Source organism: Chelon labrosus, assembly GCF_963514085.1.
Source record: "Chelon labrosus genome assembly, chromosome: 14".
Classification (NCBI taxonomy): Eukaryota; Metazoa; Chordata; class Actinopteri; order Mugiliformes; family Mugilidae; genus Chelon; species Chelon labrosus.
In genome coordinates, this window is record NC_140347.1 from 8,645,906 (window position 1) to 8,717,994 (window position 72,089).

At 43.1% G+C, this 72,089-nt stretch overlaps 2 protein-coding genes across 2 annotated transcripts; both read right to left on the reverse strand.

The window, feature by feature from the left end:
• Positions 1-2,606: 2,606 nt before the first annotated feature.
• On the reverse strand, positions 2,607-32,022 carry ncoa1 (nuclear receptor coactivator 1; the record flags this gene model as incomplete). The annotated part of the gene is made up of 21 exons (XM_084560732.1): positions 2,607-3,408; positions 3,543-3,732; positions 3,812-3,974; positions 5,163-5,619; positions 7,161-7,262; positions 7,659-7,970; positions 8,819-8,987; positions 9,078-9,192; positions 9,291-9,515; positions 9,834-10,206; positions 11,713-11,940; positions 12,061-13,087; positions 14,465-14,612; positions 15,805-15,945; positions 16,799-16,891; positions 18,521-18,700; positions 19,618-19,795; positions 19,898-20,004; positions 21,461-21,627; positions 25,328-25,433; positions 31,983-32,022. The coding sequence occupies 21 exons, from the start codon at positions 32,020-32,022 to the stop codon at positions 3,229-3,231; spliced, it is 4,701 nt and encodes a 1,566-aa protein (XP_084416858.1). The 3' UTR covers positions 2,607-3,228.
• Positions 32,023-67,273: 35,251 nt separating this feature from the next.
• Positions 67,274-69,242, reverse strand: ptrhd1 (peptidyl-tRNA hydrolase domain containing 1). The gene is made up of 2 exons (XM_084559797.1): positions 68,946-69,242; positions 67,274-68,314 (listed from the first exon to the last, which is right to left on the reverse strand). The coding sequence occupies exons 1-2, from the start codon at positions 69,162-69,164 to the stop codon at positions 68,144-68,146; spliced, it is 390 nt and encodes a 129-aa protein (XP_084415923.1). The 5' UTR covers positions 69,165-69,242; the 3' UTR covers positions 67,274-68,143.
• Positions 69,243-72,089: the final 2,847 nt, after the last annotated feature.

The window sequence follows — 72,089 nt, forward strand, 5'->3', positions numbered from 1 at the left end:
ACAGAGTTAAATCATCCATGGAACCAATGACAACATCAGTTCTGTTAAAAACTGAGAAAACCGAAGCGACGGCCCACCCCAGCTGGAACGCACTTGCTTCCACTAGTGTACCTAATGAACTGGCAAGAGAGCGTACGTCATGATATCACTTTTACAGAAGCAGCTTAGAGTCGATGGAGGAGGGGAACCGAGTGACATGAACAGTTACCAGCAGGTCTGAAGGTGTGCAGACGAATAAAACTGTTGATCACAAACGTTAACCAAAGGGGAAAATTAAACCATTTTCTTTCTTTCTTTCTGTTTTTTTAAAAGGCTGCGACTGATCCTGAGCCACTGTTTGGAACACAACGGTGCAAGAACCTGCCACCTTTAAAAAGTCCAAAAACAATAATCCACACTGCAGCTGAGCACAAAGTGGTTCTCGCGTCGAAATACGTGGGACGGTGGGAGAGGAGGGGAGGGTGGAATGTCGGCCGTGCAGGCTATCCCTCTTTTATTTTATTATCTGGGTGATAAATAAATGAGACATCTGGATGAGAACCGGATCAATCAGGAGGGGGAGGGGAGGGGAGGGGAGGGGGAGTAGGACACCTCAGACCTCTAGACTGCATTAAAATCTTTCTTTATATTGATTCTTAAGGGTTTTTATCTATCCCGGACGCTTGTGTCTGCTTCTAAAAAAAGAAAGAGGGGTCTGTTATCACCAAAAGAGAAAGAGGGGTCTGTTATCACCAAAAAAAGAGGGGTCTATTATCACCAAAAGAGAAAGAGGGGTCTGTTATCACCAAAAAAGAAAGAGGGGTCTGTTATCACCAAAAAAGAAAGAGGGGTCTGTTATCACCCGAAAAAGAAAGAGGGGTCTATTATCACCAAAAAAAGAAAGAGGGGTCTGTTATCACCAAAAAAAAGAAAGAGGGGTCTGTTACCACCAAAAAAAAGAAAGAGGGGTCTGTTATCACCACAAAAGAAGTTGGGGTCTGTTATCACCAAAAAAAAGAGAGAGCGAGAGAGAGACAGTGTCTGACTGAGCAACAGTAGTCAACAGAAAACTGTATGAGTAAGTGAGTGAATGTGAAACCAGTGGAGTGAAGTTCTTCATCAGGGAACCAGAGGAGGAAGAGGAGGAGGAGGAGGGAGAGAAGGGTCAGATTCAAATTAATTACCCCGTCACATCGTCGTTAGGAACTCCTATTTACTAAAGCTTCTACGTAAATCGTCACCTACACGAGGATTTTTTTTACCCGACGTTTGCCGCCAGCGTCGGTCGGAGAGAGGTCTCGCTGCGATTTTTACTTTTCTCTACACAACGCTAACAAGTACTGGAAGTATTGTACACACACATAAAATAAAAGAGAGGAGGAAAGCAAAGAGAAGATGGCTATCGAGCTCCCTGTTTGTTTGTTTTTCCAGAAAGTGTCGCTGCTTGAAAAAAATCAAAAAAAAAAAAATCACATTTTGTAGAAGCCGGAGTAACGTCCTCCTCCGCTGTAGCGTCGTGTTATATTATGAAGATGATGATGAAATAAAGAAATATATAAAAAGATAAACCTGGATCCAATCACCTTTTCAGAATAAAATCAATTCATTTTTACATTTTTCTTTTTTTCTTTTTTGAAAGGAAAAGCAGTTAGAAGAGACAGAGTGAGCTCATCCCCAAAGTCTTTTGTCCTTCTGTACTGTACAATACTACCCGCCTGCATGGTGCACATGGCAAACAACACTGATAGGCCGAGAGAGATAGCATGATAGAGAGAGAGAGAGAGAGAGAGAGAGAGAGAGAGAACCCGACTGGGCTCTGTATTCACAGCTGCTGAGGTGAGGTGAGGGGTAAAAATGTGACGGACAGACAGTTAAATAACCATAACAGTCTCTGTTTCTTTTTATATACTTTGAAAAATAATAATAATAATAATAATAATAATAAAAAATAATAAAAACCTCCTCCGCAGGGGAGAAAGACAAGTTCAAAAACTGAGCAGCATCCCGTCTGTCTCCCATCCATCCATCCATCTGTCCATCCGTCCATCCGGGCTGTTGTCAAAGCTTGTTCTGATGATCCGTGAAGATGACGATGATGACGACGACGACGGAGAGAGAGCAGAAGATTTTTTTTTTTCTCGTTTTTTTCTTTAAAAAAAAAAAACCATTCAAACAAATAGAAATAATAATAAAAATAAAAAATATATATCAGAAGACATCATAGAATAATATGTAGTAGAAGAAGAAGAAGAAGAAGTAGTAGTAGTAGTGGAAGAAGAAGAAGAAGAAGAAATAGAAATAGAAGAAGAAGAAGAAGAAGCAGAGCTTGGGAAAAACTCCAACTTCCACCAGGCACTGTAGCTGATAGAGAGAGACAGTGACAGAACCAGCTGATACTGAGCTTCTATCCCACAATGCCACAGAGGTCTGAAACCTTTTTAAACATTCCCACATCGCTGAGAGACAGGTAGAGAAACACAAAAACGTTAAACGACAAAATAATAATAATAAAAAAAAAAAAAAAAAGAAAAAAAGCCAGAGGTGTTGACGTGCGGGATAGATCCCACACTCTGAGCTCGGCTGTATGCCAAAAACTCACGCTCCCAAGATGCACTGCTGCTGCGGCTGCTGCTGCTGCTGCAGAATCCGCCCGATCAGAAAGAAACACACACACAAAAAAAATTAAAATAAAAAGAGAGGGAGGCCGGCCCTGATTCGACAGTGACGACAACTTGGCAAATCTACAATGACGTCGCATGTTGTTGTTGTTTTGTTTTTTTTCTTGGGTACAGGAAGCAGGAAGTAGGTCACCAAGGAATGAGCAGCAAGACAACACTGCCTTTAATAGGCTGAGGCAGACAGACAGGTTGTCAGACAGATTAGACAGGCAGGTTTAAATACACTGCTGCTCCTTCTGACTCGAGTCTTTTTTCTTTAAAAGTCCTGGGCGGGTGAAACAACCGGCCCCGAATCCCACAACTCAACACCACCCCGCCGTCGCCGCCAACGCCCCCTTTGCACAGAAGTGGTTAGGCTGCGTAACTCCGCCGTCAGCCAGACCTCTCTGCAGCCGTCCGAGCATCCGTCCATCCAAAAAAGGTGAGACAGCAATGGGTTCTGGTGCACCGACCTCCGAGGATTAAGAGGAGGAGGAGGAGGAGGCTGTAGAAGTGTAGAAGTAGAGGGAGCAGGAGAGCTGAAGGGGTGAGGGGCGCGTGGTCGTGGTGGTGGCGGTGGTGGAGGGGGGTGTCACTCGGTGAGCAGCTGCTGGAGGAGGCTCTTCTGCTGGGCCTGGTTGTTCTGGGAGCCCTGCGGCACGGGACCCTTCTGGGAGGCCGCCGCCCCGATGGAGCCCTGGTTCAGGTAGGAGTCACTGCCGACGAGGTTCACTGTGCACTGGACGTCGGCAAACACCTGAACCTGCTGCACCTGACGGAGGCAGAGGCTACGTTTACACAAAAAACACTCGAACCGTCTAAAAACTGCAGCTTTCAGCAAATGGAAGGAGTAGAGAACAAACTTCTTGCGGCGTCTGCAACAGCCTGAAAAACAGAGTCACTAACCTGCTGGTCGGTGCACACTGAACCGACGTTGCTGAGGTTACTGTTGCTCAAACCAACCGGCTGTCCCATGGGAGGTAAAGAGCCGACGCCACCCGAGCCCCCGGCCATGGAGACGGTGATGCTCATGTTGTTGTAGACCCCCTGCTGGCCGAACGGCTGCCCCGCGCTCTGTCCCGACTGACTGAACAGGCTGAGAACAGAAGGTCACCGTTAGAGAGGTCTTCAGTCTAAGGCTCATCCAAATAAAAGCTAATGCAACGCTCTCTGACCTGCCCATGCCCGTCTGTTGCCAGCTCTTCATGTCTGGTGACTGGTAGCCAGGAGTTGGGGCTTGCTGAAGCAGAGGACTCTGGGAGGTGGAGTTCTGAGGTGACAACAATGGGCTGGTGGGGCTCATCTCAGGAGGGAAGGATGGGTCTTGCTGGACCACAGCTGTGACGGAGAAAACAGAGAAAACAGAGTCAAGCGTTGAGATATGATGCTAGCAACATCGGCCGTTTGCTGGTGAGCGGTAGCCACCTAGCCTTCAAGCTAGGTGGCTACGTTTAAAAAAAAAAAAACGACCATCTTGATTTTAAAGATCCGATATTCCTGCATCCTCTCGTTAGAAATCTCGCTGCCGTCTCACAAGGCTGGAGACCGTGCAATGAGATTAGTCCACGTTTGAGGAAGATCCAAAACATGACTGAAACTTAAACTTAACTTGTGACGACAGAGAAAGATCTAAACAATAAGCAAAGACACGTGGAAGATGTGAAACCAGAGGTAAAACATTGGTGGAAATACCAAAAATCTCTGGAACCAATAATAACACGAGTTCTAGTTTTAAATAAAGCTGACTCGATACTGAATCAAATCTCAAAATTGCAGCTCTTCCTGTTTCCTCTTTTGAATGACGAATAAAGACTACTGCCCCCTGCTGGTATGGAGAGTTATTACCTTTTTAGGTGCAGAGAGGATGAACCAGTCAACCATTTACTGAAACGTTTTGGTCCAGATGCTGCTGGTCGTGGTTTGGTGTCGGTTTGGTGTAACCTGGCCTTTGTGTGTCTACATCTGAGGCTCATTTAAGGCACTGCAGGATATAGACGCCTGTTTTTTTGTCAGTCGGGTTCATTTTTGTTTCTACTTCCTGCTTCACTTTCAACAACGGCGACTGAAACTTTCGCTGAAACTTTCTTTGGCGAAGACGATTCGTACAAATGTTTGTATCTCTGAACCTCCTCAGTTAACCTTTCCTCCATGTGCTCCATCTTTATTGATCCAAAACAATCAATTCGAAAATTGCAGAGATGGAGAAGCAGACGGAAATACTAAAGAGGAAACACGCCAGGACCAATCACAGCTCTTGTGGTTACATTTCTGGGGAGGTGCACGTCAGGTTACATCGTTAGGGTCTACATAGGGTCTAGATCATCAAATTGAAGCCTAAACCGCCTGTTTTTTTGTGCCACACAGTCACTGATGAACCTTTATATTGTCATACTTTTTGTGTCATGTCATGATCTGTTCACCGAGACGTCCTTTGCTTCCGTTAACACATTACAAACTCACATCCAACCAATCACCAACCAGCATTAAAGAACGGTGGAGCGTATTAGAAATGATCAACGGACTCACCGGACCCTCCAAACTGCTGAAACAGGCCTTGCTGTAATGAGGAGTTAACGGTGCTGTTGAACTGGCCCTGTGTAAGGGTGAGCGTCTGGTTATTCAGGGGAAGCCTGACGGACAGTTTGTTGTCCAGAGGGCCCCCAGACATGGGGCTGAAGTGACTTGGTGAGGTAGGGGTGTTTCCCGTCATCGGGTTGTACCCTGGTGGGAAGTTGAACTGCTGCTGCTGTTGTTGTTGTTGTTGCTGCTGTTGTTGTTGTTGTTGTTGTTGTTGTTGTTGAGGCGCCGTGGCAGCACCTTTGGGGGCCCTGGCAGTTCCTGCGGGCCCCACGGCTCCGGTCGGAGCGGCCGCCATGTTCTGTCTCATCAGCATGACCTTCTGCTGGAAAAGCTGACGCTGGCGGTGCTGGATGCTGTAGAGTTCCCTCTGACGCTGGGCCAGCATCTGGGCGTTCAGTGGAGGCTGCAGACGGAGAAGATATAACCTGTGAGATCTGAACGTTAGCTGAAGACACGTCTAAAGAACGAGAGTTAAGTTTATTATCAGTGACACGTTTATTTTATGTTGTAGACGATAACATTAATTTAACAAACAGACAGTATTTTTCCCTTCTACTTAAAGCTGCAAGCTGTTGTTTTTGTCCACCGGGGGGCAGGGTACAAGCTGATAAAAGTTATTTATTAGTTTAATTACTGTTATCAGTGACTTATTTACTGGTCCACCAGTTAAAGAGCAACCTTGCGGAAGTTCACAAAGATGTAGGGGCTGCCAAATTAGGAATTTGTTATTTTTTTTGCTGTGTACTTGTCCATATATTAATTATTAACAAATTAAAGGAACCATAGCATTATTTCCAGTAATTCTTTCCATTTAACTCCTTTAGCTCGTGCAGGAAATGCAAAATTTATGATATGTCTTTGGAAATAAAGTTTCTTTTACTTAAAGCTGCAAGCTGACTTTTTTGACCACTTGGGGGCAGTAGAGTGAAGCTGCAAGCTGATATACTGCATTATAAGTTATTTATTTATTTATTTTTAAAATGCTGTTGTGACAAACACGTTAGCAAACTGTAGCGAAAGTTTAGGGACACCAAATTATAGAAATATTTTTTTTTCCATCTGCAGGAGGTGCAAAAAATGTTTCAAAAATGCCATGAAAAAATAATTTAACTTAACTATTGTTACTGCTTACTTCTTTTGTATTTGTTATTATATTAATGTTTTATCAAGTTTTATTTACATTGATATTTTATTTCTTTTGCTCAGAAGACAATACAAGTGTATATACTCCCAATATGCGTATTTTGTAACTGTTTTTGTTACTATTTTATTCGCTATAAGTCTTACAAATTAAACCAAGCATAGTATTATTTGTAGTTATTCTGCAGGAAATGCAAAATTGCTGATATGTCTTTGTAAATAAAATTACTTTTAAATTTTTTTTTTTTTTTTTTTAGTTAAAGCTGCAAACTGATTTGTTTGACCACCGGGGGGCAGCAGAGCCATGGTCTAAGCTGATATACTGTGATATAAGTTATTTATGCTTTTATAGCACACACATTAACAAACAGTAGCAAAGGTTTAGTGATACCAAATTACAGAAATATGTTTACCATTTGGCAAAAAAAAAAGTTCCTCCTTTTATCTAGTTTTATTCACGTTTTATTTCTTTTGCTCGGGAGACAATACAGGTGTATATGCTCCCAAAATACACATTTATAACTATTTTTGTTACTGTTTTATTTGCCATTAGTCGTAAGTAGTCATATTGTTGAGAATTATTTTCAGCTCGTGCGGGAAACACATCATCTGTGTCTTTAGCTGCAAAATTGCTCCATTTATTCAAACAACTGCAAACTGAAGCTGGAAATTAAGCTCACAAACATAATGGGAGAGCGAAGCAAAATACTAAAAATGGGGGCAGTGAAACCAAGCTAGGCTGAAATGTTACGGATGAATTGTCATTATTTCAGCAGAGTTTCTTTTGCCGCCACCGGGACTCACTTGTGAGGGTATCTGAGGTTGTTGGACCCCCTGACGAATCCCAATGTTCACATGCTGGGCTCCTCCTGGAAACGCATTCATTCCCGCCAGCCGGTTCTGGAGCTGAATCAGGGAGAGACACACAGAGAGAAAAATTAAAATGAAGAGACGGGTGCTGAAGGACGAGAAGGGATTTAATCTATTAGATCATAATAATAGAAATAGTAGCGGTGGTGGTGGGGGTGCAAACAAAGAGAAGAACGAGAGGACGAGAGATGAGTCTAATATTGATGTAACTGGAGAGGATTTTAAGAGGTTTTTAATCAATACTGGCAAAAATGAAACCAGAGGATTCATCACGTTGTCGTATTATTCAGACTTAAACAAGAGAAAGTCAATACTTTGTTAAAGAGCACTGAGTTCCTCTCTGTCACTTGTTATTGATAGTGTGTAGTTAAATTATGTGAATAAATGACGGTGTCGGGCCTCTGGTGGTTCTTGGATCTGGGTTCTCCTCACCTGCTGCGGGCCCTGCAGTCTCTGCTGCAGCTGCAGGCGAAGCTGGTTTGGCGGCAGCCTGAGCTGAGCGCCCATCCCCTGCGGTCGGGTCACGCCCGGCCTCAGACCGATGCCCGCCGTCCCGCCTGGGAAGGCCCCTCGAGGGGGGGCTCCGAACCCCAGACCCTGCGGCCCCACCGCGGCCAGCTCTGGAGGGAACTGAGCCGGTGTGAACTGGGAAGGGTAGGCGGGGAGTTTGGGGTCCATGGAAACGGGGGTGGCAGTGGGTTGCTGGGGTGGGAAGTTTTGAGGCAACGGGTCAAAGCAGCCGCCCTGAGGAGAGGGAGGGAGGAGATGTGTTAGATACGTGTTTTATTATGAGTGAAACCATCTTGTAATCACATAGTTTGACACACCGATCAGCCGCAATATTATGACCACCTTCCTAATATTCTCCCTTGTGATGACTCATCAGAGAATGGACATGTTCCTTCAAAGGGGGGCCTGTGGTGTCTGGTAACAAGATGTTGTTAGTGGGGGGGCTTTGAGGGGAGGGGCCTCTGTGGATCATCCCACAGATACTTGATCAGGGATCTAGTGAATTTGGAGGCCAGGTCAACACCTTGTGCTGTTCTTCATGTTTTTTTAGTTGTTCCTAAAGCGTTTTTGTGGCTGCATCCTGCTGGGGATGGCTGCTGGCATCAAGGGGTGTCATTGCTATGGGGTGGGGGTGCCTGGTCTGGTCTAGGTGGGTGCTACATGTCTAAGTAACATCCACACCAATGAATGCCAGGTCCAGAAGTTTCCCAGCAGAACATTTAATTGTCACAAGATGGTTTAAATGTTATTCACTTCTCCTGTCAGTGGTCATAATGTTGTGGCTGATCGGTGTATGAACAACTGCCGTTAGAGGTGAATAACTGGTTCAGCGCTGGGCATTACTTCCAAAGTGAAAACAGTCCAGACGTTTTTATTTGTCTGGTGGCGCTAACAGACCAGAGACCAGTGGAGGCTGCCAACACTTCAGCTGCTCTGTTTTGATTCATCACAGCAGCCGTTAATGACGAATCACTGACCTTAAAGTTAAACAGCTTTCCTTCGCTCCACTCTCGTGCTATAGTCTGTCTCCTGTCCAGATCTCTCTCTCTCTCTCTCTCACTCACTCATCCGTCACCACATACCTGCACGAGTTTGTCGATACCCAGAGCTTTGTCCAGCTCGGCCAGCTCGCTCTCGTCGGTCCCGCTGAGGAAAGAGACGAGCTGCTCTAACAGAGCCTTCTCGTCGTTCCGGCCTTCGGGTGTCGTCGGGGGGCCGAGCACTTCGTCCAGCGTACAGGGCACACACTGCCTGCTCAGAAAAACACAAACTCACACTCAACTCTGGACCAGAAAGAGTCAGACGACGACGACGACGATAAAGCTGATGGCTCATACTCACTCTTGTGGTGATGCTAGAGGAGCCGGTAAAGGAGTCCCGAGACCATCAAACGACAGAGTGTCAGACAGAGCCAGAGGCTGGAACTGGGAGTCGCCCACATCCATCTTGGTCAGGCCTGAAAAACGATTCAAGACAAAGTCACGGTATGGTTTCAAACGTAAAAATCCACACACAGGTGGTGGATTGTATTTAAAATATTTTTTTGCGTCGTACCAGTGCTTGAACTGAACGGGTTGATGACTTCTGCCTCCATGAACGGGCTGCTGTCTTTCGGGGTCTGGAAGGGGTCTCCTTGCCCCTGCCCCTGCCCCTGCCCCTGGCCCTGGCCTTGCCCCTGGCCCTGGCTCTGTTGCTGGCTTGGAGTGGCCGGGTTGCAGAAGTCAAACGACGTCTGACTCTGGAGGCTGCAGCCAGAGGGCGGGCTGCCGTCAGCGAGCCCTGCGGCACACAAACACAACAAGATAAGATAAATAATGAATTAAAAAATTAATAATATAACTACAAAAACCTTTTCTGCAGAGTTACAGGAAGCAGGGGAGTAATTAAATATATTTGTGCTGCTGTAATGTTCCTTTACTGCCACTAGAGGGCGCTTAGAGAAACGATCATATTAATACCAGTGATAATATTAAGAGAATTATTTAAAAATCATTAGAAATTTACAGAAGAAAGTGTATTTTTATGTAAAGAATTTACAAAATATTTATAAAAAATAATAATAATGTATTTGCCTCCCTGCTTGGGTTTAGAGCGTACCTCTGTTAGGAGTGCCGGGAGGCTCTCTCTTCACATTTACATTGCGGGGAGTGCTGACCTCGCCGGGCTGGAGCTGAGTGGGCGACTGGAGTTTGAGCTGCGGGGAAGGGGAGTGGAGCTGAGGGGACGGGGACTGCAACTGCTGGGGAAGGGACTGCGGCTGGGACAGCGGGGACTGGAGCTGAGGCACGGGGGACTGGAGCTGAGGCACGGGGGACTGGAGCTGAGCTGGGGCCTGGGAGGCCGGAGACTGGAGCTGGGGGCCTCCTGCGGGGTTTGTTGACTCCTCGCTGCCCTGCTTGGCCCCAGCTGGGCCTCTCAGGCCGGGCAGCAGCTGGGCGAGAGGGTCCATGTCAACAGATCCGCTGGACATCTACGGGGCAAGAGGCAAAAAAAGAGGTTGAAGGGGGAATAGTGTGCGACAGTGTAAAAAAAATTAAAGGCTGAAGGAGGGAGGGGGGGGAGGAGGGGTGGAGGGCGATCGGTGACACAGAGATGGAGAGAGACAAAAGGTCAAAGGCCAGTGAGCTTCAAAGGCTGCAGCTGGTAGCGGAGCCTAGAGTGGAGCCAAAGTCCAAGAAAATAAACATTCAACTTGGTTTACAACGGCCGTCACACAACTGCCAACGAAGGATCAAAGCTCAGCGGAGGAAAATATCAAGACTTGGTCGTGTTCTTTACCGACGCTGGGTCCATTTTAAAAGACTGGACACGACCTGTAGCTGTCGACAGGTGGGTTTAATATGAATCAAACACTAATATGCTGTTTGTGGTAATAAACACACTTATATCTGTATATCTGGGAATCAGAACTATAAGAGCTACCAAAGTTGAACGTATAAATAGGAACCAGTTTGTAACACCAGTCCCCAGCTCTCTTAAACTGCACCCAACCCCGATACCAACCCCTGCAGGAGGTGCTGATGTTGTTTCTTTAGACTATTCTCAGCCGAGTCTCCCGAGGGGGAAACTCTGGCCACTGTACGCTCACTGGAGAGCTCCTCTTCCAGCTCTGGCTTCATGTCGGAGCCTCGTCTTTAACTCTTCACTCTGGGCGAACGTTATGAAGGCTGATGAAAGCTAAGCCTCTTTATTATCACTAGAGGGCAGCGAGAGCAGCCGCCAGTGATCATCGGTGGTGGTCTGGGAATCTGGCGTGGATGCCATCTGGGCGTCTCCAGATAAAGGCGGGGTGGGAGATAAACAGGGGTACGACCAGAGTTCGTTGGAGGGATTACATACTCCGATCAGACATAACATTATGACCATCTTTCCTAATATTGTGCAGGTCTCCCTTGTGGTGACTCATCAGAGAATGGACATGGGCCTTCTGAGGGTGTCCTGTGGGTTGCTGGGGTGGGAAATTTGTTAGTGGGGGGCCTTTGGGTCCTATGGGTTGAGGGGAGGGGTCTCTGAGGATCATCCCTCAGATACTTGATCAGTTTGGGATCTAGTGAATTTGGAGGCCAGGTCAACACCTTGTGCTGTTCTTCATGTTTAATGAGTTGTTCCTAAACCCTTTTTGTTGGCTGCTGCTATCAAGGAATGTCATTGTTATGGGGTGGGGGTCCCTGGTCTGGTCTAGGTGGGTGCTACATGTCTAAGTGACATCCACACCAATGAATGCCAGGTCCAGAAGTTTCCCGGCAGAACACTGAATTGTCACAAGATGGTTTAAATGTTATTCACTTCTCCTGTCAGTGGTCATAATGTTGTGGCTGATCGGTGTATGTCGGCCTAGGACTACATCAGGATTCCTCTTGAGGAACTAGAAGTCTTTGCTAGTGACGGGGGTGTCTAGAATATCACTCCACAACCCCACCATCCACCCCAACACCCGCCCATAAGGGAAGCCGTGACACGATGTCAACAACCGTACCGTGGAGTCTCTGCTGTCCTTGCGGCTGTCCCGGCGGTTCTCTCCGACGGGGCTCGATTTGGGGCTGACGCAGGACGAGCTGCTGGAAACTCCCGAGAGTTTGGAACCGCATCCGGCCGCGACCGCCGACCCCGTGCAGGCCACCCCGTCCCCGGTGACTCGCTTCTCCACCTTGACTCTGACCGTCTGGAGGCTCAGAGCAGACGGAGGCGGCAGGTCGCCCAAGTCCTTCCAAACCAAACATTTTAACATTAGAGGTCACCCCAGGTAAAACTAGTCCCGTGCAACTTGGGTCTAGCGAACTGAAAAGAGGTTGCAACATCAATGTGGTAAAATATCAACAATCACCTTTTCATCTGTGTCCAGGAGGAAGCGGAGTAACTGGTGGTCCTGAGGCTCTCTGGAGCTGGACTTGGGGTGAGGTGCCGTACCCAGCGCCGGGCTGGCCGGGGGTTCCTTCTTGATCTCGACTTCGTTTCTGTTTAGTCCTTCCTCTGCGGTGGAGGCGGAGGCGGAGGCGGCGGTGGTGGTGGAGGCGTCGTTCGGACTACTGTCCTGGAGCAGCCGGTGCAGGATCTTATGTCGCTCTGTTAGACTGCTGTGGGACGCAGGGCACTGAGGGGCCGGAGAAGGGTTATGAGGATGAGGTGATGAGGTGCAGTGAAGGCTGTTGTTGTTGTTAGATTCAGCTCCCGTCCCGTTGCTGTCCAGGAGCTGACTGAGTCTGGGGTTACCCAGCTGTGAGGCAGACGGAAGGGGGGCTTTAACAGAGTCCTCTCCCCCTTCTTCCCCTCCTTCTAGGGGTTTAGCTGACGGAGGCCGAGTGGAGGAGCCGGTGGGTGTACTGGCTTGTCTCTGAAGGACAGGGGAGGACAGGGGGAAAGACCCTGTTGACGTACTACTACTACTACTACTACTACTACCATCCCCGCTAGACTGCTGCCTGTTGAGGCTTCCTCCACTGCTTAGAGCCCCGGCGGGGGAATGGAGGCCTGGTGTGGAGGGAGAGAAGGGGTTCCCCGGTACCCGAGGGCTTCCCCCTAACCCAGGACTAGCCCGCGGCATCCTGGGCGACATAAAAGAGGTAGGGGTGGCTGTGAGTGGGCTGCTCAAAGGAGAGGGGCTGTTGACCTGCTGGGGACAGTTCGTCCGATTGGGCGTCAGGTAGCCCGCGGGCGTGGCGGGGTTGTGTCCGTGGGGGGAGGCGTTGCTGTTGTTGGCGTGATGGAGGCCCGAGGCGGCGAGGCCCGAGCCCTGGGTGGCGTTGCCGCCGGGGGGGAGGGACGGGGAGCGGGAAGGAGTCTGGGCGATACTGCCGAGGGTCGGTGGAAGGCTGGGGTTAGTGTTTTCCTGAGAGCTAGCAGTGTTGTGTTCCCTGGGAGAGAGAGAGAGGAGGGACACAAATAAACATGTTTATAAAGGTTTTATATGTTTTTATACGTTTCTATAAGAGCTGCCGTTGCACTTGAACACACCACGACGACTACAGTGAATGACTAGCGAGTTCTTCAAAGAGGGAAACAGGAAGAGCTACGATCAGCTGGGAGCAGAGCCGGGTATCAATACTGGTTTCCTGAATGGATTCATTTCAGTATAAATTCCTTTTGAGATATTTCAGTTAAAACTAAAACTAATGTTGTGATTGGTTCCAGACATTTGTGTTATTTCCACAATATTTTCCCTCTAGTTTCACATCTTGCAAACATCTTTCAGGCCTGACGGTGCTCTCAGTGTTTCTGTCATGACTTGGATCTCTATCGAGGGGATGGGAGGAAATGGCGTGTGTTTTAATCACTTTAAATATGAGGATTTTATTAATCGATAACTGAATCTTTAATGAAGATCGCAATCGAAGTAGGAAATTGATTTTTTAGAAGCCAGCCCCGAGAGGCTAAGAAGCTAGGACGAGCTAAAAACCATCGTGCAGAGCTGGACTCTCCTGAATCATCCTGATCAGCTGCAGTTTATTTATTGTAGATGATCGTTTTGTTTGAATGTTCAGATAAGATTAAGGTTAAACGCTGTCTTGCCCCTTAACCTTGAACCTTTTCTTTACTTCCAACTCGTTCCACCTTTGATTCTCAGCTGAAAAGTTGGCGGCGGGGGGTCCGGCCAGAGCCGACGGTGCAGGACAAACCAGAAAAACTTGGAGCACAGACGTTCACTTACAGCTCAACACCTGCAAACCCCTCGCACCATAGACAATATAAAGATGTACGGTGGGAACAGCTCCTCTATAGTGAAGCCAAAGCAAGTAGAGCTCCCCCTGGTGGCTGGCTGCAGTATAGGTCATAAGCTCCGCCCCCTCCATGTTAGTGGGCGGGACTTGGGCCAAACTAAAACACTAAAATACACGTCAAATAATTTTTTTTCAAGGACAGTTTCAGTCATTTTAGGCAGTTAATATATTGTTGATGAATGTTTAAGCGTCAATTGTTTGGATAAGTTTCGTTTTAGTTATTTGACGCTGTAGAATCAGGGCGTGATATAGTGGCAACTACCAGTTGCCATGCCAACCGCTCTGTAAATCGGACCTGTGGGACTGTGAGAGTTGTAAAAAAATTGTTTTTAAAAGAATAAGTACAGTGTATAAACCAACATTCCTTGTAACTGGTGGAGGTAGCGCAATGGCCAATGCAAAGAAATGGGGATGTGTTGTCCATATTTATATACAGTCTATGCCGATTTTAAAAAACTTCTGTTGAGGTTTATTTCTAGTTGCCGGCGGTGTGCACGTACAAACGTCCAGTACCTGTCAATAGTGTGAATGCCCATAATGAAGGGCTGTACGTCAGGGTTGGGGGGGCAGCAGAACTTGCAGCGGGTCTGAGCGCTGAGCGGGGTCCCGTCACTTAACGTGAAATGGTACAGCGGGCTGATAGCGGTGCCGTGGGTCATCACTGTTGAACAAAAGAGAGAGGTTCAGACTTTTATTTACACGGGTCCAAATACGATCGTTTACTCACCCACATCACTTTTGTTTCATTTGCACTCGTTCAGGAGATATTTAGATCACCGTATATCCATATAGTGGGAGTGAATGGGGCAGCTAGTTCACGTTAAAGGGGAACTACCGTTTTTTACAACCTGGACCTTATTTCTGGCATAAAATACAATCGTTCACTCACCCATATAACTTTGGTGTCATCTGGAGTCGTTTGGACAATATTTAGATCTGCGTATATCCATATAGTGGGAGTGAATGGGGCACCGAAACCCAGCCTCTAAATAACGCATTATATGCCGCGAAACTTACTTACTCACCAATATTTTGTTATGATACGCTCGTGCTATTCCTTGTTGAGTCCGGAGTTACCGGTTATCATCATCCGGGGTCTGTAGATTGACCTACAGACCATGAAATGGTCGGCTTGTTTACCTGTAATTTGCTACTGCTCGTTTTTTGCAACGTGGCTGAATAGTTTTCCGATTCTGAGGTTGTGGACGAACCATGGCAGTAGTACAAACTCTGTACTTGTACACGTGTAATGACAATAAAGTTGAATCTGATCTAATATTTACAGTCAGTTACGTGGTCCATACTTGGGAGAGCAGCTGATCAATCCTTTGGTTACTCCAGAATTCAATAACAGCCCTCTCTTATAGTTAAGATTTATTCTAGTCACTTTTAAAAGGACCAGATCGTGTATGGGTCGTGAGAGTTCAGCTTTTAAACTTTAGGTCGACCAGGACTGATTTCAATATGTAGGAGGGAGTACGATGTGTTCGATCCACCGCTGGAAGACAGAAGTCGAGCTGAAACGAAACTCTTTGTGGATATTTTCTAAATTTTCTGACATTTCAAACAATCAATCCATTGATTGTTTCAGTGGGAGCTGCAGTTGTCGACTGAAGCTCCGTCTATTCAGCCCTCCTCTCCTGCTCATCTTTGCAATCTCCGCTTTATAAACCTGCAGATACATCCACTCTGAACGTCTTCATAATTGAAAACTAAGCTATTATGAAAACGTACTGTAATTTACTATTCAGTCCCGTCTATTATCACAGAGCAGTCAAGCCTAGTAACCGTGACAAAGCCGAGAGAGGAGAGCGCGTGAATGATTTCCGGGAGTGGCGGCGGCGGCTGCTTACCCTCATGCAGCAGCTTCTTGGCGTGGGAGGGCTCTTTGTCCTGCGGCTGAAAGAATGCGTAGATGCACTTCCTGACCAGGTCCTCCCAGCCAGGCCGGCCTGTCGCTCGCAAAGCACTAGTTTCTATGGAGATGATCTTCCCTGGATGAGAGCAGCAAACACATGCACACAAAAGATCAGCCTCCACTGATTTCAACAAGCCTCCGCACATTCAGGGTTCAGACTGTGACCCTTGTAAAAAATTAATTTCACTTTTGCAGCTTATTTGTGCAAAAAAAAAAATACTTAAACACAATAATGAGCTTAGAGTCATTTCTCTCTGCTGTGCGTCATCGATCTGTACGAGCTCTGTTCCCACCAACGTTGCAGATAGCAAGTTAATTTAATTTAACAACATCCGGAGGTTCTTTGGAAGAACATGAAAGACACCAATCAGCCACAACATTATGACCACTGCAAGGAGAAGTGAATAACATCTTGTGACAACTCAGTGTTCTGCTGGGAAACTGTTGGACCTGGCATTCATTCATGTGGATGTTACTTAGACATGTAGCACCCACCTAGACCAGACCAGGCACCCCCCACCCCATAGCAATGACACTCCTTGATGACAGCAGCCATCAAAAACGCTTTAGGAACAACTCAGAAAAAACATGAAGAACAGCACAAGGTGTTGACCTGGCCTCCAAATTCACTAGATCCCAAACTGATCAAGTATCTGTGGGATGATCCACAGAGGCCCCTCCCCTCAAAGGCCCCGTCTACCCATAATGCATCCTGGCTCCCTGTCAAAATCTCTCAAATCCTTCCACTCGTCCATTTTTTCCTGCTTCTGACGTCGACCTTTTGGACAAAATGTTCAACCTGCTCCCTGATACATCCCACCCACTGACAGGTGCCACGACAACCAGACAATCAAGGTTATTGTTTTTTCCCCCCTCTCTGTGGTCATAATGTTATGGCTGAGACACTTGGATCTTAACGTGTGTTTTACCCGTGGGGTCCTGCTTCGTGATGAAGGACTCGGTGCTGACGGGCTGACTGCGCGGTATCCGACAGGCGATACAGATCAGGCAGCTCTGCAGGTCTGAGGAAACAGAGGACAGACACCATGAGTGATAACAGCTAAAGGTGGAGAAATTAGACTTGAAGTCACGTATTCAACGTCGTAGCGTATTTTTATGGAAACTGCCAAAAAAAAAGATGTAATGACCTACCTGAAGATAGAAAAGATAAGCTTTCCATTAAAAGGCAATACTTGTAAATTTCATCTGAAATAGGCGCCTTTTATAAATTATTTTATTATTATTCTAATTTCTTGTCAACCCTGCCTGCTGACTGATTGGGTAGGTAGTTTTATTTTATTTTATCTTATTCCATTTTATTTATTATTCACTTTTTATTTATTAATTTATTTTTATCTTATTTATCTTTTTTTAATTTTGCACTTTTTATTTATTTAATGTATCTTTTTTAAATTTTGCACTTTTTATTTATTTATTCATTATTTTGTTTTATTTATCTTTTTTAAATTTACACTATTTAAATTTTTCACTTTTTATTTATTTATTCATTATTTTATTTTTATTTTTGCACTTTTTATTTATTTATTTTATCTTATTTTATTTATCTTTTTTTAATTTTGCACTTTTTATTTATTTATTTTATTTTAATTTTGCACTTTTTATTTATTTACTCTTTTATTTTATTTATTGTTTTTTCTTTTAATTTTGCACTTTTTATTTATTTATTTATTATTTCCTCTTTTAATCCATAGTGTGCCATTAGCTGTGTAAATGTGCATAAAAAATTTGTGCAATTTCTTTTTGTACATTTAAAAAAAAGAAAACAAGGGGCTTGAATGTACACTCATGCTGTCGACATAAGTAATTCCCCCTCAATAAAAACAGTATTAAAATAATAATAAAATAATTCTTGCATTTCTCTGCTCTGACCTTCGTTCTTCTATAAAAACTGAGCTGATAAAATGTTTTAAATAGTGATAGTTGCATGTTTTGTGACAAACAGTGGAAGTTGATGTTTACAGTTTTTGTCCAACTTTCTTTCAAAGAAGCCGAAAAAAACCATAAGAAATAAATTAAATTAAGAAAAAAAAAAGCATAGAGTAGTACAATCCACGAGGCCAGTCCTTTAAAAACGACTGAAAGCCGCCGGAGCTCAACGACTCCCGTACGACTGCAATGCAGGAAATAAAACACACAATCCATCAAGGCCACGGTGTCAGCTAATGCGAGAAGAAGCTTCACGTTCTGTGATAAAATGAAATGTCGACCGTCTGACGAATCCGGCGAGTGAAAAGTTTCTGCAGCGTGACGTCTGATTTAAAACCTATTTAAAACTTTCCATCACGAGTTTAACAAGAAAAAAATACATACGTATTGTCAACAATCCACCACTCTTTGTGTGAGGCAAACCAATTATTTTCTTAAAATTGGATTCATTCCTGACATAGAAGAAGAAAAATAGAAAAAAAACATCCTGAAATTGTGTTTTCCTCTTATCGGATATATTTTAATTAGTGGCATAAATATAAAACAAAGATAAAGCTAAAACTATTATGTGTGTCCTTAGCACACAGGACTCTGCAGAATATTTAAATTCAAAAGAAAATGACCAAGATCCTTGTTTCTGTTCGTAACGTTACCTTACGTGTACCCCGCGTGGGGCGGAAATAAGCAGAATTTATCAGATTTACCCTCTCCCTCCTCCTGCAAGGCCCGGGGCTGGGACACGGTGAAACACTGCATGATCTCGTACTGCTGCCGAGCCTCCAGGTTCTCCGAGTCCACCTCGTCCGGCGGCCTCTTCAGCATGCGACAGTTGAAAGTGCGGCTGTTCCGGCGGCTGGGTTCCTGCGGCCACGGGACGCCGTTCACTGCGCAAAACGTAGAGAAACAAACAGAAAAGGGTCGAGTTTGTGAGCAGAGACGAGGAGAAATCAATCTACGAGCAGCGTCCTTAATTCAGCTACACATTTTCAGTGTGGAATAATGTGAGCAAAACCCACTTAGTGTTCATTTATTGAAATTGGTGAAACTGTGTGGAAATGTTAAAACTGGGAAGATTCATGTCCATTCCCATAATTTGAGCCTTGAAACAAGAATCTCTAAAAAATATATATGAGACAGAGCTGTGGTGCAATAAACACCGTTTTTATTATTGTAATAAACAATCTCTACCAATATAAATGGTTAGATGTCTTAAAACTACAATATGCACTAGAGGATTTTAGAATACCCTGTGTTGACAGCTCCAAGTGTGAATTTATTTTTGCCACCTCCGTTTCTAAGGAGTAACTAAGAGCCGCTGTTAATCGTGAAGAACCAAAATCTTTCTCACAAGAAAAACACAACTATTCGACCTTGCCGTCTTCTGCTTTGCGCTGCACCCCCTTTTATCTTGTGCCCTCATTCGACTGTCCTCTGCCCCCACCCCCCCCGCCCCTCTATTTTCATTATGATCTCAAGGTTGTAGCTAAAAAAATACTAAAACAACATTATTCCAGTGAGGAAAGTCATTGTTTCTCCCACGCGTACTGCCGCCTCTCTACGCGTTCCTCACCTACGTTGCAGCTTTCTATAGAGAACTAAAGCTGTTAATTTAAAACATACACACTTAATCCTCCCACCTCTTCTTCATAGCTTTTCAAATTTTGCCTCGGCTACGATATTCTCCGTGGATAAAGCGAGTTAATTATCTGTATTTAAGGACAGCATCTGCTACTTAGCTGCTGGCGTCTTAAAGCTAGAACATAAAGCTTCAGGCAGCAGAGTTAAAGAGAAGCTTGCTCACCGAGGCTTTTGGGCAGCAGATTGCGAACGAACTCATTGTGGTCTCCCACGTGGAGGATGCTGTAGACGCTTGAGGTCATCAGCTCCTCCTGGGTGTATCCAAGGTAACCCGTCACGTTCTCAGAAACAAAGACGATGCGGCCCTCCCGGTTGACGACGAAGAAAAACCCATCGAGGGCCTGAGAGAAGCAGGACAAGGAGCAAGGAGTAAGAAGAGGAGGAGGAGGAGGAGGAGGAGTAATGAAACAAAATCAGATTATGTGTGTTTTGTGTTATTTTACCTCTAGCAGCATCGGGCCCAGGGCTTCTTTCTCCACCAGCCCCTGGCTACTGGAGGAGATGTCACTCTTCTGCACCTCGTCATCTGGAGAAAGAAGGGCCGCTTTTTCTATCGGGAGGAAACAAACGAGAATCAGAAATGTGAAAACACAATTGTGCAAATTGTATTTCACTCCAAAACGTACTTATTTACAAAATTAAAGCATCCAAAATTAAAGTATTAAAGGGGAATTACCGTTTTTTTACAACCTGGACCTTATTTCTGGCATAAAATACAATCACTTACTCACTCATACAACTTTGGTGTCATTTGGTGTTGTTCGGAAGATATTTAGATCCGCGTATATCCATATAGTGGGAGTGAATGGGGCACCGAAACGCAGCCTCTAAATAACACATTATCTGCTGCGAAACTCGTTCATTTCACCAATATTTTGTTATGATATGCTAGTGCTATTCCCCGTTGAGTCCGGAGTTACCTGTTCTAATCTAACTTAACTAGCTAGCGCTTATAAACTTTAGTGAGTTCACGTTAAAGGGGAATTACCGTTTTTTACAACCTGGACCTTATTTCTGTCATAAAATACGATCGTTTACTCACCCATATAACTTTGGTGTCATTTTGGAGTCGGAAAGATATTTAGATCCAGCCGAGCACCACGTATATCCATATAGTGGGAGTGAATGGGGCACCGAAACGCAGCCTCTAAATAATGCATCATCTGCTGCGAAACTCGTTCATTTCACCAATATTTTGTTATCGTACGCTAGTGCTATTCCCCGTTGAGTCCGGACTTACCTGTTAACATCATCCGGGGTCTGTAGATTGACCTACTAACCTCTGACCTTGATGATGTCATCTCTGAGCGCCGCGCGAACCGCGACGGTTGGCTTGTTTACCTGTAATTTCCTACTGCTAGTTTTTTGCAACATGGCTGAATATTTTTCCGGTTCTGAGGTTGTTGACAACAACTTTGTTTATGATGGACGTCCTTACTGTTTTGAGCCAGAGTATACGGCTGAGGAGCTCGTTGAAACGAGGATATGGAGGCAGAGAGAGGAACAGCTGGCCAAAGAACAACAAACCGCTGCACGTCCGCGAATAGATAACTCTGGACTCAACGGGGAATAGCACTAGCGTATCATAACAAAATATTGGTGAAATGAACGAGTTTGGCAGCAGATAATGCGTTATTTAGAGGCTGCGTTTCGGTGCCCCATTCACTCCCACTATATGGATATACGCAGATCTAAATATCTTCTGAACAAAGTCCAAAGTTATATGGGTGAGTAAACGATTGTATTTTACGCCAGAAATAAGGTCCAGGTTGTAAAAAACTGTAATTCCCAGAACCTCCTTGCTGTGACGTACTAGTACTAACCACCACACCACTGTGCTGCCCCATATAAACTTTAGTTTTGGTAAAATCTTAGGTGGAAATTAATGTGTGATCAATAAATATGAAATCTGAATCAAATATGTCTTAAATATTAAATGCAATGAACTGTCTGAGCTTGCTGGCAGCAGTGTGTGTCCTGTAAATCAGACTTGTGCGTTTCCTCACCCTGCTCACGCCGTTTGATCTGCTGGATTTGGTCCACGGTGCTCTTGAGGATGTCGCACTTGTCGGGCTTGACGCTGAGACTGGCAATGTCGCCCATGTTGGATGACAGCAGCTCAGCCAGCTCCTCGATGTAACGGCACTCCAGCTCCCGTCTCCGCTTCTCCAGGCTGCAGGGGAAAAAAAATAAATAAAAAAATTCATGCGGTTTTAGAAGATTTACAGATTTGCATTTACAGACATATTAGTCAGGCCTGCAGGATTACTTTGCTGCGTGTTTTGTCAATTAATCGTCTGGTTATATAAAAAATAAAATATGTGAAAACTGATTTCCCAGAACAAAAAGTCTAAAACGGGCCAAATCCCCAAAGCTATTAAACTTCCTGCAACAAGAGGAGCCAAAGAAAAGCTGCAAATCTAATATCATCAATCAACAGTCAGTTTTTTCTTCTTAAAAAATAAAAACACACTCATCTAATCAATTAATTCTCTACTAACATGTTCGTGTGTTTTTTTATTTTTAAGGTGGGACGCTTGGCAGTTGGAATTACTCAGAAGTGACACCTGCAAACATCCCTGCGGGCAAAACACGGCGTTATTAATCAATAATGAACCTTTTCAAGCTGCTGGCTGTGAGTGACAGGAACAGAAAGAAAACGGGGGGAGGGGGATGGGAAGCTGCCAAGAGACCAGGAGGATGTAATCAGACAATAACAGCTTTGATAATTGTACAGGAGATCCTGCTGATGTGAAAAGCAACCAAGGGGGAAATCGACGAGAGGAAGGAGGTGAGAAACAAGAAGGTGGATGGATGGTTAATGCGGCTGAAATGAGGTGACGGGCGGAAGATTAACCCGCTCCTGCTCTGTTATGAGAAGCGGCTTAAAAGTAAAAGTTTTAAGTCTTAAATGTAAGAAGAGTAAGTTAACCCCTTAAAACCAAATGTGTCACCGGTAGCACATTTGCACAAGTGCACTTGAGGTAGATTACCGTAATTACGTCACGGTTTGCGTCATCGGAAAAATGAAACCAGAGACTTATACGATATTTTATTTACCTGCTGCTCTTTGAGTCACCGTATGAAGCTACACACTGAGGATACAGAGCTATTTATGAGGAACACCACCACCATAATCTCTCATCTCAACATCCCGACCTCCAACGCCACTTAGGCACAGCGGCGCTTTGAGATAAAGGTAACGTGGTAGTGTTCATCTAAGACAAAACAAAAGCAACTTGGGGGTTTTACTGAAGATCCAAGCAGCCCCTTTGGTTCTAAATGACTGCTTTGGGCTGAATGTGGCCTCCTGAACTAAAATGAGTTTGACAACCCTGATTTAAGGCCTGTAAATTTTCTACTTGCTCACTCAAAAAGTCAAATATCTTTGGCGTTTCTATCCTGTAACCTCTATCTGCCAACGAATACAGATACTGATACAGATCACTAATATATTGGTTGTTTTTTTTTATTTGATAACTGTTGATCTTCATGTTACTAGATTAATGACTAAAGTGAATAATTATTAGCTCCAGCTCAGATTAAATTGAGATTAATGCATCGCACAGTATTGGAAAGGGAACGGTTTACAGAATAAACTTCTTATGCTGCCGTGGTAACTATCTGCTAATGTGCCTTCATAACATGTAAGCATTAAACCTTGTGATGCATTAGCTTAGAGTCGAACGCTGGAACAAAATAGTTAGAAAAAACAAAACAAAAAAACATCAGCCCTAGAGACGTTTCCTGCCGTCGGGACTCTTTGCACAACTTCCACGGAGGCGCTTTCAGGCTGACGAGTAAGAGCAAGGTATGTGGTAAACATGGAAAAAGGAACGTGGGTATATGCAAGTATGTGTATGTGAAACGACAACAGCAAAAGTAGGTCAGCGCATTGGCCAGCCCAGAACGCACAGGCGTGGTGGCCGAGGCAGGGAGGGAGGGAGGGAGGGAGGAAGGGTGAGGAGGAGGAGGAGGAAGGGGAGGAGGAGGACGCTGCTGTGTGAAATGCGCAGGTCAGTGGCTGTGTTGTAGAAATGCTGGCTGGGGCTGTTACATCAGCTTACATCAGCTACCGGGGCCCTATAGTGTCATGCACACACAGGACACTGAGAACATGCATTCCCAACACGCCCTCATTTAAACCTTCCCATGACCTGAACGCCGGATCTGAACCGAAACCAAGGGGCTAAACCGAAAGACTTATAGGATAGTTTTATTTACCTTCTGCTCTTTGGAGACGTATGGGCTATTTATGAGGAACAACAAGACCATAAATAACTTCTGGGGACTATTTTAGAGTATATATGTTCGTTTTCTGAATAATTTCTCGTCACAGCATCCTGCCTGACTTCCTGGAGCGCCTCAAGCTAATGCACAGTGATCATTTGTACACTTAAATGTCTCACCATGGAACTGAACTTTACATCATAATAGCCAATGGATTCAAATTTTTACCTCTAATTTATTAGTAGCGATGTTTTCAGACCTCAACCAAGCCTTATCTTCTGTAGTTATTTATTTTAGGTCTGCTATGAACCCAAACCACGTCCCTGTAGCGCCAATATGTCTTCTTCTGTTTTAATGGTAGTTGGCTAGCGTCAGAGCTGCCGAAAATCCCAGAAGAAGAACAATGTGGCTAAACATGTCTTGTTTGATAGAAGAACTTTACTCTGGGAAATGAAGACAGTCAGACAGAAATTTGTAAACTGCGCAATGTGGATGTTTGGGGAAGTGGTAGTAGGTGATCGTTATTCAATACTACCGCCTTCATCCGACACCTATAAAATATAAAATAGAGTTGACGCAGACGAAGGCTGCACCATAACAACAACATCAACAGCATTTTTTTTAAATAGGCAGGATTAGATGTGATCTTTTGTGGTCCATGTAGCGTCCAAACGTCGTCTTCTTCTGTTTTAGTGGCGGCTGGCTAGTGTCAAAGCTAAAGCTAAAAATTGAAGAAGTATAAGAAGAAGAAGAACCAAAATCACGTGACTATACTTGTGTGGAAGAACTTTACTCTGGAAAATGAAGTCAGTCTGAAAGCGAATGAGTAAACTGTGCAATGAGGATGTTTGGTGAGGTGGTAGTACGTGATCTTTATTCAACAGCTACCAACAGAAACCATGGAGTCCAATCAGTCAAAGGCTGCACCCAAGCAACAATAACAAACACTGAACATTGCACTTAAAAGAAAAGTTTCCTGGAGACAGCGTCAACAAGAAAAATATTGCAGAGAGGGTTAGGAAGTTTGTGGCAGCGTTGGATCACCAGAACATTTCTGGAGCCGAGGTACGAGCTACCCTCTCCACACTACATTAACTCTGACAGAAATATTTATTGGACTGAATCCAGTCGACTCCAGGAGAAGACCAGGGAAGACTTTAGGAATCTACAGGGGAGGACATTTCAGTTTATTTAAGATCAGATGCTGGTGATCTGATCGGCCGATTCTCAGTATTTAAAGATCGCTATCAGGTCGGGGTGCAATAATAACTTGATCAGGACGTCCCCTACTCATTATCTTGAGCTGCGAGGTAGCTAGAGCCATGCTAACATTTTCAAATGGGCTAACATAAATAAAATAAACAAAGAACAACCTTCATTTGATCCCACATTGGGGTAATTTGGAGCAGTGGCTAGCCATCTGTGTTATGTGCCTTGCTCAAGAGCACTCCAGCCATCGATGTAACAAGACCAAGTCCCAACTTCTCTAACCACTCGACAACAAGCTCCCAAAACCAACTTAATTTAAGTTTTATTTATCAGGGAACAATAAAATATTAATGATTTAAAAAGAGGAGATTGTCGATGGAAGCTGGTCTCCAGTATATTTTCTTGGACGTCTGTCAGAGCCGTTGTCTCTTTACCTTTGCCCCGATGTGTCGCATGGCGAGCCCTTCCTCTTGCGGGACTCCGGCGTGGCAGGGTCCAGGGGGCTTTCCCCGACTGCACTCATTTTCAGCTTCAACTGACCTGTGGGTGATGAAAGACACAACAAAGCATTAGTCTCTAATTTATTATTATTTATTATTATTAATTCAGTTAATAAACAAGAATATTCTTTAACTGCATAGAAAGTGTTTGGTTCTCCACAATCTCCAGTTGCTGCCAAACACTAATTTTAACTGCACTTTTTATGACGACATTATTTCAGTGTGTATAAACTTTCCTTTTTAGGTCAGGTTTTAAGAACGCTTCCATAAAGATTTATTCAGTTTTAAGCCGCGCAGTCGTTAAATATCAAGTGTTTCAAAGAAATGAAAAGTGATCCGCCAACCAGTCAGCAACACCAGATGCTAATCAGTTACTGGAGCAACAAAACAATCAGAAACAAATGTCCATCGCGCCGCGTTTCTTGGATTAAAACATAGTTATTAAGAGGTGTAAACACAAGAAGAGATGAGCAGCGATGTGGGAAAAAAAACAGAGACCATGAATGTTCACGCAACTCAGCCACATGTAGTGATGACGGGACAAAAAACCGCTGGTGACAGGAAGAACCAATCTCAACTTTGAGGCGACGGCCAATGGGAGCGACTGATACGGTTGATTGATTGACACGTGGTCCAAAGAGTTCCCTAAACGTTTACCACATGGAAACACCGTCCTACCACCAAACTCATCATGCTGACAGCTAGGGCTGCATATCGCCACTCTCAATACTCTCAAGGTCCCAACTCAATTCATTATTAACTCATTTTGAGATATAGAAAGAATTTTACTTAGTTATGAACGAGATTTTCACAAAACTAATATTGTCATTGGTACCAGAAATGCACGGTCTTTTGTAGTTAACTATTTTAGGTCTGTCATAAACCACAACCACGCCCCTTTAACGTCCCCGAGTCAAAACGCCTTCTTCCTCTTTGTTGGCTAGCGTCAAAGCTACCAAAAAAAACAAAGAAGAACAATCACTTGATTAACATGTCTGCAATGTGGAAGAACTTTACTTTACAGAATCTGAAAGAAATTCGTAAATTATGCAGTGTGGATGTTTGGTGAGGTGGTAGTAGGTGATCATCATTCAGTACTACCAACTGCCACCCAAACAACAACAGCAAACACTGAACGCTGAGTTTAAAAGAAGAGAAAAGTTTCCTGGAGACGGCGTTGAGGAGAAAAATAGTCCAGACAGGGTTAGGGAGTTTATGGCAGCGTTGGATGACCAGAACATTTCTGGAGCGACGGTACGAGCTACCCTCTCCACACTAGATTAACTCTGACAGAAATATTTATTGGAATGAATCCAGTTGACTCGAGGAGAAGACAAGGAAGTGTGGAAGAACTTTACTCTGGAAAAAGAAGTCAGTCAGACAGAAATGAGTGAACTGTGCAATGTGGATGTTTGGTGAGGTGGTAGTACGTGATCGTTATTCAATACTAACAACTTGATTCAACAGCTTCCAACAGAAACTTCAGAGTTCAGGCTCAGACAAAGGCTGCACCCAAACAACAACAATAACACTGAGTTTAAAAGAAGATAAAAGTTTCCTGGAGACGGCGTCAAGGAGAAAAAATCTTCCAGAGAGGGTTAGGGAGTTCATGGCAGCGTTGGATGACCAGAACATTTCTGGAGCCGAGGTACGAGCTACCCTCTCCACACTACATTAACTCTGACAGAAATATTTATTGGACTGAATCCAGTCGACTCTCGGAGAAGACAAGAAAAGACTTTAGGAAATTTTAGTTTATTTAAGATTGAAAAAAAGAAAACCTTGATCGGGACAACTCTAACCTAAAAATATACAAGAGGGTTACCTAGGCAACCAGAGCATTCACAGTAATTGTTCGCATTTAGTTTGTGCTTGTTTTTGAAAAAGCCTCCGTTCATTTGTTGCCTCATTCATTTATTTTTTCATTTGTTTCTTACAGTCCTCCTTTGTCGCCCTTAATGGAATTACTCTCTATCAGCAAAGTCTACATGCTGCATCACTCCCTCCCATCATCTCCCGCCTGCATCGGGACGGCGACCATGGCAACAGAGAACACCGCCACATTTTGTCGAGCCACCTAAAGGAGTTAACCGTGTTCCTGCGCGATCCATTAAGACAAATATTAAAGTTAAAACCTTTTTTAATGCGACGGGATGGGGGAAATAAATAGAGCAGCAGAAAGATGCAGCATATTCAGTCCAAAGGAAATTAGTTTGTGCAATTTTAACCGACATAAAGTGCATTTCTGTTGCAACGGAAAGAAGATTTCTGAAAGATTAATACTCCGTATGGCTGCCTTTCATTTCCTCGTGTGGGAGCTGCAAACATCCTGACTCGGAGGCAAACAAAATGTACACATGACAAAAGATGAGCTCAAGTCTCTTAATCTGCAAAACCGCGTCCTTGCTGCGCTATCTAAATAAAAATCTGTAAAGCACGGACAAAGACACGCACAGAAATCTTTTAAATCCACGGCCAACCCTCAAAAAAATAAATAAACAAATAACACAAGCCGCCATTGTGATAAGTATTGGGTACTGCTGCAAGGCCGTGCTACTCAGAGGACGCTAATCCTTCCTGACGAGTGTTGTTTACATTTCACCTCAAATCCCCTCCACCTCCTCCTCCTCCTCCTCCTCCTCGTGCAGCTAACGCACAGCACTCAACACAGATCCATCTGCCACGGTGAGAAAGGAGCACTCGGGGAGAATACAACTAAGTTCCCGAAAGTTCAATTCACACAAATTAAGCAACGCTGCACAAACGAGGATGGTTTATTCCCAGATAAGCCATAATATTATGACCAATGACAAGTAAAGTGACTACCACTGATTGCCTCCTGGTTATCGTGGCTCCTGTCAGGCAGCGAGTGATCGATTTTGTCCTGAAGGCTGAGTTTAGAAGCGGGAAAAATGTTCAGGTGGAAGGATTTGGTCTACCATAAACCAATACCATATTGGCGTCAAAACTTCTTGTTCTTCTGCTGCTTTACTGGTGGTTGGATAGCGTCAAAGCTGCCAAATATTCCAGAAGAAGAAGAAGCAAACAAAGCAAAGACAAAAGCAACTGCACTTATTTGGGTTTTCTTAAAGATCCATGTGGCTCATTCGGTTCTAAATAACTGGTGGGGAGTTTAGGTTGTTATTATGAACTGTGAACCTTTATGAGAAGAAGAAGAACCACGTGACTAAACATGTCTGCTTGGTAGAAGAACTTTACTCGGGAAAATGAAGTCAGTCAGACAGAAATTTGTAAAATTGTGCAATGTGGATGTTTGGTGAGGTGGTAGTACGTGATCGTCTCCATTCAATACTTAGCAACCAAATGATAAAACTGAGTCCACTCAGGTTAAAGCCTGCACCGAAACAACAAGAACAAAGACTAAACGCTGCGTTTAAAAGAAGAGAAACATCATCAAGGAGAAAAATCTTCCAGAGAGGGTCAGGGAGTTTAGGGTAGCGCTGGATGGACCAGAACATTACTGGAGTAGAGAACACAGGGCACAAGGAAATATTTATATGACTGAATCCAGTCACATCTAGGAGAAGACGAGGGAAGACAAGGAAAGACGTTAGGAATCTACAGGGGAGGAAATTCTAGTTTATTTAAGAACGGATCAGGAATCGGATCAGCAGATGAAAAAAAACTTGATCGGGACATCTGTAGTCCATGATAGGGTCACTGGGTCAACGCCAAGGCTCAATGGTGCACTTTGCTAGTGAAGGTTGATCCAACAAATGTGCTGCTGTAGCTCAAACTGATAAAATGAGTCAGAACACACAGTGGATGACAGTTTATTTAGTTTGGGGAGCAAACAGCACCAGGATGCAAGGAACACCTTCTTGCCGTTGCCTTGGGTGGGACGGGCGTGTTTGGTCTGGGACAACAGTGTTCAGGTGGCTTTTACCACCTCACTTCACAGGCTGGTGGTTGTAATGCTGCGGCTGATCGGTGCATTCTGGGACGTGTCTTTATCAGAAGTAATAACCAGCAGCATTCTCAGTGAGCCGGTGATTGTTTTACTGGCTCTTATATGGCGTCAATAACAAAGGATCCGTTACTTAGCGACGCCTTAATCGATTCTCATCTACAGCTGATTAAAACGTATCGATCAAATAAGTTTTTCTCGTGTTCCACTGGCTTTTATTTTCACATCAATTAATCTGTTCTGTTGTCTTGAGGCAGAGGACGCCTCTCCGGCAAATATTAACATCAGATTAACTTTGATTCTTCTTACTTGGGAGAAAAACCACGACGGCCAGCATCGATTAACCGACCGGACCGCTTCGCCTCTAATGTGAAGCGACAGCGCTCGTAAACAAAGGAGAGCGGCTCCGTCTTTTCCTGCATGACCTTGGCATCACAGCGCTGTTCATTTATGACTGTTGACAAGCCCAGATAACGCCGGCCGCGCTTCTGGGAACGCATCGACATGTGTGCAATTTATTGACAGAAAAGGAAACACAAAAGACGCGGTAATTACATCTGATGATGAACTAAGCAAACCCAATGGATGCACCCCCCCCCCCACATACATACATACATATATATATATATATATATATATAGACGGCTTGACTCATTAATTCAAACGCATGAGCGAGCTCTGGTTGTGTGTTCGTACAGTGAAAAACAATCAATTTTCAAAGTAAAGATTATGCACAACAAGCCTGCCGTCGTGTTTCTGGTCTGTCCTGTTTCTCCAGCAACAGTTTCTTCGTATCTGGTGAGTGTTGCTAACTAGCTTCTCCACACCCTAAGGTCAATTTAAAGAACGGCTTGAACTTATTGAACTGTAATCCACGACCGCCATCATTCAGACCAGGCAGCGGGTTTCTGCTTAGTCCACTGCAAACAAGACTTAACTTTCCAGGTCGTGTCCTGGTCAAACACGTAATCATTTTATTTACCAGTTATTTGGTAAATAAAATGATTACGTGCAGACAGATAGGCTCCATGATTTTAAGCCTACGCAATTCAAAACTTTAGCTGACCTTTACTCTGTGAGATTTATTCCATTTATTGTTTTTTTTTTTTGTTTGTTTTTTTTTCTGTCTGCACATAGATGATCCTAGCGGGCAAATCCTGAAATCCCACAATTAAGTTTCATTTCATTAAAGACAAGTTGCTGCGTATCGATCAGGACAACTTCGTGGTTTGGGAAGACAGCCTGGAGTCAAAAGAGTTTGGTTCTGAACTGACAGGAGGAAATACGTGTGGGCGGGTGAGAGTGAAATATATATATATATATATATATACACACACACATATATATACACACACCGATCAGCCACAACATTATGACCACTGGCGGGAGAAGTGAATAACATTGACCATCTTGTGACAATTCAATGTTCTGCTGGAAAACTTTTGGACCTGGCATTCATTGATGTTACTTAGACATGTAGCACCCACCTAGACCAGACCAGGCACCCCCACTCAATAGCAATGACACTCCTTGATGGCAGCAGCCATCCCCAGCAGGATGCAGACACAAAAACGCTTTAGGAACAACTCAAACAAACACAAAGAACAGCACAAGGTGTTGACCTGGCCTCCAGATTCACTAGATCCCAAACTGATCAAGTATCTGTGGGATGATCCACAGAGGCCCCTCCCCTCAAAGCCCCTCCACTAACAACATTCTGTTACCAGACACCACAGGACACCCTCAGAAGGCCCATGTCCATTCTCTGATGAGTGTTAAGGAGACCTACACAATATTAGGAAGGTGGTCATAATGTTATGCCTGATCTGTGCTGCAGCCAGACTCCCTTGTCAGGTGTGCACACTTCCAAAGAAGCATCAGGTGAACTACCTAGATATGTTTGCTAACCAGGTTCAGGACGGTTCATTTGTTCTGGGACAGTGTGACTCCTGTGTCCCGGTTTCGGACCAACACCATCAACCAAGATGTAAAATAACCCATAAAACCTCTGACCCCTTCCCAAAAAAAAAGTTCCACCCCCCCTCCCATTCACACCTCCAGTCTGCAGAGTTTCTGCTCATTACTGGATCGACCCAGGTTAATCTGAACAACATCCTCCAATCAGAGGTGAGCACCGTGCCGTCAACAGACCCACATGCTCCCAATAAAAACCTTAAAACACTTAGAACCGACGAAGCCACTTAACGTGCACCACGTACACGGCGAGATCTGAACTAAAAGCTCAACGCTAACAGAGCACACACCCTGCTGCACATTAACTTCTAGGCTCCTTCTAAACGAGGCCCTTCAGCCGAGGACAGCTTCCACCGTTATATTATAACATCCGAGCCGCGTTACATGTGACTGTAACAATCATAATTGGTTACAGCTGCAGCGTGAGCGAGCGTTAGACTCCGTCACACACTCCCTCTCTCTCTCAGATATCAGCCTATGGCCGTAAACAGAGAACGAAGCAGAAAACAACAAAGCTCCGGTCCGAGCCACGCACCTGTAGACCGCCTCCTGCACCTCCTGACCTCAGCCCCCCCTCCCCTCCCCTCCCCTCCTCTCTTTAAACGTGACGCGCGGCGTGCGGCGAGCGAGGACCGAGGCTTCAGTCGCCACAGAGGAAGAAGAAACAGCAGCGGCGGCGAGTCAGACCTCTGAGGAATACAGTCCACTGCCTGCACGGGCTCCCCATCACCACCACCTCCTCCTCCTCCTCCTCCTCCTCCTGCTGCTGCCCTGCCGCCTCGCTGCCTTTAGGGTCGTCTTTTCAAAGCTTTCCCCCTCCTTCCCTCGGTCTCTCATTCCGCTCCAAGCTCGCTTCACTCGCATACAAACACACACATGCGCGCACTCAACGGGGGCAATGTATTGCTCGCAAAGGAGGGGAGGGGAGGAAGAAGGAAGAGACCACCAGGTAGAGAGCGGGGAGATAAGAGTGTGGATTAGCGGGAGAGAGGCTGGGGGGGGGGAATGTAAACGAAGGGAGAAACAAATTGCGTTTTGGTCCCGGCGCAAATTCTATATTCTTATTAATCTTCCTTTCTGTTTAGAGAACCTTTCACCAGGTCCCATTTTAGCTTTTAGGTTTCTTCAACAGCCCATATTTCTTCGGCGAGGCAGGAACCAGAGGCTACAACCCTCTACGGGGGTCTGCGTCTACGTTCAGTCTAAGGATCGGCCTCGACATCCTGTAAGATTCGATCCAGTTTTCTCGGTCGACGGGAACGAACGGAGACTCTTCCACGCTGGGGAAGCTTTAGAAGAATCGGGATCAGAATTTGTTTGGCCAAGTGTGGACAGAAACACAAGGAATTTGACTCCGATTTGACTTTTCTCCGAGTGTATTTAATCACAGACAGATAAACACTCAGTTGCCAGTTTATTAGGTACACTAGTGAGCGCAAGTCCATTCCGATTTAACAGACCTGCTCTAGTAAATAAATTAGAGAGCTGTTGACTCGACTTTTCATTCTTGTAGGCTGCGGTTTGTAGTATAACCGACATGTGTTCCTATTATTTTGACATTTTAGTCACTGGGCCGGGCTACAAAACCGTTTTAATTTAGCACCACAAACTACATCCTCAAGTTCCTGAGTGTTAAATTAAATCCAGGAAAGCCGTGAACAGTTTCATTTATAGTGCTCTTTGGTTTAGTTAAGTAGAGACGGATAAACACTCACTGGCCAGTTCATTAGGTACACCAGGCCGTGGTTTGTAGAGCCACCGAACTGCATTATGTTGTGTTGTACCGACGCTAGGCTAGACATAATAACAGAAACACAGAGACGCTTTAAGAATCAAGATCAGAATCTAAATATTTTATTCTTGGAGCCTGTGGTTTTTTTTTAATACAATTATTTTGACATTTTACTGCGTGGGCTAGGCTAAATAACTTAATCCAGTTCAATCACCACCTTTCTGACTCTAATTCAACATCAATTGAACGTTAGAACAATCAAGAAGGATGAATTTGTGCACGACTTCTACATTAGAATTGATTTATTTTCACTAATGTACCTAATATTCTGGTAAATAAGTGTAAGAATGGGTAAGAACATTAAATATAAATAATTAAATGCCTATCAATGCATGCAGGTACGACTTAAATTACATATACGTAGAAATAGAAATAGCAAAATGCTAATAAATGCTGCGCTTCTTAAATTTAAATCCTTCCACCGTGAGCTCTCTCAACACACACACACACACACACACACACACACACTGCTCGGCCCCGACCACCCCTCTCTTCCGGGGGGCAGTTGGTACAGCCCATGAGAAGCTGCTCAGTCACTGTTGCTAAGGCCCACCCTCTTGAATATAGGACATGACCAGGGAACGTATACAGCTCCAGTCAAACGGGGCTACAGTGCACCCAGTGACTTATACATTCACTCATCCATTCAGCCGTGCTGTGTGAAAAATGAGCAACTCAACATATGGACAGGTGACTTTTTTTTTTTTTTTTTCCCCTCCTTTGGCCCAAAGGTAAATGTTCCATGAAGTCTTTAGCGGCTCTAATTCTGCGCAGACTCGTCGTTGTTTGAAGTTTAATCGAGATTAATTCAACAAAACAAACAGATTCTGACATTAACTCTAAGAACGAACCAAAGTGTTTCAGGACAAATCAAAAAGTCAAACACACCAACACGTTTTTAACTCAAACCGGCCTCCAGTTGTCGATTAAGCGCCGCAGCCTCTTCGGAGTTGGAGAGCACGCCGTTTTTTTTTTTTTTTTTTTTAAAGCGATCAGAGATGTCGTTTGACATTGAGGCAAATGTTGCGACCTTCGGGTTTCTGTACAACAGCGCGCGGTGATTTAATTTGCTTAATTTCGGAGAGTGCTGCAATCTGGCTTTCCATAACAAAATATAAACCCCGTCCGCATGCATAATGTACCTAAACCAAATTAATCACGCCGGCGGCATGAGGAGTTTGAGTCTGGAAATGAACGGGGGGGGGGGGTTTCATTTCAGCAGAGACGTTTAATTTAGCCGACGTTTAGCAGCGTTTGATATGGACCAGTCTCAACGTGGTGGTGTTTGTTGTGAATTAAACAGCAATGATGCACCGATGTACGCATGGAACCTAAATACGTTGATTTTAAAGACTGTATATAAATATGGACTACAACGTCTCCACTTCCTTCCATTGGTTGAACTGACGCTAGTTTCCCGGGGATTCGGACGGGGCCATCTTGTTGGATTGCGCACTGTACTTGTTTAATTTCCTACTCTCATAGTCCTATGGGGCCACTTCATGGAGCGGTTGTCAATGGCAACTGTCAATCATCACATGTCACACCCTGTTTCTAAACTAAAACGACACTTGAACCTCCATCAACATTATATTAACTACCTAAAATGACAGAAACCAGCCTTGAAAATAATTATTAGACGTGTACTTAGTGTAGTGTTTTAGTTTGACCCAAGTCCCGCCCACTAAAATGGAGGGGGCGGAGCTTAGGACCTATACTGCAGCCGGCCACCAGGGGGAGCTCTACACGGGAGCTGTCATGGCGTCCACTTTTTATGCTTGTTCCTGGTGAAAACAACAAACAAAAAAGCCTGAACCCAACTGTCAAAAATATGGGAAAATATTTAAATAGAGACCAAATAAAAATAAAACCATCTACCACCGCAGCAAAACCGCTACGCCAGACAAAATTAACATGAAACACACAAATTAAATCCAGGTTTACAACTTATAGAATGCACCAAGAGCAATTTTAATGCTGGTGTTTGTATTTATAAAACGAAAAACTAATTAAACAAGCTGGAAACAACTTAATTTGGCTTTAAAAATTAGGATAAACTACTTATAAAGACTGTTTTTTTCTAAGCCAAACGGTGAAGTTTTTCATTTTCTGCTAGTAACGGAAACCAAAAACAGCGTGGAAAATTATTATAAAAGCAATCTTTTTTGGTCTGAGGTGTTTTAGTAAATTGGTTGAAACATCCCAAAAATGCTGGTGGGGTCCTTTAAGAGACCCTGCTCCTTCGAAATGAATGCCCTGTTAAGTTCCAGTCCATTGTTTCCCACCATCTGTGTACACCCAGATCCAGGATGTTTACCAAGAGTGAGAAATAACCTTGGACTGGTCACAGCTCCACAGACACCACAACACTTCAGTCTATAGGATACATGAAGGGCTGAGCAGCTAGAGCGCAACTCACTTTTTGTTTTTTAATAAACGCTAAAAGTTTAATTTCGTCTTTAAAAAGCGTGTAAACACATCAGTAGACAGTCAGGTCCTTTCTTCTTCTAAGCCTCTTTCCTCAAACATTTGTATTTTTATGTATTTTTTTTTCTCCCACTTTCAATCTCAAACACGTTCAGCGTCAGACAGATAACGCCACATGAATATTCATCACGTTTTCAACGCCGCTGGTCTCTGTGAGATTTGGAGTGTGAGCGTGGCCTCGTTTCAACTTGAGAAACACTATAGGAGGCCGAGTCAGACACGCTGAGACGTTCACAGTCCTGCAGCCGGTCTGGACGCAGGAGAATAAAGCAAAGAGGCCAGAACCAGAAAGACGGGGGCGGTAGATGGGAGGGAGGGGGGGGTGTCATCTCCCTCACCTCTCTAAACTATTAATTTAGGCTCAACTAAGTTGGTCCTTATTAAAATTAAATTAACACTTCTGTGTGAAGACAGTGAAAACTTTCAAATCAGCCAGTTATGCATTATGCATATCTGCACCCTTGATTAAAAAAAACTATTTTCATACTTGGTTTTAATATTAAAACATTTAATTATACATTTTTTATTATTTTAATATTTTAACTTTTCTTCTCTGCACAAAATGAACAAAATAACGTCCAACTGCTAAACGAGAAGAGACGATTCTTAAAATAAACTCTGACATTTCAATTACGATTCCACTACACTTGGTTCTGCTTCGTTTTAAATTATTTTTACACAAAAAAATACATTTGGAGTTTGTCAGTAATAGATTTGCAAGAAAAAAAAGCTGAATTGTTAATTAACTTTACAATACAATAAAATATGACAAAGATTAAAAGTTAAACTAACCTCTAAACTATCGTCCCGAGAGTAGAAGGAAACGCTGTATTTTAGTGTTTTAGTTTGGCCCAAGTCCCGCCCACTAACATGGAGGAGGCGGAGCTTATGACCTATACTGCAGCCAGTCACCAGGGGGAGCTCTACTTGCTTTGGCTTCACTTTTGAGAAGCTGTTCCCACCGTACATCTTTATATTGTCTATGGTGCGAGGGGTTTGCAGGTGTTAAGCCATAAGTGAGCGACTGTGCTCCAAGTTTTTTCTGGTGTGTCCTACACCGTCGGCTCTGGTCGGACCCCCCGCCGCCAACTTTTCGGCTGAGAATCGAAGGTGGAACGAGTCGGTGACGGAAGTAAAGAAAAGGTTCAAGTTTAAGGGGCAGACGAAGGAAAACCACGAACGAAGGAAAAACACATGGAAGCAGATGTAGTTTTTAACTGCGTACGGCCGGGTAATAGTTCGGGACGTGGCGATCAAAAACCTCTTCCATCGATCGGCTGATTCTGAATATTACAAGATTGGTATCAGATCAGGGAGCAAAATAACCTTGATCGGGACGTCCCTAGTATCAGAGCTGCTGCTGGAACGACTAAGCAATTAACCAATTAAGAGCAGAAAATGTATCATTTCATCATCGAGGAAAAAGGCCGGCCTGATTCAATCCTGCTAAACGTTTTGAATTTAATATTTTTAAATATGTTTCAGGATGTTAATCGTAAAAAATACGTTGTTAGTGGATCTTATCTGGAGGTAAAAGTTAAATCATTAAAACTAAATTTCACCATTATTTAAAGACTTAATGATCAATCAAAATGAACAATTAACTGCAAAACAAGCCTGAAATGCACCCAAACACATGCTGCTTCCACACATACACTGATCAGCCACAAAATTAAAACCACTGACAGGAGAAGTGAATGACCGTCTTGTGACAATTCAATGTTCTGCTGGGAAACTTCTGGACCTGGCATTCATTGGTGTGGATGTTACTTAGACATGTAGCACCCACCTAGACCAGACCAGACACCCCCACCCCATAGCAATGACACTCCTTGATGGCAGCAGCCACAAAAACGCTTTAGGAACAAATACAAAAAAAACATGAAGAACAGCACAAGGTGTTGACCTGGCCTCCAAATTCACTAGATCCCAAACTGATCAAGTATCTGTGGGATGATCCACAGAGGCCCCTCCCCTCAAAGCCCCCCCCACTAACAACATTGTGTTACCAGACACCACAGGACACCCTCAGAAGGCCCATGTCCATTCTCTGATGAGTGTTTCGGAGGCACAAAGGAGACTTACACAATGTCAGGAAGGTGGTCATAATGTTACGCCTGATCGGTGTATCAAGTCAACTTTTCCAGCTCAATACAGCAAAGTAACTATGATCCTGTGCTTTACTTTATCTGAATATTCAGTTGTGACCTCTGTTCACCTCTGACACTAACATCCTACGAGCTTGGCCTGAGGTTACCAGCTCAGTACTCACTGAAAAATAATAAATAAAACATAAGTTTTAGTCAATAAATAAAACAATCTCTGAAAATCTGTGAATAAAAGTTAAACTAGACAAAATGAACAACAGGCTTTTAGACCGCTTCTCCCCGTGGCTCACGGTGAGAGACGTATTGCGGCACTCAACAAAGAGTTCACAACGCTGACCGGCCACACTGTACTCACTTGATCTAGGGCTCCAGTGGGTGAGTCATGTGGTGGCTGTGGTGGCCTTGTCCAGGGCTCTGAGCAAAGCGAAGGGAGGAAGGTGGTGGTGGTGGTGGTGGAGGAGGTGGTGGAGGAGGAGGGTGGGGGAGCGGGCGCTGAGCGTGAGATCGGCGTTGGGCAGAACAGCTTAAAAAGTCGGGGTGATGGAGCGGTGGCGGTGGGGTTATGGCTCCACGGCCGCTCTGTCACACGGCACCATCCCAGGTGCAGGGAGAAGCCCGGTGGCCTCCGACTGGAGCGGAGCAAGAAGAGACAAGAAACACAAAACCATTAGTGTGTGTGAGTGTATATGTATGTGTGTGTGTATATGTGTGTGTGTGCAGCCGACCCCTCCGCGAATTCAGCTGTACTGCCGAGAGTTAATTTTCATGGGAGATTATACGCAATCATCACATGTGATCTGCACAAAAGAAAACATTCTCCCTGATTAAGTGAAAACGAGCTTTATACCGCAGCAGATTAGGCAACACTTTGAGCAGCCCCTCTGTAGAAGCCATAAGACGGGAAGTAAAACATGTATGACGCATTTCCAAGTAGAGGAAAGTAGGAATATCAAACAGGTTTTGTTTAGGGCCGTGTTATATTGTGGTCTTTAATATTAAATAATATGTTTTGAAGACATTTTTAGATAATAAACGACGTAAACCACATGTAGGGCTGTCGTTATAAGACATTCATTCATCTTCTGTAGCCGCTTGTCCTCTGGAGGGTCACTGAAGGGGGGCTGGAGCCTATCCCAGCTGTCACATAGGGCGAGAGGAGGGGTACACCCTGGACAGGTCTCCAGTCCATCACAGGACAACCATTCACACCTACGACCAATTTAGAATCACCAGTTAACCTAACCAGCATGTCTTTGGACGGTGGGAGGAAGCTGGAGAACCTGGAGAGAACCCACGCAGACACAGGGAGAACATGCAAACTAGATTAGAACCCAGAACCATCTTGCAGTGAGGCATCAGTGCTAACTATCACCACCACTGTGTCGCCCTATTATTAGACATTATTAGACAAAAAAATTAAATATCATGCTTAAGAAGAGTGCTTTAAAACTTGATTTAAGCACAAACACAGCACAAAAAAAGAAGTCAGCACACCTCCCCCCTCCCCGGGTGTTTGTGTTTCTTGACACGGCACGAGCTTCATAGCTGCAGACAACCGGCTATTTAGCGACCCAGCAGGTAGGGACAGGCTGAGCACAGTAAAATCTACACACCGTTCCGTCAACATCCGCGGCTTCACATCTCGTAATCAGAACACCTCGTCAACAAACAAACCCGGGAACACACATCAGCGTGCATCGTCCCGCAGGGTGGGACAGATGCACGTACGGCGGTAACGACACCGGTCGCGGTCTACTGTTGCTATTTAGTGCGGCTAATGGAGCCGGCAATCATTTGTTATTTGAGATTTAATTTGAATTTAAAGGCCGTGACCAGGCACTAAACCAGGGGTGTCACACTCATTTTAGTTCAGGGGGCCACAAACAGCCCAATTTGATCTCAAAGGGGCCGGATCGGTAACGTAACAGCACAATGACCTATAAATAACAACAACTACACATTTTTTTTTCCTTTGGTTTAGAGCAAAAATGTTTTATGAACAACTTGAAGTTTTTAAATAAAAATAAAAATCAGTGTTGGGTTACGTCTGCAACTCTTAGTGGACAAATCAGGAATAGGTGCCAATTTTATTGAAAAACTGCAGCTAAAGCCTTCTATGTTGTTTTCCCACTTGGCAAATTCATCCGGCGGGCCGTATGTTCGACGCCCCTGCACTAAACCCAGCGCAAATGCATTCAAGAACTTTTTTTGGAAGCCTGGATCTTGAAGCATATTTGAAAAAAGGCAATGAAACAGAAGAAAAACAAAAGTAAAGCCTTGTGATTCTATGCCTTCGTCAACTGGGCTTCAATTGAAGTTTACTGCATAGAATGAAGGTCATCAAAGTTGATTCTGAGTTGGGATCATCCCATCATCATTGTGTTGTGTTAGCCGAAAAGCTATCAAATTAGCAAAAAGCCGTAGAGCACCAACTTCGAGTTCAAATGGACGTCTGTACTAATTTTTAGGGATGCATGAAAATTTTTCGGCCGAAAACCTGCAAAAAATGCAATTTCAGGCCATTATCGGCCGAAAATTGCTGTGGTTGTTGCTTGCACGTGTTGTTTCAGCGATAAAAGCCAAAAAAATGTCCAGGCCGAAAAACCGAAAATGCACTTTTGAGCCATTTTCGACCGAAAATTTATCGCCGAAACAACACAGCCGAAACAGGATGTTGTGATGATGCAAGCAACAACCGCAGCAATTTTCGAAAAATTTCGTCCGAAAAAACGAAAATGCACTTTAGAGCCCTTTAGACTGGAAATGTATTACCAAAACAACACGGCCGAAACAGGATGTTGTGATGACGCAAGCAACAACCGCAGCATTTTCGGTTTTCGGCCGAAAATGTTCGGTGCATCCCTACTAATTTTGTAGCTATTTCCTCAGATATCCTTCAGATTCACAAGAATGAGATGGACATGAGTGTGCAGTGACGTTATACCACCAAAATCCAGTCGGCTCATTCTTCAGTCCAAATTAATGTTTTATGGCAAATTTGAAAAAAAGCCCATCAAAGCATTCACAATAAATGTCTCATATTTCCTAGAATGGGATGAACATGAGGGCGCAGTGACATTAGAACATTCAAATGAATGACTGTGACAAATTTGGAAAAGAAATCCACCAAAGCATTAATCAAGATATCCCCTGACGTTCACAAGAATGGGATGCACTTGAGAGCACAGTGACCTTAGACCAGGAAAATCCAATCAGAACGTCATTAGAGTCCAAATGAATGTTTTGTGTCAAATTTGAAGAAAGTCCAACAAGGTGTTCATAAAATATCTCCAACGTTCACAATAATGGGATGGACATGAGGGCACGGTGACATCAGGCCAACAAAAAACATTCAGAACATCATCAGAGTCCAAATGAATGTTTGTGACAAATTTAGAAAAGAAAAAACAACCAAAGCATTAATAAAGATAGTCGTCACATTTACAAGAATGGGATGGACTTGGGGGCGCGGTGACATTAGAGCGGCGGCATCTGATCAGAACATCATTGAGTCCAAATGAACGTATGTGCCAAAGTTAGAACGTCCATCAAAGCTAGGGCTGGTTTCGCTACCGATTTCCTGAATCGATTCACTATGAATTAATTTACTGATCAGTTTCGGTATTGACGCAGTATTTTAACTCTAGTTGGCAGAGTTGTAGCTTCTGTCATTGTGGATCTCAGTGTTTCCCACAAAATTTTATGGCCATTTTTTTTGTTTTTGCTAGCCAGCTCTTAGCTCTAGCTAGCTACTTCACGTGACGTCGGCAGTCGTTTCCTCCGGGTTTAGACTCTATCTCTTAAAATTATATTAAAACTCCATGGTCTAAAAAACCAAGAGCACAAACATCGGGTTTTAAAAAGTAACGTAAAGTAACGTAAAAGGGAGAGATTTTTTCGGGAGCAATAAGAAAAACAACGTAAACACAACGTTGTTTGAAACATTCAAAACTATTTCCAATTCGTTATGAGACCATGAGCGGAGTAGACCGTGGCGGACAGCCATAGCATTAGCTTTGTATGGCAGAGGTCTTCAACAGGGGGTTCGCCGAGGTACTGCACGGGGGTCGCAATTTATTTATTTTTTTACATAAATTTAAATGTCTTTAAATGCACATATGCACAAGTAGGGGGTCCCTGCTCAATCTCTCCATCAGTTTAGGGGTCCTTGGCCTGGAAAATGTTGAAGACCCCTGTTGTATGGGAAACACTGGATCTCCCTCGCACATGGAGAGATTTGTCTTGCGAAACTGGTCTTGCGAAAGATTTCTAATGAGGGGATAGAGGAAATCGTGGTCAGCTGATTTTATGAATTAGGATCTATTTCGATTGGGAAACACATTCCTGAGGTGTCAAATTCACAAAAATGGGATGTACTTATATATGATGAGGTGGAAACTTCAAAAATGAGCCCATGCCAGCAACTGTGGTCCCATGTGGTCATTGACTCTATCAGTAAAGATGTCTGTGGTTAAAGCAAAGTGGCAATAACTAAAGTAGTCCAGTCATAATACAAGTCCCATCAACTGCTAAATAACATTACCAGCAAGGACTGTAGTAGAAAACCCCTTTTATTCGCTCTCTGTTCATGCACTGAACGCCAAAACATGACGTTGGAAGTTTGGAGTCGTTATCAGCTTGTTGTAAATGACATCCTGGATCTGATTCACTGGGTGGTTCTGACCCTTAACAGATCATTTTCCTGCTCCCATTTGTTCAGCTGACCCATAGTTGACCTGTGCAACAGTACGTCAGTCAGTCTGGAGAAAGGGCTGCTACAAGAGATGAGTGGAAATTATGCCGGGAAACAAGCCGTATGCATCGAAAGCTGTGATCTGAATTGATCCACGGCCAAAATCAGTGCCGCACCAGCACAGCTCCGCATGTAAAACAGTCAGAATCTGTTTGGCTGTTGCATGCAGTAGAACTTGTGAATAATGTTTTCAGAAGCATTGCATGGAAAGATCTGATAGGACGTGATTGTTGCCAGCCCTGAACGCCGAGCAGCTGATAAAGCGCCGGAGCGACTCTGCTGCGCGGTTGCCTTTGGTCAGGAAATAATCAAAACATTTTCAGGTCATTTTGAAACGACTTCTGCTCCTTTCTCGAGCTTTTCAGTGTCTTTTCAGCGGATGTTTAATTGTGAGTTTTATCAGATAACATTCATACGCTCAAGTGCAAACTGTCACTGGAACAGGATGCGAACTGGGGGATGAGTTAACAGGTACATGGCTTGTTTTAAAAAAAACAAGTGAGTGAAAAATGGGAGTGTGTTAAAAAAACAAACTTTAAAAACTTTATTAGTTCCTCAATTTATTGTAGTGACTTCCTAAACTAATGGATGACGAACATATCCTTTCACAATGATCCAAAGTCTAGAGCCAAAGTTCCTGAAGCAGGATTTAAGACAAAGCCTAATCAACATTATTATTCATCACATATGTGTCTAGAAGCAACAGCAGCCTAGTGAGCCTCATATCGGACATCTGTCCTTCATCTCTACGTCATCTTCACGTGTTTAGCTTGGAAGACGCAGACATAACAAGAGGACCTTCACAAGCGCTTACGCACTTTCTTCAAATGCTAACGTGCAGCAGAAACATTATGACTCCGGACTAACTTTGTTTTTGTTTTTTGTCCCGTGAGCGCTGTGACCCGTTAGTGAAGATTTTAGAAGCACAAGCAGAACATGCTGGGACGCATCTTCCATAGACATGCAACAACGTTTGACTTACAGATATTACAATGTGCCGTTTTATTTTAAGTTTATAAGGTCAAGCACATTTAAGTACAAGTACCACAGCCTAATAAGTGTGTGTTAATTTTTCAAGCCGCTGTAGTGTGTCATGTTTGAACTGTGCAGTGTCTGCTGAATCTGCAAACTTCAGACGGCTTACATATTCACAAAATGACCTTCATTCACCAATTATATACATATACCCTCAGCATTAAGCTTGTTACATATTCTGCAAGAAGCAAGAAATTTGTTCTCGCTTCCAGGGCTGCGAGAACAAGAAAAAAAAGGCAGTTCTGGCCAGGTCATTCATACTTCACAAGAAGCTCAAGTGATGAACTCCGGGGAAGTCCTCGTTTTTTTTTTTTTTTTTGTTTGTTTTTTTTATTACCATCTGGGAGCTAACAGAGTGACTTTTTTCACATTAACCAACCCAATTTCTGACCAATTACAGAATAGCTGTCGGACACCACACAAGAAAAAAGTTCTGCCCAATTGATGTGTCAAGAACAAGCCGCAAGAACATGACATCATTTTTTTCTGTATGTAACAGCCTTTAGTCACCAGATATTATATAATTTACATAGTTCAAAGTCATAGGTTTTGTAATTTTCACTCACAAACTACATGCTAATACAGTTAGAATATGTCCATGGTCGTTTACATTCAATAAATTAGCATAGCAGCTAGCTGACTTTTTCTGATGCCTCTCAGCAAGACATGACAAGTTCCATCTTCCATCACCACTCAGCCGTTTGAATGACAGCTTCTTACTGTGACTATTTGGTTGAAGTCTGAAGACCTGAACATACAAAAAAAAAAAAACCTTGATTTCTTTATGTCCCATGGGAAAATCTGCCTGTCCTTCACGAAACCTAGTGAACCCACGCCGGCCTCAGCTTTAACAGAGTGGTATACGTCGGCTTGTTTTGGAACAGTGCGACAGTCTTTATGCCTTCATCTATCAGTGCTTATAAATAAGGACTACGTGACGAATGGTGCAGATGTGGAAAGGTCAGCGAGCTTATACAAGCACATGTTATCAGCAATAAGAAGGTCAATGAGCAGCGTTCAAATTTAGAGAGCACGGGTCTTTTTTTAATTACACTCTAATGGCGCTCGGGCGCTTTGAATTGAATGAAAGTCACTCGCAAATACAGTCATGAGATCTGATCTTGCACTTGATTATGTAACAATGAAACCGAGCCAGCATTAACACCCATGTGAAAACCAGATTGATTGTTGGTTTGTGGCTAAATATTACTGCTGAAACTCAACAAGAAGATGATGCATTAGTCCAAAAGATATCAACCATGGACTTCTGTCAGCCTGGTCGTCTTCTTGAAGAGGTTTCATCTCTGGTCCAAAAGACTTCTTCTTCAGTTCTATAAGGCTGTTTAATCTATTTTTGAAATACTTTGATACTGTCCATTGACTTCCATATATTTGGATATATTTATTAACACACTTATAGACAATATTGTACATAAGACCGGACTGCAAAAGCACTTGGACAACAGTGGATTATTGCATCATGGGTCCTTCACTTTGACCAGTTTTACATTGGTATGGTAAAAACTAGGGATGCACTGATAATTTTCGGCCGAGAATTGCTGCGGTTGTTGCTTGCACGTGTCATTTCGGCGATAAAAGTCCGAAAAATTTTGGCCGAAAACCCAAAAATGCACTTTTGGGCCATTTTTGGACGGAAATTGCTGCGGTTGTTGCATGCATCATCACAACATCCGGTTTCGGCGATAAATTTTTGTCCAAAACATTTTTTTTTTTAAGAATTTCTGACTTATATTGCCAAAACAACACGAGCAAGCAACAACCGCAGCAATTTTCGAAAATTTTCGGTGCATCTCTAGTAAAAACTCAGTGAGAATCAACATTCTCTTTTGAATATTAGGATTTAGATACTCATATGAGCAAGTATTGCTATGTTCAACATTTTATCACATCTAGACAACAATTACTCTAATCTATCAACATCCACTTTAAGAAAATATGTTGCTAGTCCCCTCTTCTCAGATTTAGTTGTTTTTTTAGCAAATATTATCACTTCAGCTTGTCATTGAAACTATTAAAATAAGTATTATCAAAGATCAGATGCAGTCCTTCATTATTAAAGACATCAATGATCATATCCAGAGAGAAGCAGCAAAGAACTGGTCTCTGCAACTACATAAATATTAAATATGAACTAAATTTAAATAACTAACCAACAAGAAAGTTTCTGAGCTCAGCACGGCAGCACTGTGTAGCTGCACGTTCGGAGGAAGTGAAGGAAGTGAGAATGCTTTCTTATCCAATTATCCTGCACCGTGGTTGTTAGCTGAAATGCTGCCACACTTCAGGTGGTATTTCTAAACACGATCAGTCATGCCAGGCTTCGTTACCAAGATAATTACACCTCAACAGGTCAATAATTACATCTGTGAAGGTTTTCTTGGAACAAAAAAAAAACAGACAGACAAATTGCCCTTGCTTCAGATTGTTTTTGGATATTTCAATATTTACACTTCAGGGTGTCGCATACTAATGACGGTTTCCCCTTTCACAGCACATTCAATGCATCCTGCCTTATCTTTTAACATTTGTTTGGGTGAACGTGACACCTGACACGAGATGTTCAGAAAAAACAGAAACACGCTCGCCTCTTTTAACTAAAACTAAAACCACAGCCATCTGTCCACGAGGGACGTCATTCATGGACATTTACTTTTCTTATCTTTAGCCGGGTTGGGGTTACCGTGGTCCATCACATCTGAAAAGAGCAAAACTGTCCAAAACTGACCGTCCAATTGGAATTTATACCCGTTCCACATTAACGCTTTGTTCGCTTCCTGATGCCCGGGAGCATCAATCGTCATCATTACTGACTTTAAGTGGAAATCTTCAAACATTAACCATGAAAAACCTGCACTCGTGTAAAGCGATTTGCTCGCCGCGCGTCTCTTTAGAGCCGACAGTTGGTCATTAGTGGACGTTGCAGGTTTTGGTTGCCTAGGTAACCTTCTTTTATATTTCCCGTCCGCAAATGCTCCACATGAGTCAAACAAACAAAAACACACAGTGCCACTTAAATGTTTTGGCGCCGCTCCGACATTTCTGCATAAAAGTGACTCAGACCAAGGCATGAAAAGAGACAAAGACAACCCAGTAAAAAACAAATAAAAACTTGCCCATTTATTTATTCAGGGAAATGAGAAAATATTCCATATCTGGTGTAACCAGTCTTTGAACAGCAACTATATATTTCCGGTAACTGCTGATCAGCCGTCTACTTACAAGTCTCTTTACATTGATTAAAAACTCTTCTCAACACAAAAGCTTTTTCTTATATTTCCTTTAAATTGGCCTGTAAATGAACTTGCAATTCTAGTGGGGCACTTAGTTTTGCAACCGCAACAGATATGTAATATTGGCTCATTTTCTTGACTACACAAACACACAAAAATGACATTGCAGCTTAATCCGTTTTGATTGGGTTCTCTCTTTGTTTTCAGTCATTTTTATGATAAATACAATTATTATCTTTGGGTTTCGGACTGGTTCAACAAACCAAGACATCACTTTGGTGTCACATTGGCCTTTTATATTTTATAGCTGAAGACTTTCATGTACTTTGTTGAGAAAATGCTAACTATAACAATCATTAAAAACACAACGTCAGATGTCAAACTTTTTTAGTATCAGCAATAGCGATGATGAAACAAATGTGACGTCCATCTGTTTCTAATAAAGCAAGGTTACGTCGTCTTTAACACCTACACACCTGTATTTAGACATACAGGTATAAATACATTGTGACAAGCCAACAGACTGAACTGATTTGTTGCTGCACAGTACAAAAAGGAGTTGATTCCCAAAGCCGAACTGCCGTCTACAAAAATCGAAGGGTTCTCTCTTAAAAATATTCAACAGCAGGACTATTAAGAAAGTCTTAATACAGTTTATCAAGATCTAACGTCACGTCAGCACATGGTGGAAAACAATGTGAGGTTTTCAGAGGGATCACACCAGTGCAGCACATGTCTTCTATCATACAGTCATGTGTGCAGTCCGTGACATGACGGCCTTTGTGTAGACACCGCTCACTGCATTCACAGGTCGGCCTTGACACCAAACCTGTTTTCCCTTTACACATATCAACAAGTGCAGCTAAAAAGTCGTGGCACTGGCAGACCAGGTTGAGATGAAACGCAACGACGGAACAAGTATGAGAGGCAGGGCGGACATTTATTAAGATACTTTTAAGAACTTGAGCTCAGTACTATGAGTTTAAAGAATAGCAAAACAGAACTATTATAAACTCACAACATACTACAGATTAAAGTGTATGCCATGCTTAACTCATGGAACCATTTTACTGTATGAAAGTAGTCCAGTCATAGGCTACGAGGGCCGGGTATCGCTACAAAGTTTAAATCGATTCACTAGCAATTCGTTTATAGATATTTCAGTTTCTAAACTATTTTATCTAAAACTAATGTTGTCAGTGGTTCCAGAAATTGATGGTATTTCCCCAGTAGTTTACCTGTAGTTGGCACATCTTGCATATATCTCCATCATACTTTTTAAATCCAATCAGCTTTCAGGCCTGATGTTGTTGCTTTTGTCATGTTTCGGACTTTCCTCAAACGTGGACTGATCTCGTTACAAGGTCTTGCGAGATTTGTCAGTCATACGAGGCCACAGCAAAACTTCTAACAAGAGGACGCAGGGTCATGTGGTGGAGTGCGTTTCCCAACAATCGAACCAGCGATTTTATGAATCAATATCAGATCTTTGGAATAGATAAATAGATTCTAGGTCACTTTCAAAGTTAAGTCCACCACAATCATGATTTTCTTTCGTCTACTTCAAACGCTGGTGACTTGATCTGAGCAGATAAGTGTTTTACTAATAAATGCTGAACAGTTGGTTTCACTGAAATCACTGCAACAAGCAAAAGAAGCCTGTGTAGATGGCGTTCCCAGTGGAGCAGGTTGTCCATGAACCTAAGGGTTAGCGGCCCAATTACCGGTACATGCAGTCAGTCCTTGAGGAAGATACTGAAGCCAAAGCTGCTTGGCACTGGTGTGTGAATGTGTCATTGTGACTGTAAAAAAGTGTTTGAGTAACTATAGGTAAAAAACGGCTGTATAAATACGGGAACCAACTGAATTTGAAGGAAGGTGAATTTTCTGTACCAAAAACGTGTTTGCGGTTAGAGCTATGGCGTACCTGACAGACATTTGCCGTGGCAGGCTACGCCAAAGTAAGAATTTATACTTCGCCATGGTTTTGCAACTACAAAGAACTAAAGTCAATTATGTTGAGTTTCCCTGTGCACTTTAAACATGGCAACTGGAACTAAGTGGCTCATGTTGGCGACGATAAATGTTTAACACCAGTTGCTTTTACTGAAATCACTGCAACACAGAAAACAGAGAAGATGTCTTGAGTGGACGGCGTATCGGAGGTAGAAGGAGAAGAATTTTCTGCGCTTGTCTTGTCGGTGAAAGACGTGAACGAGGAAATAAATTCTGGACCAATCACAGTTGCCGTTTTGGTCTTTCTTAAGGCACGTAGCCTACGCCGGTGCGAGCAATTATACTTGTGCGCTCGTCAGTCTGGCCCGCTCTGAAACAACGTCACCCAAACACTAGTTGGCGCTGTGTCTTTTTTGCCAGTCAGGTTCATTTTTGTTTCTACTTCCTGCTTCACTTTCTACAATAGCGACTGAAACTTTCGCCGAAATGTTGCCAAAGACGAGTCGTATAAATGTTTGTCTCTCTGAACCTCCTCAGTTAACCTTTCTTCAATGTGTTCCACCTTTATTGATCCAAAACAATCAATTCGGAAAATTGCGGAGACGGAGAAGCAGACGGAAATACCAAAGGGTCTGCGTAGGGTCTGGGATGTCGCTGTAGCTACGACGTCAAATTGACGCAGGAGTCTAAACCGCCTATTAAGATTTGTGGGTAGGGACAGAAATTGATGCACAGCCATAAATCTGACGTCAATCTGATGCAGAAGTGTAAAATTTGGCAATAAGGAAGGTTGTAGGTAATGAACTAAGAGCAATCAATGCTGTCTTGAGAACAGGATCTACAGGATCACTAATACGTATAAATCTACGTCTGTTTTAACCTTTAGCTGCAACAGAATAACGTATTTAAGTGTCAGTGGCCTCTCATCTCTCCACAAGGATTGAAGGAAATTAAATTCCATTTTTATTAAATATTACATACGGTTTATTAAGCTTAAAGAAAAAATAAAAAGTGATGTATTGAATGTGCGAGTAAAGTGTCATCTAATAACTATCCTGATGATGAGAAGAGATGAATCAGGATGTGTCTGGATAGGCACAGCAGGTGACTGACACTGTGTAAGTGATTTCACAGAAATAAATCACAGTGGTAAGTTAATGTAAGGGGGGGAAGAGGGAAGGGATGTGTCTTGTCGAGAGTTATTCAGCAGCCACAATAATATAAATGCAAATCCCCAAATTCTTGCTTCGAAGGTGAAAAACACCAAGTGCCAAGTTTCTCCCTCGACTAATTCGCCTTTAGAGTGTCATTTCTACCGACTATGTGTGAGAACTTTCACCTCATATTCAGCAAGTGTCCTTATCAAATTAAGGTGAGTGTACGTCAAGAATAATAATAAAAAAACCAACTAAATAAGCTCAACTTGATTTATCAGTATTACATTTGCAGCAGACTAGAATGATTAACGTCATCTTCACGGTAGCAGCTCTTCCTGTAAAGCCGTTGCACAACATGTTGGTTTTGTGGCATCTTAACAGCATACCAGCATCAGAAAAGGTCAACCGTTAAATTGAAATAGCCCTCACATGCTAGTCTCGGCATGTTTCTGACAACTGCTGTCTACCGTTCTCATTATCCTGTCGCTCTCTGCCTCCGTCGTGCACTCAGGTTTTTAATCGTCTGAGATTCAATTCAGGTTACAGCGTTTCCCCGCACAACGTTATTAACAGTATGGCGCCCCAACGGGGACTAATTTACGCCGAATAAAAACTGATGTTACCGCCACTTTCTAAAACCCAATGTTTGTGCTCTTGGCTTTTTAGACCATGGATATTTCCAATTATTTAAAGAGAGTCGGTCAAAACCCGGAGGACCTAGCCTAACTTTATAAGCGCTAGCTAGCAAAGTTGGATTGAAAGTCAGCTGTTTACTATAAATTCATCTTAATCGCTGATATTTAATTTAATCTTACACACATTTGTCCATAGAATACCACGTCTCAACAGCTTATGTTTAGTATTCCTGAATGTGAACTGGACAGGCTGCCGCTATTTGACGCTAAATCCAATTTCTGAGTTATTGCGGTAAAGACAGACTGATACGAAACGCAAGATCTTATTCTACGTGCAGACATTTGCAAACAAGAACATCAACAAAAAAAATCTTGTGGGAAACACTGGCTTATGTTGGTTATTACCGAAAAAAACTCTTTCAGACACTCTCAAATGCGTATATATTGATGTCTGTGGGTCATTTTTGTTGCATTTGTAAAACCACAAAGGAGCAGCAGATCTCTATAGACAAGAGAAAGAAATGAAAACAACCTGGATGAGATTGTGAAAACACCTGTTGATTGGAAAGCGTCCATTAGCCTCCAGCTAACCAACCAGACTACCCACAGACCACAAACGGTAGTCATTTGCGTCACATTACACGACGCACAAAAACAACAAGACCCACTTCCTTTCCTCTGGGTGCTCCCGTTTCCTTCGGGCAATTGCCACAGTCTAGACATCACCGACGCAATAGGTACACTGCTCTGCAGGCATTCTGCTGTGCAATAAATCTTTTCTTCCCCCCTGCTACTCCTGAGCAAAGCAAATTGCCAGCGCACACAGAATTCACCAGCGCTGAAGTTTCAGATGAAAGACAAGAGTTTGAGTCTCTGGTCGTTCACTTCACATAACTTGCATCGTTAAGTCCCTCAGCATTGACCCAGGACTGAGCTTGACGTGAGGTGCAGAACACAGGAAAGTGAAACCAAAACAAAAAGCCCTCAAAGAATATTCAACCCATTTGTGACTACAGATATAACCACATTGGGCTCGGGCTTGAGTGCGAGCAGGACTCTAGTCTTAAGTTGCTAAAACTTGACCTATGGCCACTAGTTATATCATGTAGTTGTGCTTTAATGTGTTTAACTACTGTTATATTAATTCTGCACTGGGAAAATTAATCAGTTGCATGTTGGTGTATATTTACTATGCATGTATTTTATGCAAATTTGGAAAGAGAATATATTCATGTATTTCAGGGGCTTGGTACACCGATCAGCCACAACATTAAAACCACTGACAGGAGTATCCAACAAAGGTTCAAAAAAGGCAACTGGACTAGAGCACCATTCATAGGGAAGAGGACAGGGACAAAAACAGTCCCCCCTCAACAACAGGTAAGTACCCAGTCGTTCATGGAAATTAGCTGCACCAGTTTCTGGTTATTAGCATAACAAGCAAGTTTTTTTCAGGAGGAGTTCCTATTTAAACCTCAGACTTCCCACCAGTCCCCTAGAACTGAAGAAGCTACTCGGATGAGTGGTGAAACGTCTTCTGAACAAACTCTACAAGTCCAGTTGCCTTTTTTGAACCTTTGTTGGAGATACTGACAGAAGTAGTAAATAACACTGTCCATCTTGTGACAATTCAGTGTTCTGCTGGGAATCTTCTGGACCTGGCATTCATGCGTGTGGATGTTACTTAGACATGTAGCACCCACCTAGACCAGACCAGGCACCCTCACCCCATAGCAATGACACTCCCAGCAGGATGCAGCCACAGAAACGCTTTAGGAACAACTAAAAAAAAAAACATGAAGAACAGCACAAGGTGTTGACCTGACCTCCAAATTCACTAGATCCCAAACTGATCAAGTATTTGCTCTAAAATGCTGCATGTTGTCCCTAGTTAACTTAAATTAACCAATAAAGATGCTGTTTCAGCCTCGTTGCAAAGTCACATAAAAAATGGCGTTCAAAGTGGAAAATAGTGAATATAGATTTAGCGTAACATGTAATGCAGGTTAATATGTGATGCATGCTACAGCCAGTGGATAACTGGTGCAGTTGCAGAAATTTCAGGGTGGATCTGGAGGCGTAATAAACCAATAAAGTTTTATACCGAATCGAATGTTGCATGCATCTGTGTGTACAGCAACTATCAGGTATGCATGAGTTAAAACAAGACTAATGCCAAATGTTTGGTTGCCACTAAAATAAAATAACATAAGAGGGTTAAATAATCTTCTTAGACTTGTGATGGTTCACAGACTTTAGAAGTTAAATTTGTCTTTATTTAGGATCTAATCCAATCTCCAATTCGCCGCTTCATCTCCTTCACCTGACGTGGCTAAAAACAGACAGAGTGAGCGTACTGACATTTCCATCTGCCATCAAGAGCCTAATTCAATTGAGAATAAAGCAGAGCTGAAGACATTCATCAGTCTCATGGACACAGGAATAATGACAAATAAATAAAATAAAGTTAAAGTCAAGTGGAGAATTTAACTTCTTGGAGAAACTTTCGTTAAGTCTCTCACCGCCCACCCATTTAAAAGCCCAGGCGTACGGACACCTTTACGCGCCACTTCACACAAGGCGTTTACACCACCATATGTTAATTACACACTGTTCACTTCACATCTAAGGTGAGAAAACCACAACTGTTAAACGTCGTCGAGATCCGCTTGAGCGTCTCCTGGCACACATTCAGTCAACGGCGGCGAGCGCACCTGAGAAAGAAAGTTTTTCTCTGTCGTTCTCGATCACTTTCTCTTTTCACATCCTCCTCAAACTGCACTTATGATCGGAAACTCAAATCGTCTACCCATCGTGGCCTTGATCAGACAAAACTGGGCCATTAAGAGCGTCACGACAGCTCCTCTCCGTCCTCTGTTTTCTCGCTTGCCCTATCAATTTCTTTCCTGTACGTGCTCTTTCTGTTTCTCTCATTCTTTGCCTTTACCTTTCTACTTCCCTCCATTTCCTCCCTACCCTCACAAATTCTCACAGTCTGCTGCACAAGCCTCTTTTCTTTTTTTCTTTTTTTTTTCCAGGCGAGAATGTAGGCCATCGCTCTGACAGCAGGAAGAAGGCAGCGAGGAGTCGAAGCAGCGCTGATCTTCTCTTTTTTCCCCCCGCATTCTGCTTTGGCCACAGCAGCTGAAGACAGTACAAATATATGCATGTATGTGTGTGTGTGTGTGTGTGTGTGTGTGTTTGAGTGTGTGTGTGTGTGTGTGTGTTTTGCTGCCTCGCGTCGACTCAGAGCGCCCAGAGTTGAGGGACAAACCACGGCGAACAGCAGCCAGTGCTGCACAGGCTACACCGAGAGCCCATCTGTTGCAGCTTTGCAGAAACGAGAGCTCCTGCACGTCCCCACTGCATAATATCAAAGATGATCTGAAACACTGCGAGGAACGAAACAGAGTTTATTTTATCAGCATGCGTAACAATGATACGCGAGGGCTGAGTAAAGCCGAGGCCGGCCGCACTGTACGCTGAAACAGAAACGCAGATATCGCACCTTGATTAAAGGAAAAATTGCAAAAAGACAGACGACTATTTTCAGACGACCCAAGTAAACAAACTTCCATTGTCACTTATATTTGAGGTGAATACCGGCACCGAATCTCAAACTGAATCTCTGAACTTTATCCATCCTGGAGGAAATTATTGTGCCAGATGTTGCTCTAGAATTAAAATGTTTCTCCTTGATTTGGTGAACACACGGGAACGAGCGTCTTTGAGGTCAACAAGTTTCGTCAGGGCGAGCGAAACAGCTGGTCCGACATGTCGTCCAATATTAGCTTAATGAAGACCTAGTTTACGTAATTTGTGTATACGTTGGCCAAAAAACCACAAGAGACATCTTAAATATATACATGAGGTCATGCCTTTACAATCCACCCAAGTTTATTCTCCAGTAAAAACACCTATCCGTTACCTACGGCTATTTTATCCTGTATTAGATCAAGGGGGTGGCTGGAGCCAATCCCAGTTGGTGTAACACCTAATTAGATATATAAAGCCACTATGTATAGAAAGAATTAGACAAATAAATATACGTTTCATGATCCCAAGCAGTAATAACAAAAGAGATGTTTTATGTCGTTCCATTATTTTCCATCACAATGTGAAGCACGGGGGTGGCAGCATCACATTGGGGTTAAGGTGCTTTGCTGAAAGATGCACTTGAGAAAGTAGATGGCATCGTTGAAGCAGCATCTCAAGACAGGAAGCTAAAGCTCAGATGCATTTAAGTCTTACAAAGAGACAATAACCCCAAGAATAGTTTGAAAGTTTTGGTAAATTTTCTTAAGGACAATAAAGTTGAGGTATTGAAGCGTGCATCACAACGCCCTGACCCGAATCCAGTAGGAAATTTGTCGGCCTACTAACCTGACACAGTTCCCTCAGTTCTGTGTGGTGGAACGGAGTGAAATGTCCTACAACTTGTTTTAAGAAGAGGTTTGCAGAAGGTAAAACCCAAAACAGTTTGTAATGCTAGCACACATTCAAATGTCTGACTGGGAAAGGGGACGAAGGAAATAAAAAAGCCGCAATAAATCTTTCTCTCTACTCCCAGCTGATATAACAAAAGTGATGAAGTGTAAGTAAACGTTTGACTTCACCTGAATCAATACCTCCTGTACTGCGCATTTCACACTAGCGCACGTGATTAGGTTTGACAGTGCAGGCGTAAAATTCGATGAAGCTGTGTTCATCTGGTGTACACGGCCAACTCCAGTCCAGACTCTGCTGCTTTTGATTCGATCTGGGTGTCAGGAGTCACTGCCGAAGTGTTGCTCTAGCTCTCGTTAGGGTTGGTGGATGTTTTGTTTGAAAATTAACCGGTGATACAAACACAGAATCTATTTATGCATCATCAGCTCAACTTTGATTTGCCGGGAGTTAAGTAAGTCACACTGGCAGCTTCCACTGAAAATGACTTATTAACTTATTAACAAATGCAAGCGCTAATAACAAAATACTGATGCGAATGCCTCTAGATCAAAATAAATTCATAACTTCATGACGGATACAGACACGCCAAACTTGACGGCAATCCATTCCATAGTTTTAGATAAAAATGTCAACCTTATGGCGATGCACCAAAGGCAATGGCGTTCATCCTTCTTGGCAAAATAAATATCTGTACTAAATTTGGCATCAACCCGTCAAGAAGTAGTGGAGGACAAGTGAAAACTGACCCAAAGGTCTAAGGAGGATCAAACAAAGCCATCTGAATTCAGCCTCGGCGCAGAGCGCACATCTGTACCAAATTTCATGACCACCCACACAATAGTTGTAGAGACCTAAGACTTGAGACTTAAAAGTGGGGCACTGACTGACAAACACAAAAGAGCCTTAGAGGTTGTCCCGGATAGCTTCTAGTGAGCGGCTGACTTACTGCTATGATATGTCTGAGAAGACTCTCAGTCATCCAGGTCGTGGTATATCTAGAACAAAGAAATTTAACCACTCACTAGAAGTGTCTTCTCCACGACAAGGAACTTCAAAGAAATCCAGTTGCGCTGTTGAGACCCGTTTAAGATGTTGCCGTGATATATGAAACTATGTTTGTCACCAAGTCCTGTGGTGTTCATTGGTAATTAAAAGGTGTGTAGGAAGCTCCACGCTCTTGACTCTACTCTGCTGTTGACAGTGATATTAATATGGACCTTAAAAAAAATAAAAAAATGGCAGCATCAGCAACGTTTCCCACAGGTTTACGGCTTTGAGGGGGCGGGGTTTAGACGTGGGGAAGAGAATTGTAAACGCATGATCTTGTAGAGAGATAAATTACATGCCATCAGGTAAATAAGACAGGTAACATAAGGTTATTTAGTTTGGTGTAACCTTAAATAATTTATGTTGTGATCTGGCGCAATGTAGAAAATAAAATTAAATAAAATGAACTTCATCTTTAAGGAAGGGAGAGGGCGCTCCCTCTAATATAATAGTAGTGGAAACACTGATCAGGCAGTGGATTGTTTATTTCACATAAAGACACGTTGATTTCTGTGGAATATTTTGTGGACGTCAATGTCAAAAGTGTAGAAATTCTTTAAAAAGAGACCCACCAAGTTTGAGTTTTAAGCTTACTAAAAAAAATTAAACTACACACCACTGTTGCCACATCGCTATGCACGAGCATCTCAACAATAAAATCTACAGGTTTTCCAGACTCACAACAACAACAACAACAGCAACAACAACAAGGCAGCAGCAGTAATATTGGACAGTGAGTTTTGTCTGATTATTGGTTGGTGGTCGAGTCGTCATTGTGTCCTTGGCTACTGTTTTTCAGACAAGACATGTTTGTACTGATTCCATGTGAAATTACAAGTTGTACATCAGTTTGTTTCTGCAGATTCAGACCTCAGAAACAAGACAAAGTAGATTTCCATAGACGTTATGCTAGGTAAAAATAAGACAGATCCCTGAAGTTAAATCATACTCAACATTAATTAGGTTTACACAGAATTTATCATGTTAACATATGTCAGGGTCTGTTTATTAGTTAGCGGTTAACCAAAAAAAAACAACTGACTAGATCCAAAAACACTGAAGACAGGCAACTGGACCTCAACGTCTTCAAAAAAACTCTACAAGTCCAATGTTTTTGGACATATATACCCTGACCTGGACCACTGAGAACAGTCACAGGCATTAACTGACCAGTCAGGAAAGATAATTGGTAGATTAATCAAAAAATTCTTTTAATTAGACAACTGGTGAGGACAAAAAACACCAAAATGTTTAAAGATTGCAGTAATTTACCACTAAATAAATAAACAATGGTGCTGATTCTGGTTTTGCTACTGAAGTACAACAACAGAAATAATAAAAATAATTCAAACAACACTTTCTGCTGCCGTCAAACACATATAAACAGGCTCACAACAAGACTAAAAGACAAAAAACACAGACAGCAGCAGCATATACGCTGAGACACACGCCGCCAGCCAGCCAGCCGGCGTAGCAGGTGACCCTCACCTCTCTGCCTCCACGGACGACATTCATCAGAAGGCATTATTTGCTTTGTGACCCTAAGTGAAAGCACAGAGTGACATTTTCACAGGTCGGTTGCTCATATCCTGGGGGCTTGAAAACAAACAGCGTGAACACCTACTCCACAGCTCCTGCAGAAGAAAGCAGTGACAGTGGCAGACGAGCTGCAGCACTGCTGAGTGCTAAAATGGCTGCTCCTTCTCCATACAGACGCAGAGCTTAGGCACGAGGAGAAGAGCTCCCACTCCCAGCAGTTTGCCTCATCCTCATGGAGGCTTCACAGCTTGTGCCAAAGGGGCGATAATGGAAAAGCCACTGCCATGGCTCGAAACTGAACGACTATCAAACGCATTCTCTGACATTACAACCGTTTCCTCACTCATCTGCCTACACATCTCCATCAGGCTGCGCAAATTCTTTCCCTTTTCTTTACCAAACACACAGCTTTCGACGTCTTTTTCAGATCTAAGTTGCAGAAGAAGTCTCTCCGCCATTCATGCAATATTAGATTTCCTTCTTGAATGTATTTCATTAAACTTCCTTTCCATTTCAGTATATACGTCTGCTGTTTACGTTCAGGTTGCACTCACTCACAAACTTTGAACCGAAATAGCTGAGGCCTACTCTGAACTCTTATCTGGGCTACATCTTAGCCGAGTGAGGCCCGGCCGCAACGCTGTCACTGGGAACAAGACAAAGTCTGCAACACCAATACTACACACGGTACACAAACAGATAAGCCGCTACAACTGCGCGTACGCAAGCCAAAACAAAGCTGCCTGAAGCCCGGTCCGTAAAGACGTTAAATTCAAAGCATTAAAATGATGATTTCACCAACAATCCAATTGTTTACGTTGTGTTTTTAAATATTAGCCAAGCTTTTGGTGTTTGAAAATGAGCCATCAAATTAACATTTGATTTTGGACTATAAGAAATTGTGATTAAAACTTTATATAAGTTGTTATTTTTGCAGTTGTATTGCGTTTACTTGCATCTCGTGTCCGAATGAAGTCAATGAAAAAACTTTTAAGACATTAAACTGGGGCAAATTGAGATATCTTCTTCCAATTAAAGCAGGTGAAACACCTTTATCAACATTAGTTTACATACATAACCACAAGCTCAAACAACAAACACCATTGTCCCAAGCACAAGAAGACAAATTTTAAAGTAAACACTAATTAAGGGGAAATTTAAGCGTTCAGACTCATCAAAAGCTAAATAATCTGAATAGCTGTTTTGAAAATACAGCCAAATGAATAACTTCAATGTCAGTTATGACAACAGCGTCTCGGAAATCAGTGCGAATCAGTGCAAACCTGCAGGTGATGACGGTACAGTTTCCTTGCATCAACTTTCAGGAATGACTCATGTTTGTGGCTGAAACCTGCCGAGTTTGTCGATGTTTTGTGCCGAGATTTACCAGCACAAGCGAAACTTCATATAATGGATACAATATTTTTCAAAAATATTCAAAAAAATGCCACAAAGATAAATATGTGGGCAGAAAATGTAGGAAAATATCGTCCACTGCACTAGTTAGCTAACAAATTTTAAACAAAGGCTAGTAGGTTATTGACCTAGATTCAAATGTTTTTGAGTTTTTATGTAGGTTATTTATTTTAAATATCTATTTTGGCAAAAGGGGCCAAAATTTTCCCTTCAGTTTTTGCATTCAGGTCAAAGTTTTTATTGTTTCAGCTGCTTTGTATTTATTTGCATCTTGTGCCATTTCAACACGTCAAAATGGGACCTTGTGAAACATGAGCTCAGGTCAATGTTCTTATCTTCTTTTCTCTACGTTTCAAAGAGAGAACTCTTTTCATACGTAGCCGCAATTCACCCACGCTGACATTTAAGAATGACACAGTGAGTCATTCAGTCGAAAGCCACTGACGATGTCAATATTTCGTGCAGAGATTTACCAGCACAAATATTTGGATCAAACTATTTTCTACATTGGATCAAATGACAAAACAGATTTCAACAAACTAAAAGTCTGTAGAGAATGAGGGCAATTTTTTCTCAACTGTACTAGGTAGCTAGCTTTAAACGAACACAAGCATGCTGTTGATCTACTTTTGGGCATTTCTCCCACTGTGTGTGAGTTTATCTATAAGTTGTTTTAAAATTATTGAACCAGAAGCCGTTTGTGAAGAGGAAATGGTTAAACTTTAACATGTTAAAAGTGGCCGCGAGCAAACTATGAGACGCACCGGCACAAGTATTTACAGCAAAGATTTCCTGCAATCGGATCAGGGTACAGCCAAGCCAGGTCTTCTGTAGTTATTTATTTTAGATCTGCCATAAAAAACCACTTCCCTGTAGCGCCAAAACATCTTCTGTTTTAACGGCGGCGGGCTCGCATCAAAGCCGCCAAAGATTTTAAGAAGAGGAAGCAATATCGCGTGGCTACACATGTCGGCCGTGTAGCAGAACTTTTGTTCAGCTGCGGTTCAATGCGATTGTTCGGCGAGGTGGTAGCAGGAGATCACTATTCAATACAAACCAACTTGACAACAAAACGTACAAAAAAAAGTCTCTAAACAGAACCCAAACAACAACAACAAACACTGAACGCTGCGTTTAAAAGAAGAGAAACGTTTCCTGGGGACGGCGTCGAAGAGAAAAATAGTCCAGAGGGAGTTAGAGAGTTTATGGCAGCATTGGATGACCAGAACATTTCTGGAGCCACGGTACGAGCTACCCTATCCACACTACATGAACTTTGAGAGAAACATTATTTGGGCAAGGTGCGTACGTGAGCTAGGAGAACACAAGGAAGATAAGAAAAGCCTTTATTTATATTAAAAAGAGGAAATTTAGCTTAATTAAAGGGGAACTACTGTTTTTTTTAACAACCTGGACCTTATTTCCGGCTTAAAATACGATTGTTTACTCACCCATATAACTTTGTTGCAATTTGGAGCCACTATATGGATGCAAACATTGTCTGAACGACTCCAAATAACATCAAAGTTATATGGGTGGGTAAACGATCGTATTTTATGCCAAAACTAAGGTCCAGGTTGTAAAAAAAAAAATAAAAACGGTAGTTCCCCTTTAAGATCGAATCGGGGCTTGGATCGGCCTGATACTAAAAAAAAAAAAAAAACAATAATAAAGAAAGAAATCTGGATGAGATCGCAGGTCAAACGTCACAAAAGATCTCCACTCGTTAAAAATGCGAACAAAACACGAATGCTAGCATGTTCTCGGTCTACTTTTGAGTGTTTTCGCCCCATAAGCGTGTTAGTTGTTTATACAGTTTTGCTACAGATTCGCGGTTTGTCCAAGAGGCGTTTCAATGCGCAAGTTTCGCAGGCGATTTAAGCGGAGAGCGGCGACACCTAGCGGCCACGTGTGTAACTACACAAACGCTGCACCTTTTGTTTTACTTATTTATTTAGGCGGTTATTTTTCTTTTTTCTTTTTTTATACAGGTGGAGAAGTTAAATGTCCTGAGTTGGAGAAAATCCCTGAACAGTGGGTCACAGCGCGTGCTCTCCTGACTGTACCCACGGTCTGCGTGGACGTCATGTCATGTTGTCACTTACGAGAGATGCTTCCAGAAAACAACAACAACAAAAAAAAGGGGGTCTTACCTGTTTTCGCTTTAAATTGTCACGCTGGATGAATAATCCCATGCACATTTAGCATTTTAAGATCATGTATGTGTGTGTGTGTGTGTGTGTGAGAGCTAGCCAGTTAGCTAACTTGGCTAACCAGCTTAACTTACTCAGATGCCTTGACTTTGTGTTTTCTCCTTTTCCTTTTTTATCCGCTGTTACTTCGCGTTGACACTTTTGCAGCCAGCATGTTGTGACGACGGGGGGGTGGTGGTGGTGGTTGTTGTTGTTGTTGGTTGGTGGTGGTGGTGGTGGTGGTAGGTAGGAGGGGGGTGGTGCGCTGGGCGTAAAAGCGGGTAGAAGTCGTCCGCTAGCTGGCCCGCTATCAGTTTAACGTCAGCTTATGTTGACAAACAAGCCTGCGTGGTTAAAATCACACACACACACGGCTCGAGGCTAGCTAACGCCAGGGCTGCTAGCGCGGTTAGCTTAGCGGGCTAGCCAGATCCGAACCCCTCGTTGCGCGAGAGGAGAAGAAGAAGAAGAAGAAGAAGAAGAAAAAAAAAAAAAAAACAGAATAACCGTCCACCAACCGTCGGCGCGACTTGTATCCCATCGGTGTCGGGCGAGTCGTCGTCGTCGGCGGGTGTCTCCGGGGAGCAGTTAGCGGTGCGGTAGCTGCGTTTCAATGACGGCGCACTCGCTGGTTCGCTAGCCCGAGTTATCGCTTTGGTCTCTGCTCTCCGCCATTTCCAATCTCTCAACACAAACAAACAGGGCTTGCTCGTGCGCGCGGGAGCGTCGTGCGCGCTCCCGACGGGGGCAGCGGACAGGAGCGGTGTTGATGGAGAGGGGGGGAGAGAGAGGGGGGAGACAGGGGGGGCACCGATCATTAGATTATTATTATAATTATTATTATTAGTCCGCTTGACTGGACATGCTGCAAAGTATATGATAAATAAATAAATAAAGGCTCGAGGCGTTACATAAAAGACCTTCTGCAGCTGCATGCGTCCATGCTCTGTGCAGGATCCATGTTGCATACTGATGCATGCTGAGGCCGATGAACTGTACTTACATAATTCATGGGGCTACAGTGTGTGTTTATGGTCCTCATTATGTAGCGGAGGACTGTGTTCAACACTGAGGTGGGGGACGGGGCTTCTCTAAAGCACCGGACACAGACAAGTAGTGTTTAAAAAGGCATCATGAACTAATGAAGTGACGTCCCATTTCTTAATCCATAGGGTTTAATATGACGTCGGTCCACCCTTTGCAGCTAGAACAGCTTCAACTCTTCTGGGAAGGCTTTCTATAAGGTTTAGGAGTCTGTTCATGGGAATCTTTGATCGTCCAGAAGCGCCGGTAAGATCTAGAACAGTCTTCCTCTCTCCATAAGGGAGTGTCCCACATTACAAACCTTCAAAGCTCACCTCAAGCAGAGGTTGAAAGCAAACCAGTCGGGTAACCATTGACTTTCATCTTCTTAGTAATGTGTTCTGCTCTTATTCTCATCTATTATCCTGTCCTGTGTCTTATCATGTTTCTGTGTTAGCCTACCTGGCTAGGGACTGCAGATGCAAATTAGCATTGTTGCTATAATCCGGCATATTTACGTCTACTGCTGTCTGAATAGATGTTCATTAATTAAGCACATTTGTGAGGTCAGACACTGATGTTGGACCAGAAGGTCTGGCTCTCAGTCTTCTCTCTAATTCGTCCCAAAGGTGTTCTATCAAGGTTGAGGTCAGGACCAGTGCAGTTCTGGCTCATCCATGTCTTTATGGACCTCAGTCATGTTGGAACAGGAAGGGTCTGTCCCCAAACTGTTCCCACAAAGTTGGGAGCATGGAATCGTCCAAAATCTCTTGGTATGCTGAAGCATTCAGAGTTCCTTTAACTGGAACTAAGGGACCAAGCCCAGCTCTTGAAAAACAACCCCACACCATAATCCCCAATCTCCACCAAACTTCACACTTGGCTCAATGCAGTCAGACAAGTACCGTTCTCCTGGCAACCACCAAACCCAGATTTCCAGATGGAGAAGCGTGATTCGTCAGTCCAGAGAACACGTCTCCAACTCTCTGAAGAAAGTTGGTGACCTCTGAGCACCATGAACATCAGCATCCGTTGACCTCGCTCTGTCATTTTAGGGTTAGGGTTGACTGCGACTGACAGTTGGATATTTAGTAGTGAGGAAATTTCATGACTGGACTTGTTGCTCAGGTGGCATCCTATCACTGTACCACCAACGTTGAAATGCCTAGGTGCTTGATTTTATACACCTGTGGACATGGAAGTGATTGGAACACATGAATTCAATTATTTAGATGGTTGAGTGAAGACTTTAGGCGATGTAGTCTAGATAGACAGATGGACAAGTTCTTAACCCAGTTTTAGTAGTTTCTCCACTCTCCTTAGATGTTTTCTCTGCTTGACGCATGCCATGATTTGACCCTTCTCAAACAGACTAACATCTTCTCCACGACCACAGGATGTGTCTTTAGACATGGTTGTTTAAGAAATGAGAAGCTATTCATTGCATCAGTTGGGGTTAAATCACTTGTAACAGTAATTCTTGGCCGATAAAGGTAGTTTGGGAAAAAACAACAAATGGGAAAACCAGGACAACGAGCTGAAAGCTGCTAAAACAAACACATTTTTTTTGCAAATAAACATAAACCCTGACTAGTGCAGCTTCAACATCCTCCTCACGTGGAACAATATTTTGGAGACTTGCCTGGACTTTGCCCCGTCAGCGTATAGCGACTGTAAACAGCACAACTCCTGCTGTTTACTGTTCCCGTACACTCTGTCGCTCTGACACACTTGTTTTGGACGCTGCTATCTCCTGGGCTGTGAAGCTGCAGCACGACTCCGACCCGTGGAGTACCCTCTGCTCCGTGTGCCCACCAAGCTCTGAATATTCAGATATCAAAAAAAAAATGACATGTGAGGAATGAGAGGATGGCGTGTTTGAGGGCGTGTCTCACGGAGGTATTCTGGGAAATTACTCTCTGGAGTAATTACATTGTGTGTAATATGTTGATTGGTCGCTCGCATTCCTCCAGAGCCGGTCGCCTGACTTCAAAGTTCAAGGTTGTGAGTCACGGAGCGAGGCGTTGGGATTTGGGATCCGTGGGGACGTCTGACGGTCGTAGCTGATTTACTATTGTGCCTCTTTTGTTTGTTTTGTCAGATTTAATAATGGCAGCTAAGAGGCTAATTACAGCGCGCGGAGTCTGAAAGATGAGTCACACACACGGCGACAAGCAGTCTACTTACTTTTTGCACATTTCACAGCCCAGATTTAAATGATCCAACGGTTAATTGAGTGCCATTGTGTCACTGTGATCCCTGTCAGTCAGAGCTCTAAAAATGTTCAGAGACGACGAGTCTGGACGTCTTCTGAGAGAGACAAACATCTAAAAATAACACGTTGGAATGAGTGAAATTAGCCGGTAAGACAAGTGACTAACATTGTGTAGGTCTCTCTTGTGGTGACTCATCAGAGAATGGATATGGGCCTTCTGAGGGTGTCCTGTGGTGTCTGGAAACATAATGTTGTTAGTGGGGGGCCTTTGAGGGGAGGGGCCTCTGTGGATCATCCCACAGATACTTGATCAGTTTGGGATCTAGTGAATTTGGAGGCCAGGTCAACACCTTCTTCTTCTTCTTCGCCTGGCGCTCCTTCATGGGGCATAGGCCATTGATCACAGTCCGCCAGAGTCCTCCATACTGCGCCTTCTTTTCCAGTTGTTTCCATGTCGTACCACACTGCTTGGTGTCAGCCTCAAGGTCCCTGTGCCAGGTCTTCTTTGGTCTGCCTCTCTTTTTTTTGACTTGGGGGTTCCATCTGAGGGCTTGTTGAGTGATGCCCATCCACTGAGCCCATCCATTCCCACCTCCTTCTCTTGATCTCCTCTTCCACTGGTGGTAGACCAGCTTTCCGCCAGAGATCTTTATTTGTTACGGTGTCTGGCCAGCGGATGCCCACGATTCTCCTCAGGCAGCTATTGATGAACGTTTGTATCTTCATTGTTGTGGTCTTGGTTGTCCTCCAGGTCTCTGCTCCGTACAGTAGTACCGGCTTGATGTTAGCGCTGAAGAGTCTGAGCTTGGTCCGCTGGCTGATTTCCTCAGAGCTCCAGATGTTCTTGAGTTGGATGAATGCGACTCTTGTCTTGCCGATTCTGGCTCTGACGTCTGCATCCGTGCCGCCCTGAAGGTCAAGCGTTTTTGTGGTCATTGCTATGGGGTGGGGGTTCCTGGTCTGGTCTAGGTGGGTGCTACATGTCTAAGTAACATCCACACCAATGAATGCCAGGACCAGAAGTTTCCCAGCAGAACATTGAACCGTCACAAGATGGTCAATGTTATTCACTTCTCCCGGTCATAATGTTGTGGCTGATCGGTGTATGTAAAATTGAAAAGCCCCTCTCAGATCAGAGGAAATGAACTGAGACATCACAATCTGAACATGTCTGGAGAGTTTCTGTTCGTCAGTGGCTTGTTGAAGTCCAGGAGCTTCAGGTGGACCTGAACTCCTCACTGGTTATTTTAATAAGTAGAGATGCACCAGACAGGGACGGGACGCCCCAGAGTCTAAACGCTGGTGGCGCTGGAGGTGAAGAAGAAGAAGGTGTCAGATGATGACCACGGAGAGGTGGAGATGGTGACTTCTTCACCATCAGCTTCCAGTACGTCTTAGGATTGATTTTAAGATTTTAGTGTTTGCTTACGAATCAATGAAAGGTCTGGCTCCAACGTATCAGACGTGAGGTCCCTCAGGTCTACAGACCACCGTCCTCTGGTTGTCCCAAGGACAGAAGAACTGGACTAAAGCAGAGTGGAGACGGTTCTCTCTCAGCTGCAGCAACTAAACCAACTCTGGAACATTTTGACTCAGCTTGAGAGCTGCTCTTTTAACGGTTTTAATCCAGTACTTTTAATTCAGCTTTTTACTTTTTTTTTACCTCTTCCTCTTTGTTTCTGTGTCTTGTGTCTTATCTGTTTTATAAATAACACCACACACCTTGGCTGCTCTCTCTACAGCTCTTTTATCGACGTTTGTAGAATTTTCGTCTGAGCCGTATTTAGCAAAAAAAAACTTTCCAGGCTTTCTAAAAGTGCTCATTGAATCTGTTATTGTGCAAATTAACAGAATACATTGAAAACCAAAGATAAAACACGGCAGCGGGCTCTAATGAGCACTTTGTGTTTTGATGACACATTATTGCACTTTCACGCAGAAAAACAAGAGGCCGCGGGAATACCGCGAACCGCCGGCTTCACGTGTTCACGGCGGACGAGCGCTTCTGGGAAAACATCAGAGAGATGAACGAGGGCAGATAGATTTAATAAAACAGACGAGGGCTCAATTATCAGCTGGGTCTGAGAGCGAGGGGCGGGCGGTCGAGCAAACGGCGGCTTTTTTATTTTTAATTTCAGACACTTCTGAGCGGATCCAAACGGAGGGAGGGGTGGTCGCTGGAAGAACACATGCTCTGAGTGTTTATTACCAGGCCGACCAGGTCACACGGGGCCCCCCCTGATAATTAGGTGAAACAGCGAGGTCAGCTCACGTCGGGACTGTGGGAAAGGTTAAACACCTCCTGCTGAACAACAAGCTAGCGCCAGACGTTTAACACACACACACACACACACACCTTAGCCAAATACATTTAATCATGGTAGACGTCCCCCGTCTTGGGTCGGTTAGGATGAGAAATGACAGAAAAGAGAAACGCTTGAGGTTTATCTCGGCCTTTAACACCTTCCGTCACATTCCCAGTGGGTCAGGAGTTTTACAAATAACAAAAAACACACAATGTTCATTTTCTGAACACAAAGCATCGATGCACAGTCCTGCAGTCTGACTGTAGATTAATGCAGCCTCAACCTGCTACATACACTCATGTCTGTGAAGGTTCTCAGTCATCCAGGTCATGGTAGATCCAAACAAGCGTTTAACAAAGGCAACTGGACTTCTTGTAGAGTTTTTTCTTCTTCAGTTCTTCGGGACTAAACCTCAAACTTCCCTTAGAACTGAAGAAAATGCTCGGATGAAACGTCTTCTCAAAAAACTCTACAAGAAGTCCAGTTGCCTTTGTTGAAGGCTTGTTTGGATCAACGTACTCTTAGCTAGCATTTGGTAGCATCGTCTTTGGTTAGTCCCATTCTTCCTGACAAAACCCGGTGCGACCGAGTCCGGTTTGTAGGCCTCACTTCTTCACTTCTGGCCTTGTGACGACTACTCCGACACCTCAGCCTTGTTTTCATCAAAGCTACTTTGCCTCAGCATTGCAGCTACGCAGGAAATCTTCCGGCCTGACGTCTTGACACGCTGCTTCACCGTGTCCACATAATCTGAGTGGATCGTGAACCCGTCCCTCCTGCGGCAAAGCGTCACCCCCCAAAAAAAACAAAAAAACAAAACCATGATGCTGCCGCCCCCGTGCTTCACAGTCAGGAGGGTCTTCTTTGTTCCTGTGTGTAGCTGCAAACTGTAATTTTCTGCAACATTTTATTTATTTATTCATTTATTTATTTACGGTGGACATGCTCTAGCCAATTCACAGCACGTTAAGAGGAGAGCGTGACGGTAAATTTATTTATCTGCATCCCATTGGGCCCGAGGTATCTGAGTCGCCTAAGCAACGAGGATTTAAATGGTTTAATCGAGTGTTTTAATAATCTAACAGGTTTATTTTTCGGACGTGCTTAGAGATATCTTTCAACAGTACTGTAATAACCACTACAGGAAGCTTCCTAATTTCATTTATTATAAAATGAATGTAAAGAAGGTCCTGGATTAATGATTCATTTTATGCTGCTGTGAAACACTTTGCTGTACAACTAAAGAGTATTATTATTATTGGATATTAGATATAAGACAGTTGTGGTTCTGGTAAAAAGAAAAGGTTAGTTTGTCACATCCAGATCATATTTAGCTTCTAGTTCATGTTCAGCTTTGTGTTTTGTACATAAACTGAATATACTGAAGGAAGAAAAAGACATGTTTCCATATTTATTTTGCGGACAGGCGCAGAAGCTGTTATCTGAGTTTTTTGTTTACAATGTCTCTGCGAGGCAGCGGCGGGCGGTCACTTGAAGAGTTTGAACTTGCGCATCAGCGGCTGGACCGTCTCCTTTGGATACGGCTTCAGAGCCAAGCAGGTGGGGATGTTCTCCGGCTGCTCGATCCAAAGCTTGTGGGACACGCCGGCCTGAGTCAGGCTGTCGGACAGGCCGGAGAGGGCGGCCTCGTCTGGAGCCTGAACAGAAACACACAAATATTAATTTCTCTTGTCATATGTATAAGTATACTGATCAGAGGCTGACACTGTGACAATAAATCTCAAACATTTACTTATTCATTTATTTATTTATTTATTTATATCCCATTTGGCTGAAATACACTGAAGCATTTCAATCACATGTCAAATAATACTATTCCTTAAAAGAAAGACAAAGGCTGAGGGAAGAAACCCTTCACAAATGAAAAAAAACATCTTAAGTGAATCTCTTTGCAGAAGCTCCCATTAGAAATTGTGTCATTTAAAACTTTAACAGATTATAAGATCAAACATACGGTCTAAGACATATTTCAATATCTTAGTAAAATTTTTTATGTAGATTTTTAATTCGGCACTCATCCTATATGCCTAATTATTCCTTTTTTTTTCAATTAACTTCAGGATATTGAATGTTATGTTAGTCAATCCAAAAAATGTTAAATAATCAATTAAAAGTGAAACTACATAGTAATTAAGTGTCGCCGATTGATACATATAACCACACCATCATTAGATGTTTTATTAGATATACTGTTTAATGAATTATAACCGCGGTAGTGCTAAATTATTACATATTTGAATGGAGTTCGGCGTGACGAGCGGCGCTTACCCCCAGCACTACTTTGTGCATGGAGTCCAGCTCCGCCAGGTACTGCTGCGTGTCCGGGTCCGCGTAGTGGAGGTGGATGGCGGCGGTGGCGGCGTGACAGGCCTGGGTGATGACGGCTCCCAGGGGCCAGGACAGCTTGTGGACCAGGTCCGAGCGGACGACAACGTACTGGACCAGGCGGCCAGGGGACCCGGCTCCGGAGACGGCCGCCATTTTCATCCGGAACAGGTTTGTTTATTTTCCGGGTCAAACGGTTTAGCTGCTAATATCAAAGATATTACAACATTAATGCCCTCTCCTGGTTACTTTTAGAAACTCGTGGTAAAAATATATGCATTAATAATCATAATAATAATAACAATCTATTCTATTACGATATATTTGTTGTCTCCTTATAATTATTGTTTTAGAAGTTTGCCTACTTTTGTGAGACACAGTGTTTTAACAGCTCTAATAAATCTACAAGAGTAAAACTACAAATTAATGATTTAGTTATTGTATTTTGAAGTTGATGTAATTGTAAAACTAATGTATATATTTTTTTAAAAAAGGAAAATAAAAATGATCGCGAAAAGTATTGGAGGATGCGGGCATCGATCCCGCTACCTCTCGCATGCTAAGCGAGCGCTCTACCATTTGAGCTAATCCCCCATGTTAGCAGCGCCACTGTCGTCTCCTTACATACCTACAACACGTATGTTGGACGCTTCATCAAGGAGCCTTAAAACGTCTGATCTTTCTGGTAAAGTGTCTTTTATGTTATTATTATAGCGTCTTTGATATTATTCCGAAGGCTGCGATGACATTCTAGTCTCCGTGTACCAAATCGTAGTTTTATAGCATTTTATTACTGTAAAATCGCAGTTTTTTTATTGTACGACATAAAAAAAAAACGGTTCTCAAGTCACGCGTTCCAATAAGTTCACAAGCCACACGTGACTTTTGATTTCTGACTCTGAGAAGTGATAAAACTCGCCGCTCATTAGTAACATGGACTGTAAAAGAGATTAGTAACCTATGAATGGACGAAGCGAAGGCAGACCCCCTCTGCTTGAATCAGCGACCCATTAGCCAATCAGGAAATAGTATTCCTGGTTGCTAGGTGAAATAGCAGCGCCGTAATCACGCCTTCCACAATATAAATCAAAATAAATCATTAAAACAAAATATTTGGTTTAAAGGAATTTGTCCTTTATTAGATTGATATACTAATACACAGTAGTCGAGTCGAGAAATAAAAACGATCAAAATCATCCCCCCTGTAAAACTGCCACCCCCTCCTCCCCATCACTCCCATTTTTACAGTAAATGTTGGACATATAACTTATAATTATATGATATAGCCTAATTATTTCATGGGAGCGGCATAAGATGCAGCAAGAGCGACATCTTGAGGAGTAACTGCGCTGCAATGTTAGCGTGAAACCAAACGAGCGGCTGGACAACGCGATGTCAGAGACTTTTTTAAAAAAGAAGAAAATTACAGGTGAGCTATGAATCAAGGCTCGGGAATCTCATTACTTTGTATTAATCTACAAAAGTCGACAGACTCGCTACAGGTTGCACAATAACAACACAGCTAACGTTAGTTTTCCGAACTAGCCGTGTTGCCTCCAAAAAAAAAACGTCGACAAAAAACATGATGACGATAGTCTTTGGAAACTGTTATGAGACACTGAGAAACTAAAAACAGAGGAAAAGTGTTGTAAAATGTTGAAGTTGTAAAATACTGTCTATGATAAAATAAACTTGGCTTGATATGATTTGAGAGGATTAAGTCTTATTTTCAGTGTTTTCTGTTGATAACGAATTTACATGAGTTACACCCCCCCCCACACACACACTTTTTTTTTAAGCTGAAAAAAATTGACCATCCCCCCTGAATTTTTTTGCAACTCGACTACTGGTTATACAGAAGATAATGTATTAGTACAACTTATACTAATACATTATCTTCAACCATACTTCACCCTCGCCCCCAAACTCCAAGCTAAGTTAAAATCTTGAGAGCCCTGGTCATAAATTACAATCATTAAAACCTTTCGTGACATTTAATCGCTTGTTTAATCGGTTCAGTGAACAATATAACGGGGCTGTTTCGTTTGAAGAGCGAAAAGGTTTCACCTCCTTCGAGCCGGATTTGAACCAGCGACCTAAGGATGTCTATGTTTATCACGCTACAGTCCTCCGCTCTACCAACTGAGCTATCGAAGGGGCCGGTCGGGTGTAGCCCAAATGTTGCTATACGTCCACGTGGTTAAATGTTGACGCAAGAATATACACTCGACTGTACACTGTTTAAATATGTCAATAAAAAGTCAGAAAGCAGTAACTACATGTAGTACTTTGATCACTACTAGACTAGACTAATTGAACTTGATAGTTTGAATACTGTCTCATATCAAATAATGTTTTAGTCCACATTTAGATATTAGCTTTAGCTGAATGAATACTGTCATTGTCTATACTGGGGTTTACCTTCATTTTATTATTTTATTTTTCATTACAAATCACATTAACTCAACAAACTGAGTTCAAAATCAGTTTCGCTTTAAAAACAGAAATATTCGAGCTGCATGACCTCCACAGGTTTGTTCTGGAAATGTTTCAGGTGAGATAAAACTTTATTGATCCCCGTGGTGAAGTTTAGTAATCAAATAAAATAAACATAAAAATATACCAGTAAATAAAGACTTCTGTCTGTGATATCTGCCCAAGGGCAGTTACTAAATTCTGACTTACTATCAAGCTGTACTGACATCTGAATAAAGTTATATTTAAATCTGTAATGTTCTCTTCATCATCTCTCAAACCAGCGCCAACGCTCAAACAAACGACAAGCAAACGCCACGTAAATGTCACAATAATTATTTATTAAGCATACACGTTATAATATAAATATAAAATATGCTATTTTTGTTTTTAAAATTGGTGAGACATCATTATATCTGTGTTGAGACAGACGACCGTACAAACAGGTTTTTAATATTCTACCAAAATCTGCTGAAACTTCTACGCGGCTGCAACAAACTCACCGTGATGGAGCCGTTCCTAAAGAGCCATGTGGTTCATGGAGCGTTATCAGAGAAGTGTAACCGGTCCGGGTTCAGGTCCAGGGGTCAACGTCGCCATAAATGAGGAGGC

Bases quoted from the DNA above. Each gene is read 5' to 3' on its own strand.
- ptrhd1 (XM_084559797.1), bottom strand. From the start codon at position 69,164: ATGAAAATGGCGGCCGTCTCCGGAGCCGGGTCCCCTGGCCGCCTGGTC. The intron at 68,315-68,945 runs GTAAGCGCCGCT...GTTTCTGTTCAG, and splicing joins TGCACAAAGTAGTGCTGGGG to GCTCCAGACGAGGCCGCCCT.